We start from the raw sequence: 60,948 nt of genomic DNA on the forward strand, positions 1-60,948 counted from the left end.
TTCTAGATGTCAGCGGTGCGCACGACAACGTGTAAAGGGACACTTTATGAGTGAGTGAGTACGAACATTATTTAGGTCCTGAGGAGAAAGAATTAAAGCGGGGCCGGAGGCCCCGCCAATCATTTCGGTGGCTCCACTTAGGTCGGGGCCGGTAGACAGCGTCCATCGGCGATGGCCAGTGTCCTTAAGAGATCAAGGTCTTGGTAAAGACACTATAGAGTCACCAAAGAACAAGTATTATGCCTTTCATAATGACTTCACCGCTATACATTTGTGTAATGCGGTGAAACATACATATTGTGGTGAACGGAAGTGACAATTTACGCAAGTAATATGTGTAAACAACGTGTCATTATTTAATATTCTTTGGCAGCACCTCCAGGACAGCAAACGAGCGACGGAGACACCAAAGCTGGAACCCGGACTGGTGCGTGGCTTGGGTGCTCGCCGAGACCCGCTGACCACCCTGGTTACAGCTTTAATCACCCCGATGTGTGCCCTAGAGATCCAGCGTCGCCCGCTTTATTATCATCTCAGGTGTTCTCATGAGGCGCTAATTATTATTTTCACATGCTTTAGTAAGCTTCACCGCAGTGCATATATGTATCGCGGTAAAACTTACTAAAGCACATATGTCATTATGGAACGCATATAAGATCATTGCCAGGAAATACACCAGAATAATACAGTTAAGGTAACGTTGGAAGCACTCACTAATTGAGGAAAGTCTGTGAAAGTGTTTCACATTGTCACCACTCCTCTCTATGATATACATGGTGAGCATGAAAAGGAGACGCTATACAGGTAAGTAAGTTCGGTTATAAGCTTTCATATATACAAACGATATGGTGTCGTGGTGGTGATTCGTTCTCCGACTTTAAGATTCATGGATGACATTGCCTTGTTAGCAGATGGTCAGAGAGATAATCTGCTTCCTGCAGATATACGTGGAGCGGAGGGCGAAGTTCTAGTATGTGCTTTTAGTATAAGAAATTTCACTTTATTGTACTTAATGACATGGCTGATCATCCAGTCACAACACAAAGAAGCATCGTGAAAATGCCTCCCGGTGAGCGTGCTGCCTTTCTTTCCCCGCAATATTTCTATCATGTAATTTTCCTGCATTTTTATGGTCTAGTGATAGAACAACAATTCATCTCCTTTACTCAACTCAGAAAAGTGAAACCTCGCCGGTGGAGCGCGCATCATGAGGTATCGTTGAGCATGCAAAAGAACGCGCAAGCTTGTATAACGTGGGTGACACTGCAGGCGTTGCGTCACCTGGTCCACTTGCAGCTCCTATTCTGCGAAGCGGTGGGAGCGTTTGCTACGCTTGGAATGAAGGTGATGCCAAGATTCTGGTGGGCACGCTGGCACTCGAGCCAGCAGGTAGACCTGCATGAGCCAAAATAAACCTTGTGTAAACAAAAATTCTGCAGTTGCCTGTTAAAATTAAATTGTGGGATTTTACGTGCCAAAACCACGATCTGATTATGAGGCACGCCGTTGTGGGGGACTCCGGAATAATTTGGACCACCTGGGGTTCTTTAACGTGCACCTAAATCTAAGTACACGGGTGTTTTCGCATTGCGCCGCCGTCGAAATGCGGCCGACGAGGCCGGGATTTGATCCGGCGACCTCGTACTTAGCAGCCCAACACCATAGCCACTAAGCAACCACGGCGGGTGACACGTTGCTTGTTGTTGTGGCAAACAGTTAGTGAGAGATAGTTTAATGTCACGACACTGTGCCTGCCCCGGAGTGAGCGCTTCGGGCTGCATATTGCTGTATCTGAGTCAGTCCAACACAGCCAAAACATAACTGCACCAGCCGCGGTCAACAGGCAGAGACGTGTTTAAACAGTGCCGAAGAACCTACTTGCAAAATACGCTGTTAAATACCTTGCCGCTCACACGCACTTAGTTATTCCGCCGCTGAGCTTCCGCTTAGGGTGCCCCATGCCGCCTCGATGCAACGTACGTTATCTAATGGCTCGTGTCACTCTTTTAGTATCACTGCTCGTGATACGGTTCTCATCATGAATCTTACCTGAGGCATATGTAAGCTGCAAAGTGATGTAAGCTGCAGTGAGCCATTGTATAGAAAAAGGCATGCAGGCGGACAAAAAACAGTCACAAGATGAAGGAGGACAAAACAAATGTATGCTGTGTCCGTGTTTTGCACGCCTATATTTCTGTACCGTAGATTCTATATACCAACTTCCTCAGCTTTCCGTCTATATCTAAGCTTGCAATGAACTATTTGCAAGCGACGTCTCCACAGTGATGATGGAAAACACAGCCACATTGACATGCCTGTGACGGGGCTACACTGGAAGCGTCTTGTGCCTTTCTGTCTTCATTCTCAGTTCGTTGAAATGAACTAAAAAAGGCATTTTCGGGTCTCGCAATCCATCATATTGACACTACGAAAAACCGAATTCTGCCAAGGGCGCATTTCAACCAGGGCAAACACGGGAGCCTATTTCCCACCGTCGCGTTAGCGTGTTGTCTCCGCTTATTTGTTTTATTCACCGCGGATCAGGTAAGGGCGTTCTGCACCTGGCGCCGACAGAGGTGGAGTGAGATGCGTTGTTTGCGGTTGAAGAAAAGTGGAGAGCACAGAAAACTTCATTAAGTACGTTACAGGCCAGTTGCCGGCAATTATTATAGCGCCAAATGTCTGTAGAGTTCTCCGAAAAATAGAATGCAAGAAAGTTGTGACGAGGGTCCGAGTTCTGCGTACAAACTGCACTGAGAAAAAAGAAAGGTGACGAAACATGGCTAGTACAAAGGACGAAGTTACGTAAACGACGTGTGCCGTTTCGTTCGCGTTTGTCCTATATATGCAAACACTGTGACTGATATCGTGTCATTTGGACAACGTCTACAGACGAAATGTCGGCACCACTGTTGTCAGTCATTAAGGAACGCACTGGTGCTGGTATATAAAACGATGACATGATCATCAAAAGAGTTGCATGCACATTTGTTGTCGTGCGTGAAATACCATGCGACATGCGAATATTCATCAATAGAACTCTTTTTTTATTTACGATTGAATTTGCTTCTTGATTTTTCCCCCCTAGTGACAGTTGATTAGACGAAAGCGAGATGCATCTGTATTGTGCACAATCAAGTCCATCGATCTGTGCCTCAGAGTGCGCGCCTCAGCAGGACTGGCCTACATTCCTTTTTCCCGGTCAACACGCGCTGTATAAGCTAAGCGCAGTATGCCGATGTATAGCGTTAGCGCAATAAGAGCAATATAGGAGCAATGAGCAGAAGCAAAAGCCAAGAACACAGCCGTAAGTTATCACTGGAGATCTAGCCCAACGCGCACGAGGTGCAGATCGCGGCGAGGCTAAGCTTACCGAGAACAATAAGTGGAGGCGTGAATGCGCAAAATGACATATTTGCACAGAAAGACATGTGCAGAAATATATATGCATATATATACATGAAAAATTGAAATATCATATGCGGCACAAACGCCATGAACTGTTTGTTCGCACTCTACATCTGTTTTTAACGCACAAAATAATGCGCAAATTACGCGTTCAAGGCTACAAGAAGATTCGCGCTTATTTAGAAGTACTTCCACGCACTAAATGAAACTGAAATGCTGCCGTCTTCTAAATACACGTGCGAGACACGCACAGCCTTAGACATACCCTTACATAATCCGTCGAAGAGAAAAGAAATCTGTAGAGTATACCATTACTAAAAGCGATCCGCGCAGCCCGTTTCTAAGGCGCGGTACTCTCTACGTGTGTGCGGGAACAACCATCCAATGATATCTAAAATCAGCTCAAGTAGACTTCAGAATAACCAGTATTTAACCTGATACTGCGTAATTTTCAGAACTCGCGAAATCCGAAAAGAATGTCTTTAACGGACACTAACGCGAACTATCTACATATCTCTGCGAAAAAAAAAAAAAAAAAAAAACACTGACGCTATTCTTTCTCGAGCGTTCAGCTGTCACGTTCTCCAGAACGTGACTGACCATTTATTTAGGGTCATCCTGCAGTTAAGTAGGAGGATTACGGTGTTGTATACATAGACGTGTAATGTTCTGCTCCATTTTTTTTTCTTAGTATAGTAAGCTGAGGATCGTAAGTCCGAACCCTCCTCCAGTCCACTATATATATATATATATATATATATATATATATATGTACATTTTCGGGCATGGAGTGGCGCCTGACACCAGCAAAGAAATATATATATATATATATATATATATATATATATATATATATATATATATATATATATATATATTGTAGTGTGGAATATGCATGTAGGCGCCGTGGGCATTGCCATCGCTTCGGCGCGAGACCCGAGCTCGAGCTACGGATGCGAACAGCTAGGACTGTGCCTACAAAGCCACTTGCGATCCCTCGGACGAGTCTCAATAAATCCCCCTTTCATTTGGTGGAGGTGCTGGGTTATTGTGACGTTATTGTGTCTTTCCCTGCTGCCGACGACCAGGCTACAACTGACGTAACAGCACTGACGCCCCATGTGCCATCTGACCGGATCTCACCAGATGTTTTTTGTCGCTCTATTGCCGATGACCTCGACCCGACACAACGTGAGCACCTACTTACCCTTTTAACTGACTTTCACGCCTCTTTTGACTTGAACCAAGCGTCATTAGGCCGCACAAGAACCGTTTCTCACCACATTGATACGGGGCGACACGCACCATTACGCCAACGACCGTACCGCGTGTCATCCACCGAGCGTCGTGTCATTACTGAGCAAGTTTCGGACATGCTTGAACGTGGCGTTATCAGACCTTCATGTAGTCCTTGGTCGTCTCCCGTGGTACTGGTTAAGAAAAAAGATGGCTCGATTCGTTTCTGTGTGGACTATCGTCGCCTTAACAAGATTACACGAAAAGATGTCTACCCTCTACCGCGTATAGATGACGCCCTGGATTGTCTACATGGTGCCGAATTCTTTTCTTCTTTGGACTTGCGATCGGGTTATTGGCAAGTCCCGATGGCTGAGTCCGACCGCTCGAAGACAGCTTTCATTACGCCTGACGGCCTGTATGAATTTACGGTGATGCCATTCGGCCTATGCAATGCACCTGCGACATTCGAAAGAATGATGGACAATCTTTTGCGAGACCTCAAATGGAAGACGTGTTTGTGCTACTTAGACGACGTAGTAGTTTTCTCCCCTGATTTCACCACTCACCTCACTCGTCTACGCGAAGTTCTGACTTGCCTTGCCACCGCCGGCCTTCAACTTAACTTGAAAAAGTGCCGCTTCGCAGCCCGCCAGTTGACCATACTTGGTCACGTCGTTTCCAAAGACGGCGTCCGCCCCGACCCTGACAAGCTTCGTGCTGTCGCAGAATTTCCGCGGCCGACTAGTGAAAGAGCTCAGAAGTTTTGTCGGTCTCTGCTCTTATTTTCGTCGCTTTGTGCGCAATTTCGCCTGCATCGTCGCACCTCTGACGAAGCTCCTGGCTGGGCCTGGTGACCTTCGTGATTGGTCCCCGGCATGTGAACAAGCCTTCATCACTCTGCGTCGTCTACTTACCTCACGGCCCATTCTCCGTCACTACGACCCGAGTGCTCCGACCGAAGTTCACACGGACGCCAGCGGCGTTGGTCTTGGAGCCGTCCTTGCGCAACGCAAGCCTGGCTTCCCGGAATATGTGGTTGCCTACGCTAGTCGTGCCCTCACAAAGGCAGAAACCAATTACTCTGTCACAGAAAAAGAGTGTTTGGCTATAGTTTGGGCTTTAAGCAAATTTCGCCCTTACTTGTATGGCCATCCCTTTGACGTTGTGACAGACCACCACGCGCTGTGCTGGCTTGCGTCACTGAAAGACCCGTCGGGGCGTCTTGGACGTTGGGCTCTTCGACTCCAGGAATTTGACATTCGCGTCATCTATCGCTCCGGGCGTCAACATTCTGACGCGGATGCCCTCTCCCGGTCACCCATGCGATCCGACGACACGCAACCCGCATCCACGGACTGCCCGGTTGCTGCGCTTACTGTTTCTGACATGCCTTCTGAACAGAGAAAGGATCCGTGGATTGCGTCTCTCATTGACATTCTAACTACTTCTTCAACGGATACATGCCCTCGAACCCTTCGCCGCCAAGCCACCCATTTTGTGCTGCGGAACGCCATCTTGTACCACCGGAACTATCAGCCAGACGGTCGCAAATGGCTGCTCGTCATCCCTCGCCATTTGCGTTCCGACATATGCACTTATTTCCACGCCGACCCACAACAAGCACATGCTGGCGTCCTGAAAACGTACGAGCGGCTCCGCCAGCGGTACTACTGGAGAGGCATGTATTCTTATGTGCGCAAATACATTCGGTCATGTGCAGCCTGTCAGCGACGCAAGACAACTCCTCATACGACAGGCCCACTGCAACCTTTACCGTGTCCTGCACGTCCTTTTGACCGAGTCGGGATCGACCTTTATGGGCCCCTTCCATGCACTGCTCACGGAAATCGTTGGATAATTGTCGCAGTAGACCACCTAACAAGATACGCCGAAACTGCTGCTCTTGCTTCGGCTGCTGCTCGCGATGTCGCAGCGTTCCTCTTACGGCACTTCATTTTACGGCACGGCGCACCGCGAGAGCTGCTCAGCGACCGAGGCCGCGTCTTCTTGTCGGACGTTATTAATGAGCTATATTGGCAGCGTGCCGCACTATTCACCGCACCACTACGGCGTATCACCCACAGACTAACGGTCTAACGGAACGGTTCAACCGCACTCTTGGTGACATGCTCACAATGTACGTTGCGTCGGATCATTCCAATTGGGACGACGTCCTCCCTTTTGTGACTTACGCGTACAATACCGCCACTCAGGCTACCACAGACTTCTCACCATTTTTTCTTCTTTATGGACGTGAACCATCCTCTACCTTTGACATCGTACTTCCGTATCACCCGGACGCCTCTGAATTCACCCCGCTTTCAGAAGTTGCTCGACATGCTGAAGAGTGCCGTCAACTGGCTCGCTCATTCACATCGGATACACAAGGCATCCAAAAAGATCGCCGCGACCACGATCAGCCAACATAGTCCTTCGCCGTGGATTCTCACGTTTGGCTTCGGCTGCCATTCCAATCTCCGGGCCTTAGCCCAAAGTTTGCTCCAAAATATCAGGGTCCGTACCGGATCGTCGAATGTCCATCGCCTGTCAACTACGTGGTCGAACCGGTGACACCGTCTTCGGACAAGCGCCGCCGTGGCCGCGAGACGGTTCACATCAGCCGCCTGAAGCCGTACCACGACCCCCTCATCGTGTCATCACCTTAGGTCGCCAGGATGGCTCACCTTTGCAGCGGGGGCAATTGTAGTGGGGAATATGCATGTAGGCGCCGTGGGCATTGCCATCGCTTCGGCGCGAGACCCGAGCACGAGCTACGGATGCCAACAGCTAGGACTGTGCCTACAAAGCCACTTGCGATCCCTCGGACGAGTCTCAATAAATCCCCCTTTCAATATATATATATATATATATATATATATATATATATATATATATATATATCACCGAGAGCAAGTGGGGCTATACTAGTCAAGGTGCCACCAAATTAGGAAGGCCCACTTATCTTCAACAAAGTCACTCCCTCACCAGAACAGGAATTAGCCTCCCTGGTGCAGTATTCAGCCGCTACCTCCGTAATGACTCCAACAATTTACCCATGGCCCTCAGTCCCCAGCGGCTGCGGAGCACCTGACCAAGGCGGCGGTCAGACCTGCTACGCGGCAGGGGGTGCTAAGAATCTCTGGGACCGGACAGGCCGCCAATGAAAACTGAAGAGCGCAACGCTGCTGGTGTCGGTCGAGAGACAGAGGAGGAAGACAGAATATGTATAAACAGCAAGCAAAACATAGTGGTGCTCATCACGCCATCCGAGGACCGGGCCAGGAAATATGGAGCTATCAATAAGCTCTGCTTTGGAGAACGAGAATTTGAAGCAACCGTTTACAGAGCAGCTCCTGATAACACATCCAAGAGCCTCATCAGATGAATATCCAAAGAGGAGAGTTCGGAGGACATAGTGACCAGTCTGGTCACGCCGCGCAATCCTGGGGTCTTGCACGCCAATATAATGGGTAACACAGACAACGTCATCGTTTTATTTGAAGGTTTTCACGTCCCAAGCTATGTGAGATATGGAGCGATGCTTATTCGATGCTCCTTGTATAAAAAGCAGATTGACATATGCTATGGATGTGGAAGAACAGGGCACAGGGCTGATGTGTGCCCCAACCCTGAAGACAAGATTTGCCGAGGGTGCGGGTGCAAGAATCCACAACACGACCACAACTGCGAAGCGGAGTGCCAACTCTGAGGCAGAGACCACCTCACGGGAGACAAGAAGTGCGACGCAAGATACAAGATACCGTACCTCGTCAGGAGACGTCAGGAGGGAAGAAGAATATGCCGAAGAGGAACAATACTACTACCACAACAACAAAGAAGCCAGAGGGAGAAACAACAACAAAAACCATAAGGCGATATCGAGCAAGCATCCATCAACCGACCAAGAAGAAACAAGCAGGAAAAACTACGGGCGTGACCATGGGAGAGACCGGTCCGGTTCCTTCCCGTGACTGTCCGGGGAAGCCGGCCGCGGACGCTCCAGGTCCAGGTCCAGGACCAGATCCCGGACCATATCAAGGTCGAGGCCGAGGTCCGGTTCGAGCACTTCTCGAGGGGGAGACGGGAGCAAAGCACAGGTGAGTTGGGCAAGCGTGGTCTCCGGCACTGCTACTCAATCTCCTAAAGCTAAGGGATCCGCCCTAGAACAGGAAATGAAAGAGATTAGAAAGATGTTAGAACAGATTACTCGAGAGAATGCAACGCTTAAAGAAGAGATCAAGCAGCTTAGGGCAGAAAACACGAGGCTACAGCAACAAAAAAAGAATAGCAACACCACGGTGCAAGAAGATGGTGCTCCGACGGCGCGCCCGCGCTGGGGCGAGAGAGCGGCCACTCCGTGTGACCAGAAGTGAGCGCCGCCGCTAGGCGCAGCACATGTTCAGGCCTTGGAGCAGCGGCACAAGAGTGGATAATTTACGACCTCCGTCAGCATTGAAACACCCATACCTAAAGATATGCAATTTTTCGTTATTCAGACGCCAAATCCTGAGCAGGTAGAAGGTTTCATGCCACTTACTGTCAAAATACCATCATATCCAACACGAGAGAGACGCGTCGTCTGCTCGAGGAGACGACGCGCTGCGCTTGTCGCTGCTAGGTAGCCGCTGCTCGCCGCATCGGAGTCAATCGGAATGTCGGCAGAAATATAGAGGGACGTTCCTCCAACCAAATAGAGTCCTTTCTAAGCAGGCGAACGACATATATGCATCGAAATAAAGCACCACTGCCGCGCGCGCCCATAGAAGCGCCAGCAAAGTGAGCGAAAAAGTGTGCCCCAGAACAGGTGCTGCCCCTTGCGGCAGCTGCGTGCATAAAGTCACACTAAGTGGCCGCGCCTCGCACCGCCGTCGGATCACCTGCCTTCTTACACCGTGAGCAACACACCCACCGCCAGTAGGACGCCGACGCCTACTCGAGCTCCAACACCCGTTCCCGCACAAGCGAACGGGGAAGCACCACCACACAAAAGGAAGGCGCAAGAAACGATTGATGAAAAGAGCGACTTTACAATCAGCGAGGTTATGGGAACGTTTAAAAAAATGTTTGATGGGATACAGCAACAAATCACAAACATGTATGCAGAGATTAAGCAACGATTCGATGGATTAGAGAATAGAGTAGCGGCACTAGAAAGCATACCAGGATATTCGGCCGACAGGCGCGGGACCCGTTAAAAGCAAACCGTATAGCAGACCGACTGCGGTGGAAAATAGCAAAGCCACCGGGGAAGATCAGATAAATCAACATGGCGCCGCGTAACCAATACGCGATTTGGCAATGGAACAGCCGTGGGTATCGTCGCAAGCAAGGAAACCTGCAGCATTTCATAACAAGCAAGGAGCCGCCAGATGTCATCGCCCTGCAGGAAACCGGGGGGATGGTAAAATTATCGGGTTATAAATCTTACAGTGCTGCCGGCGAGAAGGCAACCGTCACGACGCTGGTACACAGAAACCTCGTGGCTGTCGAGCACGATAACGGAATGCGAGGCATAGACCACGTCTTTATTGAAATAATTCCCTCCCACAAAGAAGCGGGAAGTCTATTTATTCTGAACATATACAGTCCACCCCGGCACAAGCCGAAATTCGGTCCACTCTTCCGTAAAACGTTGAGCGTAGCCGACAATCAGGCGCTAGTCGTGGTCGGCGATTTTAACGCGCCACACACTGCTTGGGGATACAGCTTAGGGAACATTAAGGGCCGAAGCCTATGGGCAGACGCTCAGCACGAAAGACTAACGCTCATAACTGATCCTCATTCACCCACCAGAATAGGAAACAGTGTAAGCAACGACACGACACCAGATCTCACGTTTACAAAAACGTAGTAGATTCTCGATGGAAAAACATGCAGGAAAGCTTAGGTAGTGACCATTACATTGTCGTCACAACGGTACAAGCAAGCCCAAAGAAAAAGAGGGGTAGAGAACTGAAACTTCTAGAATGGGACTCTTTCCGCAAAATCCGAAAGGAAGATGCGGAAGAGAATATAACGGACATCGATAAATGGGCAGAGAAACTGCAACAAAGTGTTAAACGAGCTACCAAAACTGTTCCAAAAGAGGCGGGAATAGAGGAGATGGATAGCAGATTATTGCATATGTGGGAAGCGAAAGGTAGTATGCTGAAAAGATGGAAAAAGCAAAAACATAATCGGAAATTAAGGAAGAGAATTGCGGAATTAGACAAGGAAATCGAAGTTTACGCGAATAGGTTCACCCAACAAAATTGGGAAGCCACGTGCAATTCGATGGAGAGGCAAATGGGTATGCCCAGGACCTGTAACATTCTACGATGCCTCTTGGATGCCGAGAGTACAAAAACTGTACAAAGACACAATGTACAGAAGGTTATACACAGCTACGCAGGTACAGAAGAAGAGCTCTTTCGAGAGCTTCAAAAGATGCGAATAGAGAACGACTCCCGGATTACAATGGCAATGAGAATCCTGATCTCGATGCCCCCATTACGGAGGCAGAAGTCAGATATGAACTTACCAGACTGAACCCGAAATCTGCACCAGGGCCTGATGGGATAATCAACAAAATGCTCAAAAACCTTGACGATGAATCCATCCGAGCTCTCACAGACTACATGAATAAGTGTTGAGAGCAAGGTGACATTCCAAGTCAATGGAAAGTAGCCCAAATCTTCTGTATACCGAAGCCTGGAAAGAAACTACAACTGACAAACTTAAGGCCCATATCGCTAACATCTTGCGTCGGTAAACTCATGGAACATGTGGTTCTCACATGCCTCACGAGATACATGGATGATAGAGGACTTTACCCACATAGCATGGTTGGATTTCGACCAAAGTTATCAACGGAGGAATTATGCTCCAACTGAAACATCACATTATAGATGCGGGCGCGAAAACTCTAGATACCAAAGCGATACTAGGGCTCGATATAACAAAGGCCTTTGACACTGTCATGCACAAGGCAGTACTACAACATCTCCAAGAGCTGGATATAGGACGTAAAACATACGCGTACATCAAAGACTTCTTGACGGATCGTACGGCAAAGATTACAATTGGGGGAACCAAATCGGAGGAGATCAAACTAGGTAATAGGGGTACTCCGCAGGGATTGGTCCTATCCCCATTTCTATTCAACGTGGCAATGATTGGTCTTCCTATGACTCGAAAAAATAGAAGGACTCGGACACAGCCTATACGCGGACGACATTACCCTCTGGGTGGCAGCTGGAAGCGATGGGCATGTGGAAGAGATCCTCCAAACAGCAGTAAACACGGTCGAAGACTACACCAGAGACAAGGGACTGCGATGTTCCTCTCAAAAATCAGAACTTCTGCTATATAGACCCACATGCAGAGGTCAAAAAAGCATTAAGGAAAGGCCGGACGTTGTGGCCACAGTAGAAGGCACCAGGATACCGATAGTGGAGAGCCTAAGAATACTGGGACTCCGCATATCCGAAAACGGTCATAATGGAGAAACCATTAGACTACTGGATAATAGTGTTCACCAAACAATTAGACTAATAAAGCGGATATCCAACAGGAACTATGGCATGAAAGAGCACAATCTTATTCGATTAATAGAAATATTCGTAATCAGCCGTATTGTATATGTGGTCCCTTACCTTAAGCTCTACGCTGCGGAGAAAGCCAAGATAGAATGCATCATTAGAAGGGCGTATAAGCAAACCTTGGGACTTCCAGCAAATACATCAAACGACAGGTTGCTAGCACTCGGCGTGCACAACACGTTAGACGAACTTATTGAGGCCCAGAGAGTGGCGCAGTATGAAAGACTTACGCAGAGTTTGACGGGCAGACACAACTTAGACGACATCGGAGTATCCTACGAAGCACAGCACGGACTGTGGGGAGACATCCCAAGGAAAATAAGGGAACATCTCTCAATACTCCCAATCCTCAGAAACATGCACTCGGAGTTTCACGAAGGTAGAAGAATCGCAAGAGCGAGAGCTCTCCACAAAAAATTCGGTAGTGCTAGGGACGTGGTCTATGTGGACGCGGCGGAGTACACAAATAGACAGAGTATGTCGATAGTTGCTACCTGTCTAGAGGGTGACTCCCGAGTTAGGGGCACTGTAAAAACAGGAAAGGCTGAGGTGGCGGAAGAGGCTGCCTTAGCACTGGCAATAGCCTCCACGGAGGCCAACATCATAGTCAGCGACTCCAAGACCGCCGTCAAGAACTATGCCAAAGGAAGAATCTCGCCGGAAGCGCTAAGAATTTTAGCCAACTATTGTGAAGATCGAGATGTTTACATTATATGGGCACCCGCACACTCCTCCCTTCCCGGGAACTAAATAGCGCACAACCTGGCTTGAGAACTGACGGACCGAGCAGGTGACACGCGAATACTGGGAACGGAGAGAGACCGGATGACCAGCTTTACCAAGATAACCAAACACTATAAATTGGGCAGGGCCCGTTTCCCCGCGGCACACTCCTCGCTAAGTAGACGGCAAGCGACAGCATGGCGCTTGTTGCAAACAGAAACATATCCGAACCCGGTGGCCTACCACCGTTACTATCCAGAACTTTACACCGATAGATGCAGATTCTGTCAAGAAAGGGCGGACTTACAACATATGGTTTGGGCTTGTCCTGGGACACCCACACAGAATAAAACGCACAAGACCAGAGAGCAGTGGGAGACCGGCGCTGCTCAGCTCTGCACCGGAAGACCAACTTAAGGCAATCCAGCAGGCCGAAGATGCCGCCAGAGCCCAAGGGCTCGAGACCGTCGTCTAGGTAGAGAGGTCTAGGTCTCACAAATCTGCTACACAAATAAAGTTTATTCCTCCTCCTCCTCCTCCTCCTCCTCCTCCTCCTCCTCCTCCTCCTCCTCCTCCTCCTCCTCCTCCTCCTCTATACTTATAGTGTTAACGCCGTCCATGGTTGGTCGTTGGTCTTCATTGCGGCGATCCTCTGTTTGTCACGGCGATCTCATTAGTTCAGTTGGAGAGTCAAGTGTCGAAAATTTGTTGTAAACAAACCAGATAGCCTCTCTTTGGATTCATTCAAGTTTCTTTATGTTCATTGATTGAAGGGATCCCAGATAATACAGGCATACTCGAGCTTCGGTCGAATTAAGTAGTGATAGGCGAGTAGTTTAACAGAGGATGGGACGTGTTTAAGCTTGTATTTGAGAAAGCACAGTTTACGGAAAGCAAAGAAGGATATATTTTACACGTGAAGGTTCCAGGGCAGGTTGCTGAAAAGGGGAGCACCTAAATATTTATAGTTAGTGACTTGTTTAAGTGCAGATGAGTCTAGCGTATAACTATAAGAGAGAGAGAGAGTGATGCTTTCTTGCGGGAAATGGGAAGAAAAACACTTTTCAACATTCAAGGTCATCCCCCATTCCTCAGTCCCCCACCAATAGAAAATTTTACTGAGGCTATCATTCAGATCATCTTGGTCACTAGTGTGGGTAATATTTTTAAACAAGACACATTCATTTGCAAATAGTCTTATTTGAACATTCGGCTTTACAACATCAACAATGTCATCCACGTACAGGAGGAACAACAAGGGGCCCAATACACTTCCCTGTGGCACCCCAGATGTGACTGGAAGACAGGCCTAGTGATGCCCACCTACATTCACGAACTGTTCGCGATTGTTTCAGTATTCAGCGATCCAAGAAACAAGTAGTTCTGGTATGCCATAGTTCTTTAGATTAAATATTAATTTAGAATGATGTACCTTACCGAAAGCTTTACAAAAATCCAGAAAAATTAAATCAATTTAGTTGTTATTTTCAATGGAAGAAACAAAAGTGTGAATGACAGTGACTAGTTGTGTTACTGTAGAATATCCTTTCTGAAACCATGTTGAGAGTTGGTTAGAATTTTGTTCTCTGCAAGAAACTAATTGAGGGCTTTTGTAATAATATGCTCAATTATATAGTTTACAGCAACTTGACTTTAGTGAGATTGGGTGGTAGTTTTATAAAGTATAGTCGGTCGCCTTTCTTAATGGGCACCACACCGGCTGTCTTTAGTCCTTCGGCAAACTCGAACACGACACAGAAGCATGAAATATTGCGGCATTATCTTCGTCGTGTCGAAATCCTTCATTGACGCACCCAACGAACCAGAACTTACTTAATGTTCACGTCGACGGTGTCCCTTTGACGGCGTTAATAGATACTGGAGCCCAGGTGTCCATAATGAGTTATAGCCTCCGTCGTCAACTGAAGAAGGTTCTCACGCCTGCTACTACACGAGCCGTACTCGTCTCCGATGGCAGCACTGTTGCCGTCACTGGAATGTGTACTTTCAGTATAAGTATCGCCGACCGCCACGTTCCAGTTCTTTTTGCAGTACTGACCAATTGTCCCCATGACCTAATCCTCGGACTCGAATTTCTTACGGCGCATTCACCTTTGATCGACTGTTCTGCCGGTACCCTTTGCCCAGAACTTCCTCTACTCGCGCATATTCGTGCCGAACTGCCGAACAACTTTAGTACGACCGCCTTCGTCCGCCTGTCGCCTAAAGCCTTGACTTACGTCGATTTGCCATCATCTTTTCCTGTGCCCGATGGTGATTACGTCGCCACACCTGTTCCTGATGTCCTTTTGATGCGCAATATCACTGTGCCCCACTCCGTCGTAACCGTAACCGGACATGCCTCCCCGTCGTCAATTTTGGCCGGACAAAACAAGTTCTACCCCAATGCATGTCGGTTGCAACGCTGCGTGCTATAGGAGATGACCAGGTCACGACGTTTTCAGTAGACGTCTGCTACGATTCTTCACCATGTCCACATGATGATATTTGCCCTGTTGCAACATTTAGTCCCATGATTGCTGCGGGCCTATTGCCTGAACAAGCAGCAGCTCTGTGTAGCCTTTTGGTTTCCTACCACGACATCTTCGAACTCAACAATCGACCATTGGACCAGACTTCAATTGTTAAGCATCACATAAATACTGGTGATGCCAGTCCTATTCATCGCCGGCCATATCGAGTTTCTGCTTCAGAGCGTAAGATTATTCAAGATGAAGTGAACAAGATGCTCGCCAAGGCATTGTTGAACCCTCGTTGAGCCCTTGGGCGTCGCCCGTTGTGCTTGTTAAAAAGAAAGATGGCACATGGTGTTTCTGCGTAGATTATTGACATCTAAACCGAATTACCAAAAAAGACGCCTACCCCTTGCCTCGCATTCACGACGCCCTCGATTGTCTCCACGGTGCCTACTTTTCATCAATAGACCTTCGGTCTGGTTATTGGCAAATTTCTGTGGATGAAAAGGATCAAGAGAAGACCGCGTTCGTCACCCCTGATGGTTTATATCAATTCAAAGTTATGCCATTCGGTCTATGCAACGCCCCAGCAACGTTCGAACGTATGATGGACTCTTTGCTTCAAGGGTTCAAATGGTCAACATGCCTCTGCTACCTAGATACGTTCTCGTATCTTCGCCTACATTTGAGACACACCTTGAGCGCTTATCAGCTGTTCTTCAAGTCTTCCGCGAGGCTGGGCTCCAACTAAATTCATCGAAGTGTCACTTCAATCGTCGGCAGATTACAGTGCTGGGCCACCTCGTCGACACTTCCGGTATTCAACCAGACCCGGAGAAAATTCGTGCTGTCACGTCTTTTTCTGTGCCTCAGTCTGTCAAAGACATCCGAAGCTTTGTAGGACTCTGCTCCTACTTCCGACGGTACGTTAAAAACTTCGCAGCGATTGCCCGACCACTTACTGATCTTCTGAAGAAGGACGTACCGTTTACGTGGGGTCCCGCTCAAACTGCCGCGTTTGCCCACCTGACCGACATTCTCACCACGCCACCTATACTGGTCCACTTTGACCCGTCCTCTCCTACAGAGGTCCGTACCGATGCCAGTGGTCACGGTATCGGAGCCGTCTTAGCCCAGCGCCAATATCGTCCAGATCGTACGTGTTATCGCCTACGCTAGCCGCCTCCTCACAGCAGCGGGGCGCAACTATTTGATTACAAATCGTGAATGCCTGGCTCTCGTCTGGGCGGTTTCCAAATTCCGCCAGTACTTGTATGGCGCCCACTTCTCTGTAATTATGGACCACCACGTGCTCTGCTGGCTTTCCTCACTCAAGAATCCTACCGGCCAGCTTCGTCGCTGGGCTCTGCGGCTGCAAGAATATTCCTATGCAGTAGTGTACAAGTCGGGCCGCCTACACCAAGACGCAGACTGTTCATCACGCTATCCAGTGGACGAACCACCCGCCGACCCTGACACCGATGTCGAGGCTTGCGTTTTCTTCGTTTCTCCGTTGCTACACGTCGCCGACGAGCAACGCCGTGATGCCACCTTGCGCGCCATCATTTATCGCTTGGAATCTTCGCCTTCTGATTCGTCCCTTCACTTGTTTGTTCTCCGGGATGGTGTATTATATACCGCCACAACGTACGCCTCGACGGTCCTGCCCTACTCCTCGTCATTCCTAGGCACCTCCGGTCAGTTGTTCTCCAAGAATTTCACGACGCAGGTCACCTCGCCGTCTCCCGCACTTACGACCGCGGATTCGCCGACGCTTCTTTTGGCCAGGCCTTGCCCGCTCCTTCCGGAAATACGTTGCGGCGTGTGAGAAATGCCAGCGCCGAAAAACACCATCGATGCTCCCTGCCGGGTGCCTTCAACCGCTCGACATTCATTCTGAGCCGTTCTTTCGCGTTGGCTTGGACTTACTTGTCCCTTTCCCTCTATCAACGTCTGGCAACAATTAAGTGGGTCGCTGTGACGACAGATTACGCCATGCGCTACGCCATCACCAGAACGCTTCCAACAAGCTGCGCGTCCAGTGGCGTACTACCCACTGGGCGCGAAATGGGGTAGAATTACTACCCCATTTCCAGCGAAGCTGTTTCTTTCGAGCAGTTGCAATAAACGTTTAAGTTTCCTGTAATTATATCGCATACTTGAAAACGTTGCCCGTATATGACTGTTCCGTTTGAAACCATGCCCACGTGTAATGTTGTGGAGCTCTTCGGGTTGGAATAAATTTTTTTAAAAACCAGTAATTCATCAACACACATGTTACTTCGCCAGAACATTTACCATAGTGTTCCAGGGTAGCGGTCTCAATTCTGCCCCGCTCGTTAGACACGCTCATAACGCTTTAGTGCACTTGCATAGGGAATTTATTGACTACCTATCTGTTTTAAGCTTTACCTACACATCACCCATTACCTCGTCCTTACAGTTATCAAACATAAAGAAGCTGTCTTTTTTAGTTCAGTGAGAACACCAGGCAAGCCTAATATATCACGCAAGAAAAAGAAGAGAGTTCAAGAATTATTCGTAACGCTTCTAAATAAGCCACTAACGTTAGAAATTCGCGGCACATTGCATTTAAAATGCTGCTTATTCCTTCAAAGCATAAAATTTCTGAAACGCAGAGTTGTCTTGGGACATTGGGAAACCTGGGTAAAGATTTGCCGTGGTTCAGCGCGGTTAAACCAAGTTAAACCACGCTGCTCAGCGCATCACAATACAACACACAGACGCTGCTCGGCGCGGCAGCAGCAGTGAGCGAATGGACCTTCATCCTGCGTCTCGCTTCAACGCGAACTAAGCGTCGAAAGCAAAGCGCATACGAAGCTACCAGCCCTCGGCGCACTTTGTCCACATCGATCGCAGATCGCTTTCAAGATATGGGCGCCCACGCGGCGTAAGTAGCAGCCGCCGGTAGTGGTAGTCCCAGTTTGACCTTTGCTGAGCTTGAAGGTCAGATTTGCGGAACCAGGCGTTTTCTGGGTCTGTATCTGGAGTAGTAGAGCTATCGCTCCAATAACAGTAGTGTGATATTTTCAAATGCTTGCTTGCGATGTTTCAAAACTGTGTTTGATCAACACGCATTTACCATCGTACATAAACTTGGCGTGTTGTTCCCCTTAAGTTACTGGAAAAGGCGCATTTAACCTACTCATTTAAAACATCCCCTACACATGCATTACCCATACCATGCCCCTAGCTTTCCCCAGACATAAACAAGATGCCTTGTTTAGCTCAACGAGGACACCAGAGAAACAAATTACGAATCTCATATGATGCACAAGAAGCACATGGAAAAATAAGGGTTTAATAATTATTTGCAGTAATACCATTTAAAGCAGGAACGTGAATGTTTAGCAACGCATCTCACTCAAAATTCTACATATTCTGACAAAATTTCAAGCTCTTATAACGTGCAGTTGTTTTATGAGTCCGGAAAACATTTACATTTGTGGCAGTATGGCACCCTGGAATGCTTGAATGAGTATCTTTCTACAAACACTGTAATGAACCTATACAGAATAAACATTTATCACTCTTCACTCAGAACATTGCTTCATACTTCGAAGAAATAATAAGCAACGTTCCTCGAATAGGTTGCCGAGGATACCGGGAAAAAACACCTAAATGCCGTGCACAACGCATAAAAATTGCGAGATGGTTGAAGAAAACGAGCACTCGCCAACCGAAAAACAAAAAGAAAAACCAGAATTTTTTTCACGTTTTTGCACCCACTGCGGGTGCCTTGTTCACAATGAACGAGGTACCATGACAGTCTTTATACATGCCGAATGACGGAATGCGTTTGCGTATAGCTCAGGGGGTCAATTCCCCGTGTCCGGTCAATTGTGCGTGCCGTAGATTATATGCAAAATGATTCAAGGAGCAAGCGGGATGATAATTTCTTCTCCTTTTCGATGACGAAAGTATTTCCAATAAATACCGTCTCCTGTTTTTTCGTGATGCTCTGGCAGTGCGTTTGACACAGTGTGCCACTTGGTTACATCATTGCAGCGCTGTTGTAGCCTTCCTTTTCCAGTTTCACCTATATATTTTGCATTCCGCTTTTATGCACCACTGCTGTCGCACGAAAACTTGAGCTGACGATTTCCTCGACAATGGCTATCCCGACCAGCCTATAACGACGGAAAAAATGCGTGCTGCTCCTGCCAGAGCAAGGACAACAAGGAAGCGGGCTTCACTTCCTTAGGCACGAGGGGTGAGCGAGTCATTTCAAGGATTTTGAAAGGTTACGAAGTGCGAATCTGCCACATCTCTACAAGCAAATAACGCAGCAACTCGTCAGAGTCAAAGGCCATCTCAAAAAAGAAATTACACTGGCATCGTTCTGCAAAAATTCGTGCCAAGACTGCCAGGCGTGCTATAAGGCGGAACTGGGAACTTAAAAACAAGACTACAACAGCACCGAAATGATGTAGCCAAAGGGTACACGGTGTCAAGCGCACTGGCGGAACATCACGAAAAAACACAGTATGGATTAGCAATCGGCTTCCGTCACCGAAAAGTAGAAATTAAATTTTGCTTCAGCTGTGTTTGGTGGAAAGTGCTGGCTTTCAAAAGTGTGTGTGTGGCGGGGGGCAAATGGCATACTTTGCCCCCCCCTGGTAGATACGCCTATGTGCGCGCCACAGATGTCGCCGATTTTCTTTTACGCGACGTGATTCTGCAGCATGGAGCTCCACACCAACTGCTCACTGACCGTGGTCGGACATTCCTTTCTAAAGTCATCGCCGACATCCTGCAGTCCTGCTCAACCAGGCACGAGCTGACTACGTCTTACCATCCACAGCCTAATGGTCTCACGGAGTGTCTGAATTTAACCCTGACAGACATGCTTGCAAAGTAGAGAGAGAGAGAAAAAAACATTTAAATGACGGCGTCTTCTCAGACGTCGGACGGAGTGGTTCCCTGGTTTCGGGACCCATATACGGCCAGCAGCTCCTGGCCCCTAGCCGCCAGCGTGAGCTGGATCGACAGGGCGGGGCTGGACCGTAAGGTCTCCCATCGCTCTGGAGTGGGGTAGTGGGGGACGGAGGGGGGATGGGGGGTATAGAGGATTTGAGTGAAGTGCACTCCATCAGGATGCGTGCGAGGGTGCCTGTGTCGTTTTTGCAAAATGGACAAATGTCCTCTTTGGTTTCTGGGTAGAATTTATTCATCAGGGCAGGGTGGGTAAATGAACCCGCCTGAATGCGCCTGATGATTGTTTGTTGTTCCCTGCTGGGTGTGGTGCGGCTCGGGAAAGGTGCGCCGATACTCAGAGGTAATCTCTCTGTACGTGAGCACCGGGTTGGTGGTCTCGGCGTCCTGCCCTGCCCGGACTTGCAAAGTATGTCTCATCCGACCATACTGATTGGGACGTTGCCCTACCATATGTCACATTTGCATATAGTTCTTCGCGTCACGACACTGCCGGTTATTCACCGTTCTTTCTGTTGTTTGGCCAAGAACCCATGCACATTGGCACAGGGTTAGTTATAGTGGTAAAACATAAATACCCCAGAAAGTGGATGGGAAAACGGCTCCGCGGTAGCTCAATGGTGAGAGCATCGCACGCGTAATGAGAAGACGTGGGTTCGTTCCCCACCTGCGGACAGTTGTTTTTTCATCCGTTTTCATTTCCATTCATTTACCATTTCTTTAATTCAATTAGTAAGTACAAGTAATTTCCCCTATGTTGTCCTTGGTGTCATTGTTTGTTGGCTTCTTATGATATGATAATAAAAATCGGGCCCCTCGGTTCCCTTTCTTCTCGTTCATTACATAACGAGGGCTTGAATCCGGCAACATTGATGTCTTCAGGTAGCATATGTGGGTTTATGGACCAGTTGCCATCACCCAAAAAGACCACGTGCTCGTGACGCCTGCGGCAGAAAGGATGTTCCACATCCGCTCCTAGGTTTGTGAGTGGTTGCGCGGGCTAACACTCCCAGGGGTTAGTTATAGTGGTAAAACATAAATACCCCAGAAAGTGGATGGGAAAACGGCTCCGCGGTAGCTCAATGGTGAGAGCATCGCACGCGTAATGCGAAGACGTGGGTTCGTTCCCCACCTGCGGGCAGTTGTTTTTTCATCCGTTTTCATTTCCATTCATTTATCATTTAGCACGTTTCATTTCATTGATTTATCATTTAGCACGCACTGGCCCGCGTGCGTATCATTTCGCGCACTGAGCGTCATAAAGCTTGTACAAAGCAGCGCACACTCGCCACCTATACTCGAGGCCTGGGCGACGCGCGTGAAGGCGCTTTATACCAGCGGCGCCCAGTCACATCCACGTGATGAGAAGCGTTATTACCGACGCCGCCCGCACCGATTGCATCCGCGTCGTCGAGTAGTCTTGTATGCAGCTTCCTTCACCATTAACTCGGCTTGTTTTTGCTGGCTTAGATTAACTCCGCGGCGGCGCGGCGGCGCCGACGAGTCTGGAGAGGCGTGTGCTGCAGCGCGTGTTGTCATGCAGACAAGACGCTCGTCTGCACGCGCGCCGGCTGCCCCGTTGCGTTACTTCACGGCGTCGTTGCTCGGCCGTGGCAGTTCCCCCGGCCTGTCGCAACTTCGCCCGCGGTTGCGCTTCGTTCAAGAAGGAGCCCGAGGGCCTTGCGCCCACTTGGCACTTCGTCAACGCGGCGTCGAGTATTTTGGACGGGTCGCGGCCCGAGTACCACGTCAGCGCAGCCTTGGCCATCCGGACCGGGTTTCCCGAATGCCGCTTGTAAACAACGCTGCCGCCAGCACAGGCATTCCCACCGGCGGGCTGCGTTGTTTGCGGTGTCAAGAGCTCTCTTCCCTGTTCCTTTTTTTCTTGCCTTTTTCTTTTATTAACTTTTTTTCCGCGACTGCAGCGGCGGCTCCGGCGCATGTTTCAACACAAGCGTTCGGCACGCTCGTGAGGGTGGTGCCAGTCATTCCCGCTTGGTTTGGTTTAAGAACGACAATGGGTCGATGTGTTTGCGGCTGAATAGGCAGATCCCTAGAAGCATCTAAGCGGGAGATATGCTAATTACTCTAAAGGTTGTAGTATACTGAGATCGTGAATTAAAAAAAAAATGTACTACTTCGCAATGACAAAAACTGTAATGAAGAACATCGATGCGATGTTAGACATCGATTTCTACTAAATTTAGTGGGCTGTTCGCTCGATTTAGTCGCATCAAAACGTATTCACATAATTGTACATTTCAATGGTCGGTATTTGGCGTATTATTGTCTCGGACAGTGGCCTCCATGGTTTACATTACGTGCACGCTGGAACACACTCGTTGTGCCGTTATTGATTCACGATTCTGGCTGAAATCACTCCGTTTTCAGAGCCGTTGAAAACGGAGTTGCGTTGAAAAACTAGTCACTGACAACCTGTATCTGCCGTATGGTTATCGCCGTACTTCGAATCACATTGACTGACTTTGCGCCGATAGTGTTTGACAAAAGGGAGTATATCTCCACCAAAAATCTCGAAAATGGCTCGCAGCTCGCAGTTCATCAATTTGTACTTGATATTGTTGTACCTACACTTACATTTATATTTAATATGTGTCTTTCCTACACAAAAATTTATTCACAAATATGCAGCGTGCTGAAATTAGCGTCGTGTTCAAAAAAAAAAAACAGAAATGGTTTTCTTTTCTTATTTTTAAATTTGCTGACCAAACTATATGTTGCATATTATTACAGAAGGATTGGAAGAAGTTGAATGTCAGCGAATCGCATAGTTCTCCAACAAGCATTATTTGCTTGCGGAAGAACACTTCCCCTTAAAAAGACTCTAGTAGAGCAAGACATTTTAAATCAATTACGACTCGTAAGACATTTCTTTCAAAACACTGTATTTATGCATTCGGCGGAAAAATAGGTTGATTATTAGCCAATAAAAATAAAATTCCTACATTCCTTTCTTCACTCGGTGTGGCGTCTTACAATTTTTTCGGCGCTCAATGTGGCGTCAAGAATTTCAAAGTAACTTCTCCTAGTTGGTCTGTTTAGGCCTGAGTAGAGAAAATTCTCAAAACTATAGCTACGTTTAGCCTTTTGTTCCTTTTGAATGTAGTGTATTCCTATTTTAATGATAAAAAGAGACCCGAATATACGCTGTAAAAATGAGCTATAGTGCAGTAACATCAGGATAGTATCGCCACCAGTCTTTCGTTTGTGTGCTCCTCTCGCGGTACGAGTGAGTTATTTTTTATTTTATTTTTTCCTACGTTTCACGATGTACTGCAGCTTCAGCCACAACTTCCATCGCTAGAAACCATCTGATTCAAACGCATGTAGCTCTCTCAGGGCCCACATTAGACATTTTAATAAGGATTCATGAGCGTCACTTGAGGATTCCCTGCCAGCACAGGGACATAGGACGACATTTTCGCGACTGATAATCACTCATCACTCATCAAGCGGTATACCATCAAGTTCAAACTTCTTAATCTCCCCTATGCCTCCGACAGCCTTAACCTCGATATTCCTCAAATTACGAAGAAGGCTGATGACTCGTCACTGGAACCGAAGAAAATGACGGTGCTCATTGCAAACGAGCGGAGACCGCAGGCGTACTTATACCGACGGTTATACTTCGCCTAAAAACTCAAAGGCTGTGGTTGTCATTCTAGTGAAACAGGCCACAGTCAACTTCAAGGTGTCACATATGACATCCACAGCGACACAACTTACAGCCCTCCGTAACACTGTGAACTATGTCACCGATTAACTAGAGCGGAAAGAGATAGTGTATTGTTTCTAAAGCAGCTCTTCAAAGAGAGAGAGAGAGAGAGGAGACAACGGAAGGAAGCTTATAGGAAGTAAAGACAGGGAGGTTACCTAGTCTTTGTCCAATTTGCTACCTTAGACGTGGGAAGGGACGCGGAGGAGTGAGAGGCAAGACATGAGTTTATAGATAATTCACACGCACTAAGCCAGGTGCAGCATATCTACAGTCGGCACTCAAGTCTGTCGCCTTCATGTACTGTACTGCAGATGAGTTCATATGGATTTCTGGGCTGATAAGCTGTGAAGCCAGGCTCCCAAAACTTTTCCCTTTCTAAAATGCTGATCACGCAGTCTATTCAAGGCACACTGGAGAATCTGGCGTTCTTTGTCGAAGCGGGAACAGTGGCACAGGAAATGGTCGATGGTCTCTACACCTCTACACTTAGCGCACATGGGTGAGTCTGCCATTCCACTGCGATAGCTGCACGGGTTAGTGAAGGCTACTCCGAGGCAGCAGTGTTGCGGCCGACACAGCAGTGTTGCGTCACGTTGTGGAATATTTGTTGGTAACCGCAGTTGTTATCATGGATCGAAGCTGTATAAGCGGTGGTTGGAGTTTTGTGGAATATTACAATGACGCGCGAGATGGAGAAGCTCTCTTAGAGCGTCTACTCTTGATAAATGTATAATGAGTGTCAGCGGTCCAGCGTGTGTACATCGGGCAGCGTCATCGGCGAAGTGGTGACCAACGATGACACAATGTGCAGGCAGCCACTGAGAAATTAAATCATGTCCTCTATCAGCAACACAATCGCAAATTTCGTTGCTTTGGGACACCAATTGGTCGTAATTTCCACGTCGTAAACTTCGCACGCTTCGCACGCCTTAGAGTCAGTGAATACCTATTTTCAAGATGGTCCTTTTTCGATATATTCCACAACGGCGCGAAGAGCGGTGAGTTCGGAACCCGTAGATGTCGTGATACGTGAAATCTTGAACTTGATGACGACCGATCGAGATGGGGCAACAAAGGCGACTGTCGCCCTTCTCGAGACAGAGACGTCCGCCTGAACATGGATTCAGTTAGCGTATACGAAGTATGTAAAAGCTCCAGTGTGATTTCTTGTGTACGTTGCAGTTCTAGGAATTGCGAAGAAGGCTAGCCTGTCCTTGGCGGCTCTCAAGCAGATGACATTGGAGCTCTTCAAAGCCTCCAATTTATTTTACGACGACGAACATACGGCAAGTGGTATCGGACAAAAGAGAAATTAACCACCATACTTTCGAAAAGTTCACGACGTCATATTTCAGTGCCTCCCTGGTTATTGTGGCAATGACGGTAACGAATTCCCTGACAAGGCTGCCCGGTCTGTGCATTGAAGGTTCCCATCCGCTTCCAATCCCTCTGGCGAGAACGAACGCGGCAAGTGAACCTGTTCTGCTTGTTTGCACAAAGACAATAGCATCCTGGAGTTCCCCGAGCGTGTAAAATTGCTGGCTGCCTGTACCTGAACATTTTGCTACGACCGAAGTGCCAACCAGCCTCCCCCGCTTCAAATCAACATTACTGTACCACCTATGACTAGGAGTGGCGTTTACGAACGCTTATTATTTTCGCATTAGAGGGGCCCATGGACGAACGTGCGACTTTTGTAGATGCGAGGAAACCATCGAGCATATCTGTATCCGTCCTCGCTACGACGACTGTAGCGCCTCTTGATCTAAACTGACATTAAACCTGCTGGACTGCATAAAGTTTCCAGAGGCAAAGATTCTGGGACCACATCAGTCTGGCGCAAAACGTCATTCGGGCGTTTTTGCAGCTTATGAAGTGAGGTTTATGAAGCTCGTGAGGCTTAAGGGGGGTGCCAGCAGTTAAGTAGGAAAAGTCGCTTAAGGGAGCGACCGTCTGGTATAAGCGCATTTTCTCGTGTGCGCGCAGTGTTAACTTCTCTCTTTTCCTCGTTCTATCCCCTTTTTGCTTACACATCTTGGAGAACGCAAACCGGAGGTTCATCTACTTACATTTCCTCTTTTTTCTTTCTCTGTCTGTTTCATTGTCTCGAAACTTCAATCAAAGCTCCCAAGACGTCGACACCGGCAATTTGAGCCGCTGTATGCCATTGACTTCGACTTATCACGTCGCATACTGCAACAATGATCTCTAACGCCTGGCCTATAGACTACAACCCAGGTAGCACACAAAGTCTTAGAAACGTCGATTTCAGGGATACATCGCATACAACGAATTCCTGACCTTTTTTCGACTATTTGTATTCTCGTATTCTCAAAAATAAAGACGAAGAGCCCGCATACTCCAGAAGTCTCTTCGTTAAATCTTGACTTGAGGTCTGCCAACACATTGTCCAGTAGTGGGATGTATGCCGACATCCTGTAGAAGCTTTCTAGATCAAACGCTGGAGTGTTAGACCTGTGGGTCCGTCTCTTCGTGATGTCTTCGTAATGCGAGGGAGCCGAAGTTCTGTTAAGCTCACCGACCAGCGTGACGGCTTGCTCGTAGAGAGGTGTGAATACTTCATCCTAGTTTTTTTTTTCTCTGAACAGTTAGCACAGTTCAGCACAATGCGTTGGCGGGCTAGTTGGTGCGAATCCATAATTACTTGTTAAGCGCAAAAACAACGGACACGTGAAAGACGACAGGACAAGGCTCTGTAGCAGTTAGCACAGCTACGGCGTCTGTCAGAGTGTTCCTTGCTGTGTACACATCGACGTACTCCTTCTGGTAGATGCGACTCAATGGGAGCGTGTGCGCCAGTAGGTCCGAAAGGCAAACTATCGCCAGTATAAGCTCGCCATCGCCAACAGCGACGCGGAGCGTCCTCACTTTTGCAGCGTTTTGCAGTTCTCCAGTTAGCGACGGCGTCGAGACCTTTAGCCATGGATCCAAGTGAGTCTCATAACTGGATGACACTGTCGTGTCGTTTGACCCATCTCGTCTCGCAGAGGCCTTTAGGTTAGTGGCCAACTGTGTTTTTCAGTACAATATTTATTTTTGGTGACGCGGTGAAGAAGGAAATTATCTCCTTCATAACCCCTACTGCGTTCCTGACGGCTTGAACGCGCGATGACTTGGATAAAGACAAGTTGAGTGCGTGGTTAAAGCACGGGGAGTGAACTGCATTCGGGGCACACTGATTAATTTCGGACACGGCACAACATATAGCTCTGACACAATGACGCTGAAGCAATCTGTTGTGCTATTCCAACGCGCTTGCCGATGTTGAGTTCTAAGCCATTTAGCATTTTTAGAACCCGTTCAACGAGTACTTTCCCTGTCAGGATGGGCTCAGAAGCCTCAGTTACATTGGCGTCGACAGCATCACTGTCCCTGCGCGAGTCGATGAATTGGACGAAGTCTTCTCGTACCGTGTTCTTCAGTGCGTACCGCAGGACAAGACTCAGCTGCGACGTGTGAGATACATTGGTTGTTTCATCGAACATGGTGCTGTAGACGCCTGACTCGTGCACCCACTGAATAAGTGTAGCAAGAACTTAGTCTTCACAGCACTTGATCAGCTCGTTCTGGGTCGTCTTGCTGATGTATACATGGCTTTGGATGATGTGCTGACAAGGAGCTTCTGAAGTTCAGTGTCCCCGCTTGATGCTCGAAAGCGCAGAATCTCGCGGAAATTGCCCTCATTCGAAGTCAATGAGGCCTCAATTGAGCTCTCAAGAAGTGTTCTGTCTTCTCGGTATCCACGAAATGGTATATTTTGGCGCCCTAGAAAGATGATCAGCCTTATAATTAGAAACAGGCGGTTTCTGTTGTCGTTCACTTGATGTAAACGCTGAATGCAGATTTCGTTGGCCACATCTTTTTCAGGTGCGCGGACACATGCGAGGAAGTCCTCCCCGGCCTGCATTGCTTCTTCATGGTACTTGTTTGCTTCATGTACAGGAAGACCATCTTTTCCCAGCAGTTTTGGAAAGGACATGAGGGGCTTGGTGACCAGTTTTTGAATGGGGACTTTTTTCTGGTCGCCTCCATGTGTACCTGTTATGAACAAAGCGCAGTACTTGCAGTACATGCCCCTGCGAGATTCGGAGAGGACAAACCACTTGAACTTGTTTAAGTGCGACTGACTTACGTATCGCTTCTTATCTTTGTACTTTTTCCTGTGAACTGAGTAGGGAAAACTGTTATTATCCGGAGGGCACCAATGCGTTTCCAACAAATGCCGTTTAGTGTAGTCATCGACTTGTCCGCCACCAAACTTTTCGATATCGCAGTGAGCTGGCACTAACAAAGTGACGGTCGTCCTTGAGCGCACGTCCAATCCTTCGATATGACATCCGGTATTTTGGTTGCATGCAGAATCACGGTGCGAGAATTCGCCTTGAAGTGGTAACGATATGCTACATGATGCCGATCCGGGAGGAATACATATATTCGTGTTTTTCTCGAAACACGAATGGCAGCGTTGGGAAGATTGCTGATGAGGTGGCTTGTTCGGTGCCTTTGGCTGCTATTTGTAGGATTTCTTGGGAGCAGGAGTAAATAACTTATCAATTATTTGCAAACTTGCTCTCTCCATTCTTTAGAGAAAACTTTAGGGTTGCAAACCAGCAAACAAATGGTGGTCGAATATTTTCAGTGTATAATCAGGAGCCTTAATTGTGAGCTTCGTGTTTTAAACCGTACTCGGTATGGAGAAGCACCAAAAATACTGGATCACGTTTGTCGCAACTGAGGTACGCATTACAGGTGCCATAAAACACATAGTGTTTGTATTTCATGCATTTTAAACAAGCATACGTTACAAAGGTGACACAAATATACACACTAATGTGCCCGGAGTTTCGTTAGCTTTGTGCAGTTGCAAGCTTAGAAGCGGACTGTTTGTTTAAGCCGTAGACAGCGTTTCGTGAGTAATTTGGGCCGCTTACAATTACTGTCTTGCAAACAATCTGGCTGGGGCTTGCGCTCAACCACCGTGCATAGTTGCAGGAAAAGTGACTGGAATCCATGAAGCGGAGTACGCTGCGAACTAGCTACGAAATTCGCCCGGCGGCTTTGGCTTTGTGAGTTAAAAGAGTGGCTGTTGACTGCGCGAACCGAACGCTGCCGGGCGAGTTTAGTCGCTGCCGCATAGCATTCGCATTGTGAACAATGTCCGGAGCGCAACACTTGTGCAATTATCATCACCGGAAGTCTGGATATTTTGTGCATGAGATCGCACTTACTTGTTTCTAAGTAGTCAACTCATTCAACAGGCTTGAGAGAAGGTGCAGAGCACTAGTATATCTGGGAGATGATGGAGTCAGGCAGTTGCCCGGCGTTACGACTGCCGGAGGTGCGGGGGCCTGTTCCGTCCGGCTAGCGTGGCCACTCGCGAAGATTGTTGCTTCCGATGAACGACCAGGAGCCAGTGGCAAACTTAAATGGTTTAATTCATGATGAGACAACGATGAAACAGTACAGTAAGGGTCGCTGAGAAAAGGGCTCTCACAGAGAGCAACGCCCGCGGCTCACAGCGCGCTCGATGACTAGCTTGATGACGCAACGAGCACAGACTATGGTGATTGGAGCACGACTCACTGGGAGAGAAGTCACAGGCGAGGAGGAGTGACGTAACATTCCGGCGCTTGGAGTCTTCGGTTAACATTCCGGGTAAGGTCTGAACACGACTATTGGAAAACGCAGCTGGTCGCCGTAACACACTTTCTTAGGGCTCATTCACACTAGGCTGACACGACATCGATTTTGGTCTGCCGGCTGTTGGCGACAGCGTTTTCCTTCTTTTAAACCGTTGGCCACCGCGTTTTCCGGCCTGTAAACTGCTCTGGCCAACAGTCGGCAGACCAAAATCGGTGTCGTGTCGGCCTAGTGTGAATGAGCCTTTATCGGATGCTACGCCGGTTCGGCATGCGCCGATGTTTGCGAATCGTTGGCGCCTAGGGGCGATATGCTCAATGCGGCGCCTCGCAACGGACTTAACTGATGCGAAAGCATCAAATGACCCATTGAGCAAAAAAGTCGGCGTCTGTAGCAGCGAAACGGCACCTAAATTCCCATTGGCTGCGACGCCACGTCAAGAGCACGCCTCGACGGAGCAGAGCAGGTGAAACGGCCGGTGTTGCGTGAGGGGAGAGAGCATTGCCGCGACGCCACGTCACAAGCGCGCCTCGACGGAGCAGATAGGAGCAGATACGGCTACGCGCCGCGGGGCGAGACGGGTTATCGTCGGCGACGCAGTCGCGTGACGAGAGCGTGCGGTTGCTGCCGTCTAGCTCTCGCAAGCCGTGGCGCAGTCCGTATCTCTCTCTCTCTCTCTCTCTCTCATCCGCACTGGGCTTAACTGCTGCGCGCGCCTGCCGGCCTTTGTGGCCGCTGCTGCTTCCTCGGTCTCTCGTCGCGCAGGACGTCTGTGGCATGCGGCGCTGTCCCGCAGGCTGCTTCTGCGTACTGGCTCGGGCAGCACGTACCGCTATGGCACATTACTCGCAGCGCAAAACTCGAAGGACCGCTCAGCGGCGTCCAATTGGACATTAATGCTTTCGCATTCACAACTCATAAGAAGTGCTTAGGTGTCGTCGATATTTTGTGCCGCTCATTGGCGCGCAGTGGGGTCGCGTAATAAACGCTGAATCGTAACACCGCGCGGAGAAGCTTGACGGGGCTCACGAGGCAGCACGGGGGTTGGAGAATAGGGAGTCTCTCGATCTGGCAAGCTGACGAAGGACGCGGATGGCACGGACTGGGGGGGGGGGGGGGGGGGGGGGGGGGGGGGGGGGGGTGAGGAGGGGGATGCTGACACCGGTTTTGTGTGGGGCGACGGGCCCTACCACCCCTCCCCCCTCTTATCCGCCACTGGGCCGTGTGTCGATGAAAGCCACAGCTCTTCCACGGCGCGAGTTGTCTGTTCTGTAGGCTTGATTCAACGACAATTACCTCACATTTGGAAACGGAGTATTTGACCATGTAATCATATAACTCTCATAAGGCCATCGACACGTTAAACGGCGATATAGGTCGCCGATCATGGAAACTGCGCGTGCGACATTCGTATTGTCTTATTATAGCTTTTCCCAACTGGTGGCCCTCCGCGCGCCCTCGTTATACGCTGGGAAGCAACAGGCCCCGCGTAGTCGCTCTCTGCGCCTATGGCCAGTTCGTGCCAGCGTTCCCCTCGAGACCTTGGCCCTGTTTCGCTCCCCCAAGATCAAGGGCGACAGCCCCCTGCTCCATTTATATCTGCCGCAAGTTGGCACGTACTCGGGGACAGTGACAGCTTTTGTGCACTGTACCGAGCGCGACCATAACCACAAACGTCGCCACAACCGCTTTTCTGTCGCCGTACGCTCCTTCACCCTATACAAGCGCCGCACCCGCGCGGCGTGCCTGTGCGTGCCGCGGTTTAACTCGGAAAAGAGCCGGAAGAACATCTTCCGGCTATCGGCCATAAGTTATCGCCTATATTCTAGTTCATCCGAAAGTTATGGATGTTAATAATGAAAATGGTAAAATAAATAAATAAACTAATTCATTCATTCATTCATTAACAAATAAAAAATGCAGATCCAGCATACATCTTGGAATCTATGTGATGCGAAGCTTTCGTGAAGCTGTTAATCAAATGCTATAAATTTGTCCATCTCATTCCTGCGTCATCTCATTCCTGCCCTTTGCATTCCCGCGTAAAGAAAACTGTTCCGGCGTAAATGAAACTGTCGCGCGCGCATGTGCTCTCGCGCACCCGTACTACGCAATGTGAAATACACCGCGATCATCTCAAATAGCTAGTTGGCGTTGGAACGTTAGGTTTTGTACGGTGTTGTACGTTGGTACGTTAGGTGTTGTACGAAATTAGTAGAGAGCTATACGGAGCAAGGATAGTAGTTTTATCGTCTGCATAAACTTGGACGCATTCGCTTACTAACTGAATTAACAAACATGGTGTCAGCGCGCACAAGCAAACATGAATAGATCACACTTGATGACCGCAGACAACCACTGTCAAAACGCTGGTGTGAGCAAGCGTGGTGGCAGCAGCGAGCGAAGGTTCGTGTGGTCTATCGCTTCAACGGAAACTGAGTGGAGAAAGCACAGCGCATACAAAGGTAAGAGCCGAAATACTTTTATGCAGCACGTATTGAGCACCAGAAAGCTGTATCGGGAGTTTTTCATGTTGCTCTACAATTTTCTCATTGACACTTTTCATCTAATTATAATAATTGAGAAGTTGATTAATTAATAAGACTAATTATGTAATTCGCCCGAATGCAAAAAATAATCCGAGTATCTGCAAGCGACATAACCTCGTGTTTCTGTCCAGCTACGTAGCATATGCATTCTTTAAAGTTTGGCCGAAGTCAAGTGAGACACCCTGTACATAAGTTTATCCGTAATTCACTTGTTGTGTCAGCCAGCCCCGCACACCAGCACATTTAGGTCACGTAGAGCAGCCGGGTGGCGACGCCCGACTGCTCGAGGAAGTCACACAATGTTTTGTGAGCTGCCTCCCGCGCGCGAGAGGGACCGCGTGGATGTAATGGCGCCTCGGCGCTGTCGGCCGGCTGCCCACGCGCGGGGTAGCAGCTCAACAGTTCCTCCCGCAGTGCCACGAAAGCACTGCACCGCAGGAGCAAGTGGTCTCCTCTTCACCACAGTTGTCCGTAGCGGCGAGAACGAGGCCTGTGCGCTTGCATCCACACGCACCCGACACGCAACCATAGAGTCACATAGCGATTCTAGCTCGACAGTAGCACTGACGGCTTCTAAAGAATGCTATGGCTTCAATGCTTTTGTGACAGCTCGCAGGCATAATAAAGCTAAGGCACTGAATTTTGAAATTGGAATTGGGTTAACTGAGTGAGACAAGGATAAAAAAGAAGCAACGGAGAACGTCCGCTCAAGGTCACTGAAAATAAACAGCGATGACAAGGAACCCCGGCTAAAAAGACGAGTGCTATGAGTTGGGGCGCATATAACAGCGCAACCTTTGGACCTTTAAATAACGGTGAGTCAAAGCTGAATGTTTCGTGAAAACTTGAGGTCCCAGTATACTGTCCTGTTTATCTAGAAGTGGCTCACTTGAAATCTCATGAGGGGCTCGCGTGAAATGGGTGGCAGTAAAGGTGGTAAGATAGGAGGATAAGATGTCGAAATCGTCATACGCGACGGTGGGTTTAGGAAGTATGAAAGATTACTTCGTTTTATGATGGGGGCTATTCAGAGCACAGTCATATTTTCTCTGAATGTCTGTGCACGAGATTGTTCTGAATGTACATCGTTTTCACAGATGCGGCACCTCTGTTCGGTTTATTTATTTATTTTATATATTTATTTATTTATTCGCTCCGCTGGGAATAAAGAGATATCTGCAAGATAAAACTTTAAAGCTGATTGTTATATTTACAGTAGCGAACAAAGAGATGTGATATTTTTCATTTGGGTCCTGTGAACTAATTTGCTCAAAGTGTTGGAGCTGCGTTATACCAGACCGCAAGCTTAAGGCTTACAAGACGCACTGCCATTGTATTTTATTCACACTGCGTAGTCTAGTCCATCTCGTTGTTGCAGCCAAAAGGATAGAGATGGATAACATTTTATTTTTTGACGGTGCCATAAAGCTCCACTTTGTTTCCATTTCATGGTGCTCACTGCTGCCCCTTTCTGAGTTTTTGTGCGAGTGGATGCGCGTCCGTTATTTTCCTTTCTCTCGTCCTTTGCTCTCTCGTTATATATTAAACCTGCAGTAGCATTCCAAGCCTTATGTTCAGCTAATTAACCTCCCCACCTATCACTGATATTTCTCTCACCCGTGTGCACGTATTCTCATTGCATGCAGATTGATAATAAGGTTTCATTGTAAGAAATTTTTGGAATACGTAAATTACGTACATGGTGGCAGGGCTATGCCGTGTGAATAAAGTGCCATGGCCGTTCGTGTTCAAGAGACTATTGCCCTTGGCTAGCAACCTGGCATAACGCAGCACCAACATTCTGAGCACATTAGCTCACAGGACCCAAATGCAAAATATCATATATATTTGTTCACTATGCTAGGAAATTTGCAGGCGTTCCTATATGTTAGGAAATTTGCAGGCGCAAGTTGGAATCGGCTAGCGCAAAACAGGGGTAATTGGAGATCACAGGGAGAGGCCTTCGTCCTGCAGTGGACATAAATATAAGCTGCTGCTGCTGCTGCTGCTGCTGCTGCTGCTGCTGATGATGATGATGTGTAAAATTGCCCTGAGTTAGAAGAGTTTGTAAAAATCAAATTTCAAGTGACAAATAAGTAACTTTTTCTTTCTTTCTTTTTCGACGAAGCAACGTTTTACCGTGCTTTGGAATCAGGCCGCAGCCACTTGTCAGGGAAGTTCCGGGACGTGGCTGAAAAATACACAAGGCAAACATGCCATATCGCTCTTTGCTCACGTTCAGCGTCCTCCCCAGCTATTTATTTTCTTTTTTTTAACCTTCAAATTTACCATCCTGTCGTCGCCTTTTGTTTCTGTCCGCCTTCGGCGCTGAAAGAAAAATTGCTGTCACTCCAAGAGAGAGCGTGAACCACCCAGCTTTCCACTGCCACGAAAACTACTTGCAAGCGTTGTCAAAGCATATATGCGACGAAATATAAGTCAGAGACTATAGAAAGTCGCATATGTGTATTGACGACGCTTGTAAGTAGTGATAAAATTGTTTTGCGTTCTTCTTGTTTCTGCTTGTTTTTTTTTTAACTTGAACCCTAGTTTATTAGTATATTTGAATTCTCAATTTTGCTTTTCTCTCTTTATTTTTACTACTCTTTGGCGCCATTTTATCGCGTGCTCCGCAAAAGTTAAGTGCCTTCAAATGGCCCTTCATCCTTGAAGGGCCATTTCAACACGCGGCAGCCCTGCCTGACCAGGCAGGGCCGCCGCGGCCCGCGTCAGGCAGGGCTGCCGCGTGTTCCAGGAGCGGTTAACACGCGGCAATGCTCTCTGACCGGCTGCTTTCTGTAGCTTCCGGCAGGCGGCGACCCATGTTTCCGCTGGCGCCGTCGCGGCCACAGCTCGCATCCTCATAAGCGAAGGCACATTTGCACTTTTTTCCTAAAAAAAATAAAAAGGCAATTAACTGTGGCAAATGTTACAGTGAACGACGTGGACTAGAAAATGCGATCCTTCTGCAAAATTTCAGCATGAACAGTGCAGCGGTAAGCGCAAAATCTTGTTTCGAACACGTTAAGCGAAATGTGCAGGGCCCTGTATATACTCACGACCACTCACACCCTTCGTCGAGAAATTACGAGAATTTCTGTTCTAAGTGTTTCATCACGACAACATTATTCATAATCGTTACGACGGAATTTTCTTGCCTCGCAACTTAGCTGGCCTTGTTGCCACAACAACATGTCGTGCCAATGGTCGCGGTCGCTAAAAAAAAAAAAAAAAAAAAAAAAAAAAAAAGAAAAGCCGGTGTTGGAGCTATACACACGACGTCAGATATCATATATAACAGAAGTTTCTCGTGATACAATATTTCTGACCTTACAACAACAATGCACCGCGAAATACGGCAAACATTTCTAGTTATGCGACAAAAAAATACCGCAGTTTCGCCCGAATGGCGAAGCATCGATTGTGATAGCAAATTAGTGGACAGCTCTACGAACTAAGTATAATAGTTTTATCAGCCGTAAAAACTTGTAAACATAGACCACCAACTAAATTAACAAGAATAGTGTCACGCGCGCAGTAGTGATATAATCTCGACCGGGTGAGGTGGGTCGTCACCGCAGGAATCAGGAGACGACGATGAAGGCGGGCATCGTGATGATGAAAAATAGAAAAGATTGTATTCACTTCATTGGTACATGGTTTTGACTCTATCTGAGTCTCGAGCGGTTCTGATTAACACAGGGGCCAGGACGGCCTTAAATCCCCTCGTGGTGGCCGATGTTTTTCGGGGAAGTCCTCTCTTCGGTGGTCAAGTTGCCTACCTCCTCTCCCTCGGGTCCTCCTTCTTGGTAGCTCGCCGTTTTCGTCTGCTCCGTAGAGGTGAGAAGCTTTCTCGGGGATGAAGGGGATTATCTTGTCACGGGAAAAGCGCTGGGGCTTGCTTCCCACATTGGAGAGATACAGATTCCCGGAAGATCATAACCTGCCGATGACTCCTTCGGGGAACTTGTGGAAGCGTCAGACCTCTGTCGGGCGGTCAAGTTCACGACCTCCTCTCCCTCGGGTCCTCCTTCTTGGTAGCTCGCCGTTTTCGTCTGCTCCGTAGAGGTGAGACGCTTCCTCGAGGATGAAAGAGGTTTATCTCGTCACGGGAAAGGCGCTCGGGCTTCTTTCCCACATTTGACAGTAGTAGTAGTAGAAAACGTTTATTCACACAGAAAATAAATACGGAGGAAAATGTACATCGAGTGGAGTCTTCATTTCAAGACCCCAGTGGCCTTGGCTGCCGCTCTCGCCTGGATTACCAGTCCGCGCTGGGTTGCTAGGTCGGGGCTGGACAGAGTGGCCTCCCACTGCTCCTCCGGTTGTTGTGTTTGTATGTCTGGCGGTTTGGGGCCTGTACACCCCCACGTGACGTGGTAGGCGGTGGGTCGTTCGTTGCACCATGGGCATGCGTCTTTGTAGTGTTCTGAGAAGATAATGCTGTATTTGTGTAAGTTGGGGAAGGTGTTGGTTTGGAGCTGTCTCCAGTCCCGTGCTTCCTGTGCATTTAGCCCCTTGTGTGGTGGGGGGTAAAGCTGACGTTGTTTGCGCAAGTGTTGAAGTCGCGCGCCGTAAGCCGCAGGTACGGGGAGGGTTGTAGTGGGATCGAGGATTGTGGCCGCTCGGTTTGTGTGACCTCGAGCTAGCCTGTCCGCGGCCTCGTTACCCTCCAGCCCCGAGTGCCCCGGAGCCCACGTGATCTGATGTTTGAGCGATGAATTTCTAGCCAATGGATTAGTCGTGAACCTAGCTAATTTCTGAGGTATTCTGCCTGCAAGAAGGAGCCGACACGCCGCTTGGGAGTCGGTTATTACTTGAAGTTCTCGGTTGGTCGCGTCCCCGTACTGAACGGCCAGCACGATCGCCGCAGCTTCCGCTTCTGTGACGGTGCAGTGCGGGATGGAGATGCTGGAGACTTCTTCGTAAGAAGAGTCCACCACCACGGCTGCTGCTGCGTTCGATGCATCCTTATATAGGGCGGCGTCCACGTACACCGTCCTCGGGCTCCGTCCCACTGTGCGTTTGAGGTAGTCCACTCGGGCGTTTCTTCTGCCTTCGTTGTGGGATTGTGACATATTTTTTGGGAGCGGGGCCACGTGTACTCTGGCTCGGTACGATGTCGGAATGTTTGTGGTCGACTGGATGGCGTCAAGGTCCGCCGGGTAGCCGATGCGCTTTAGGATGTGTCGGCCTGTCGCTGTGGACAGGAGGCGTTCTCTCTGGGTCAGGAGGACCGCCTCCTGAATTTCCTCGAACGTGTTATTTAGTCCCAAAGCTTCCAAGCTGACGTTGGATGTGTACGGTGGGAGACCGAGGGCGTTCTTGTAGGCTACGCGTATCATCGCATTAACTTTGTTGAAGTCTGCTCGGAGCAGGGTGAGGTAAGGGAGCCCGTAGGAAAGGCGGCTGATGACCAGTGCCTGCACCAAACGGATCGTGTCCTCCTCCCGCATGCCTTTTCTGTTTCTGGCCACCCGGCGGATCATCTTAGAGATCTGCTGTGTTGTAGTCTTGAGCAGTTGGAGTGTGTGGTTGGCCTTTCCGTCGCTCTGCAGCCAGAGGCCCAGGATCCGGATGAGTGGTACCTCCCGGATTGGGACCCCATGTAGGAGGATGTTTAGGTTGCCTGGCGATTTGTAGTGATGTCCCTGTATGCGGATCACTTCGGATTTGTCGGGGGAGCAGTGGAGTCCACATCGAATGGCCTCTGTTTCGACGCAGATTGCTGCTGCTTGGAGTGTGTCTTCCTTCTCGGCTAGAGAGCCGGTGTTTGTCCAGATCGTAATGTCGTCCGCATACAGGGTGTATCCGATGTTCGGAACCTGCTGCAGAGCCCTTGCGACGCCGATCATGGCGACGTTGAATAGGAGCGGGGAGATGATCGATCCCTGTGGTGTGCCCTTGTTGGGCATGTCTTGAGGGTCCGATCTCGTGTCACCCATTCCTATTGTTGCCGTTCGGTTGGACAGAAAAGTCTTGACATATTGGAAGGTGCGCTCGCCACAGTTGAGATTGCTGAGCTCGGAGAGTATTGCCTCGTGAGACACGTTATCAAACGCGCTTTTTAGATCCAGCGCCATAATGAGGTGTTCGCCACCCCTCGGGATGTTAGAGAGTACTTCCTCCTTCAGGAGAAGGAAGGCGTCTTGTGTCGACAGGCCCGACCGGAAGCCAATCATGGATGGATGAAAAAGGTCGTTATCTTCTATGTAGTGTTGAAGGCGCGTCTGGACGACTCGCTCGTAGAGCTTGCCCAGGCACGATGTGAGAGATATAGGTCGTAGAGCTTCCACTGCCGGCTTCTTGCCCGGTTTCGGGATTACTATGATCTCCGAGTGTTTCCACTCGGAGGGAATTTCATTCTTCTCCCAGAGCGAGTCGTTCAGGTACTTGGTGAGGTCCCTGATCTGTGCCTTGCTCAGGTTGCGGATCATGGCGTTGTTAATTTTGTCCGCTCCAGCCGTAGTATTTCGGGTGCACGATCGTACTGCGGCGTACACCTCGGCTTCGGAGATGGGAGCGTCGAGTGCCGGATTTTCCTCACCCTGATAGGTCGCAGAGCAGGGTGGCGCGGTACTGGTGCCGATGTATTTGTCCCTTAGAGCAAGAAGTAGGGCTACGTTGTCTCCCGGAAAGAGGTGAGCAATGCGCTTCAGGGTGCGTGTAGATTCAGATTTTGATTTAGAGGGGTCGATGAGGTTCCGCAGGATTGCCCACGTACGGGAGGTTCCCAGCGTTCCCCGCAGTGACTCACAAAACTGTTGCCAGTTTTGCTGTGCTAGGTTGGTGGCGTATGTCTGAGCGCCCTCTGTGAGCTGTGCAATCCGCAGGCGGAGGGATCTGTTTAGCCGTTGCCTTTTCCATCTTCCCACGAGCCGGTTGCGCTTTTCCCATAGCTTGAGAAGGTGGCGGTCTACCTCTGGGGCTTCCGGTGTGCGGTGTATTGTTTCTGTGGCTGTCTTGTATGCCTGTCTGATGTCCTCGCTCCAGACGTGTATCGACTGGATTGGACCTGACGGGACGGGTGCATTGCGGAATTTGGGCCAGTCAGTGATATGGGCGGCACCCAGATGTCTTCTAATTTTGCTAGATGATATGGACGTGCTGAGTATACAGTGGTCGCTGCCCAGGGTTTCTCCTAGGTTCGTCCACGTGGCCTCGGCGACGTTCTTGATCAGGGTGAGGTCGGGGCATGAGTCACGGGTGACACTGTTGCCTTCCCTGGTCGGATATAGAGGGTCGGTAAGGAGTTCCATTCGTAGGGATTCTATTGCTCGCGCGACTGTCACTCCTCTTGCTGAGTTTGACTGATACCCCCAGTCCCGGTGAGGCGAATTGAAGTCCCCGACTACAATAAGCTGGTTTGCTTGCGCCAGTCGACTGGCTTCGGAAAGGAGGTTGGTGAAATCGGCCTTCGCCGGCCTTGGTGGCTTGTACGTGTTAACCACGAACGTGCTCTTTCGGCCCCGTTTGTTGGGTACGATCTCTATGGTTAAGTGCTCAACCTCCTGTTCTGACAACGAGTGCTCGATTGACAGGTGCAGTCCCAAGCCGATCATAACAGTAGCAAACATGAACACACCTCACTCGATGACCGCAGAAACTCACTGTCAAAACGTAGGAGTGAGGAAGCGCGGCAGCAGCAGCGAGCGAATTGACCTTCGTGCTGCCGCACGCATCAACGCGAACTAAGCCGCGAAAACACAGCGCAGGGCGGACTCTGTCGCCGTCGCAGATGCCTTTCAATATATACAGCGGCCGTGCCTGGGTACTGTATACCCTGGGCGAACGCGCGCGGACGCCCCCCCCCCCCCTCTACCCTCCCCCGGAGCCTTTTGCGCGATAGATAGATAGATAGATAGATAGATAGATAGATAGATAGATAGATAGATAGATAGATAGATAGATAGATAGATAGATAAACTTTAATTCAAAGATAGTTTTGTCTTGCCCCAATGGGGCATCGCTAATGGTCGGGGCCCCTAGTCCAGGGCTCCGCTGGCTCTTGCCATCTTCTCTGCTCTCTGGATCAGCTTGAGCTGGTCGTCGAGGGCCGAGCTGGACAGCAGTGCCTCCCATTGCTCCCTCGTGGTAGTTCGTGTCATGGTGTTCTATGTTGTGTAGCGTACACTCCCACGTAATGTGGTACAGGGTTGGTGTGACCCCACACCACGGGCATTCGTCCCTGTAGGCTGTGGGGTGCAGGCGATGTAATATGTGTAGGTTTGTGTAAGTGCCTGTCTGGAGCCTACGCCAGGCAGCGGCATCCTCCGTCTTTAGTATTCGATAGGGTGGGGGATATCGCAAGCGACTCCCTCTGTGGTAGTTCAGGATTGCTGAATACTCGGGGTCAACTGGGTCAGGGTCATCTGCAGTCGGCGTGATGAGTGCTCGGTTATGTGCAAATTCTCGAGCTGCTCTGTCGGCATACAGGTTACCCGTGATGGCAGCGTGACCCGGTATCCAAATGATGGTTATGATGTTGTCGGCGCGACGGAAGACGGCGCGCTTCCTCCCCGCTTCCCTCCCTTGTGTGCGCGAGATTGAGCCGCGATCGCCGGCTCACCCTCGCACGCTTTCACTCGCACATAAAGCATACGGCGCGCGGCGACTATTTTATCGCCCTTGGGCTTTATACAGAACCTCACGGTGACGGTGACGCCGACGGCAGAAATGTGCCTGCAGTGTCCATATGATTGATATCGCAATAAAATTTGCTTTTTTTCGAGCGCAGTGGCTTCTCAATTTGGCAGGTATATAGTGTATAGCTGTCGCTCACTTAATTTTTTTTTCAATTTCGATGAAGGCTTGGCATAAAGCATTCTGCCACCAGTTTCTTCAGGTTCAAAAGGATAAGAAAGAAGCTGAAGTAGCACCTGTCTTTGTGTCTTCATTACGTTGTGTAGTGCCTTTCCGAGCTACATGAAGGAGCGGCATCGCTTCCGTTGGATGTCACTAACATTTCGAGCGTGCCAGAAAAATACTTTTCAGGCGAAGCATAGCCCTTAAGGAGAACTGCAGGCTGAAGACACTGTTTTTTTTCCCCTAAATGGAATGTTTTCAAAAACCTCGAACATGTAGTCCGCGAGAGGAAGACGCTATTATATACGCAAGCGAGTCCGACAGTACCCGACGTATAATGCATGATCAGATTCGCAGCCTGAGCTTGCTGCACCCGTTAGAACTGCCGCTTCAGTGATCAAATCGGCACCTATGAGTTAACTTAGTACCTATAATTTAGTGAACATTTACGATGTCCTACTGGCAGTTATGCGGATATGGACCTTTGAACAAGCTTCAAACAGAGAGTCCTGTTATCACAGGCAACGAATACTTTAGATGAGCGATGGCGACGTCGGAGACAACGCGCAGAGGGAAGGGAAGCCAGTTCGGCCTTCTTGATTTACCAGGCAAACATAGGAGCCTGCAACGTCTTCGGCCGGGCCATTAGGCGGCTTGTTTTTTTCCGCGAGACGAAAGATACAACAGACTCCGGGTAGCTTGCCAGAAAGTGCTGCCTCCGTGTCAGCGGCGTAAACACACTGACATTCGGGCGTAAAATGGTCCGCAGCTATCTTTGACGTCTTGACTTGTGTCCTCTATATGCTGTACCACTCGATTTAACGTCGCCATCGTATTGGGTCCCCTTAACGCCCAGTGAGCTTCGAGGGATTGCTGCAGGCGGCTTAATTAAATCCACTGGGTGCACTGGGCAGCCACGGTTCATTTCGCTCACCATATCGCAGTGACGGTGTCTAAGGGCCGACTTAATTATACCTCCTGGCACACAGTAGAAATTCCTTCTGTGACAGAAACTGGCCAAATTCCACGCTGATTGTGCACCTTGGCAACGGTGAAACGAAATTTACCGCATATGAACGCGCATATTTCTGCACGACTTTAGCGACGCGACAAATCCATCTTTTTCACAAAAGTGCGCCTAAATGTAAGCATACGAGTGTTTTCGCCCGCATCGACATGCGGCCGCCGCGACCAGGATCGAACCCACGACCTAGAGCACGGCAGCGCAGCGCCATGGCCACTACGGCTCGGTCGACATTCAATTAATCAACGGTATATACGTGTACCGCTTGTTTCTGCGTCGACTTCTTTCTGGGGTTTTACGTGCCAGAACCAGTTCTGATTATGAGGCACGTCGTAGTGGAGAGCTCCGGATTGTTTTGACCACCTGGGGTTCTTTAACGTGCACTACAGCGCAAGCACACGGGCGTTTTTGCATTTCTCCTCTATCGAAATGCGGCCGCCGCGGCCGGGATTCGATCCCGCGACCTCGTGCTCAGCTGCGCAACGCCTTAGCTAATTGAGCCACTGCGGTGGGTTCTGCGACGACTGCTTTACGTTACTAAATAAAAGGGATTCAAGGCAAAATGATAACTTTTACAGCTGTATCATAGCAGCTGCGCACATCAGGATTTGCGAGATAAGTACCAACACGATCATTAATTAGCAAAATGTCACGAATTACATTTTTGTTATACCTTTAGTTTAATTATTTCAGTCAATGACTAAGAGCATGTTGTAATTGCAGAACTGAAGGTAATCAGTACGCAAAGAATGTACCTATTGATAGAACTCTTTTCCTTTTTGGAGTCACAATGCGTCAAAAAGGCTCTTGTTTTCGTCGTATACCACAATGTATGATGATGATGATGATGAGGAGGAGGAGGAGGATGATGATGATATATGACATCAGTTTCGAAACTGGTTGCGGCGACAAATAATCATCTAGCCTGCTAATCAATTAATCTATGCATATTTATCAGTCTAGCGTTTTGTCTACATCTCCCTAATCCTTTCTCTCTTCCTGAGAACATTTATATCTGTCTTTTATAGTTACCTACGCGGCTTGGCCGGCAACGAACTAGCTGATGCGGGAACAAGAACCACTATATTCCTAAAGCCGTCGAAGCAAAAATTCCTTACTCGCGGAGCGATGTAAACCCTTTGTTGACTACGCTCATGCGAGATTGCGCAGCACATTACTGGGCTCAACCAGACCATCGGTACAGGCGCCTGCGGGAAATAGACTTTGACAGGACTTTTCACCTCCCAGCTAAATTCAAGCGATGCCAAGCAAGCATGCTTCACCGGATTCGCCTGGGACGACGCTATCAATCGACGCTATGCACATCTGATTCGTCGTACGGACAGCCCGAACTGTGAACGCTGGCAAGTGTCGGAGACTCTCCAACATCTGTTTTGCGACTGCTCTCTCTCTCTCTATGCATCACAGCGGAAGATGCTGGCTTCCACGCTAGCAGGCATTAGCAGGCGAACATTGTCCGAAAATAATATTTTTTTCGCAATGTGGGACCGTCAGTAGCATCAAAGGGCTGCTCTGGACTACTTGAAGATCACCGGACTAGACGCAAGACGTTAAGGAAACCACTGTGTTAGTGTATATATGCATCCCTTCTTCCTATCCTCATCATCATCTTTCATCACTCTCTTTTTTCCCCTTTCCTTTTTTTCCCGGTGCGGAGTAGCAGGCCAGAGCATGCTCGCTAAGGCCGACCTCTCTGCCTTTCTAATAAATTACCTCTCTCTCTCTCTAACGGATGCAGTCTTAATAATTTCTTGCCTGCTTTTTTTTCTTCTTTTGTTTCACCAATACTCTAAGCGTATCTTGCTTATCCCAGCAAGATCGGTGACCACAGTGCCCACTTGTGGCACAAGAAGTGCCGGTAGCCATGCGCTCCGAATATCACGCTTGAATCGCTGAGCACTGAACATTGTAGTTCAAGTCTGATGAGCGGAATACAACGCCGTCCGCCTAACAACATGATCAATGACCTCTGCCGTGTCGCCGCATACACAAGATATGGATGCTGCCGCTACCGCTTTTCGAAAGAAACCGGTAAATGAAAGTTACTGCCTGTCGAAACTGTGGTAATCTACGTGGTAATCTGCTTGGGAATCTCTTCATAATTTACGAACTACAAACTTCCCTCGGGCTTCACCGCGGAATCTAAACCATCGATACCCCCTTGGTGTCTTATTAGCCCCACAGTACATCTCAGTGATTGAGGACCTTCATCGAGAAAGTGCAAGAATTGGGTTGAAGATGAACATGCAGAAGACAAAGATACTGTTCAATAGCCTGGCAAGGGAACAAGAATTCAGGATCGCCAGTCAGCCTCTAGAGTCTGTAAAGGAATATGTTTATCTAGGTCAATTACTCACAGGGGACCCTGATCATGAGAAAGAAATTTACAGAAGAATAAAATTGGGTTGGAGTGCATACGGCAGGCATTGGCAAATCCTGACTGGGACCTTACCACTAACGTTGAAAAGAAAAGTGTACAATCATTGCATTCTACCGGTGCTAACATACGGGGCAGAAACTTGGAGGTTAACAAAGAAGCTCGAGAACAAGTTAAGGACCGCACAAAGAGCAATGGAACGAAAAATCTTAGGAGTAACGTTAAGAGACAGGAAGAGAGCGGTGTGGATCAGAGAACAAACGGGGGTAGACGATATTCTAGTTGACATTAAGCGGAAGAAATGGAGCTGGGCAGGCCATGTAATGCGTAGGATGGATAACCGGTGGACCATTAGGGTTACAGAATGGATACCAAGAGAAGGGAAGCGCAGTCGAGGACTCCAGAAAGTCAGGTGGGATGACGAGGTTAGGAAATTCGCAGGCGCAAGTTGGAATACGCAAGCGCAAGACAGGGGTAATTGGAGATCGCAGGGAGAGGCCTTCGTCCTGCAGTGGACATAAATATAGGCTGATGATGATGACATCTCAGTGTACCAGGAATCAAGAAAAAATCTGAGCTGTCGTCACCTGTGCTGAAACAACTGTCTCTGCTTCTTCTACACGAGAGGTATGAGGACGGTGTACATATTTATACTGATGGTTCCACATACCTCCAGTGTTCGTCCGTTGCTGTGGTTGTCCCAGCAAGAGCTATTACCATTAGCTTCAGGACTGATCATCCAACGACATCGCCATCTGCGGAACTAGCTGCTCTTCGCGCTGCACTTCGTTTCGTCAATCGGGAATCACCTCGACAATGGTTAATCTTTAGTGACTCAAAGGCAGCCCTACAATCTGTGCTATCAGCTCTGCGTCGCGGGCCATACGAACAGCTCGTATTCGATATTAGATACCTACTCCATACATCACATGAGAAAGGACACCACGTGACGTTTCAGTGGCTTCCAAGTCACTGCGGCGTCATAGGGAATGAAAACGCCGATAATGCCGCTCGGGCCCCTCTTGACGACACACAGGAAGAGGCCATACCTCTCTCACGGTCCGACGCAGCCAGCAGACTTCAAGTGCTTGCACAGGAGATCACGCTCTCTCTATGGTGCACACCAAGCAGCCAGACCAACCGGAGCAATCGTCAATACCACCTGCCCTCTTTGATGCATCTCTGTATGCCAACTGGACTCCGCCGAAAAGAGGCCACTATGATTTATCGCTTATGGCTAGGGGTGGCATTCACGAAATCTTATTTATTTCTCATTGGAATGGCCGACGACGCTTTTTGCAATGCCTGTATTTGCGAGGAGACGCTAGAACATATTCTATGCGACTGTCCTTAATATAATGTTCCGAGACAGTCCCTGGCGTCCGTTCTAGCACACCTGGACAATCGACCAATGTCAATTGAAACGATTTTCACATGTCGTCGACAGAAGACATCGCAGCTGAAGGCGACGAAAGGACTGCTTAGGTTTTTAAAGGAAATGGGCTTGGACAAGCGGCTGTGACAGTGATGTCACGTACTACGTAACAGTGACGGACTGTGACTGACGATAAATGCACTGTGTTATGTGCTCCCCCCCCCCCCCCCATCTTTCATTCCCCCTCATCCCGCTCCCATGTGTAGTGTAGCAAACCGGTTGTGCTGAACTGGTTAACCTCCCTGCCTTTCCTTCTCCACTCTTTCCTTCCTTCCTTCTTCATAATTTACGCATAACCTGAAGGATTGGTCTTTCATTTATCACTCCATCAAACCTAAACCTTGTTTTCTTAAATTGAAGTCATAAGTGAGCTTATGTATGTACAGCCTCCCGTATTTTTAACTATATCGCGCGAGAACACTATATGGTCGTGCGTCGTCCTGAAGGGAACATCGCATTAGACGAATCGTGCACAGGAGAGTGCTTAGTGCGCTTGAGAGTACTTCTGCCGGTGTCGCTGATTATCGCCGCTTAAAGGCACTAAAATGACGCGTGATGGACGCTCGCGCGATATAGTTAAAAATACGCGAGGCAAAGCAGGGCAAAGCAGGGCAAAGCAGGGCAAAGCAGGGCATAATAGTATAGGCAAAACAGGGCATAATATAAATATTTCACGACGTCAATTAGCGAAAATATTGTCGCGTAGCTGTCTGTCCTTGCGCTTCATCGTCGCCTGTGTTGTGTAGCAGTGTTCTTTCCTTTCTTATCGTTTTTTTTTCTTTCTCTCTCTCTCTCAAAATGTCTTTTCGCCCACGAGTGGGGAGGCCAGTTGGGGGAATCTCAGGCGGGGGAAGGAAGGAAGGAAGGAAAGAGTGGAGAAGGAAAGGCAGGGAGGTTAACCAGTTCGGGATAACCGGTTTGCTACCCTACACATGGGAGCGGGGTGAGGGGGAATGAAAGATGGGGAGGAGAGAGGGAGAGCACATAACGTACAAAGCACACACATCGTCAGTCACAGTTCGTCACTCTTGCGTGGTACGTGACATCACTGTCATAGCCGCTTGTCCAAGCCCGTTTCCTTTAAAAACCTAAGCAGTCCCTTCGTTGCTTTCAGCTGCGATGTCTTCTGTCGACGACAGGCGAGAATGGTTTCAATTGACAGTGGTCGATTGTCCAGGTGTGCTAGAACGGACGCCAGGGACTGTCTCGGAACATTATATTCAGGACAGTCGCATAGAATATGTTCTAGCGTCTCCTCGCAAAGACAGGCATTGCAAAAAGGGTTGTCGGCCATTCCAATGAGGAATGAATAAGATTTCGTGAATGCCACCCCTAGCCATAAGCGGTAAAGCATAGTGGCCTCTTTTCGGCGGAGTCCAGTTGGCATACAGAGATGCATCAAAGAGGGCAGGTGGTAGTGACGATTGCTCCGGTTGGTCTGGCTGCTTGGTGTGCACCATAGAGAGAGCGTGATCTCTTGTGCAAGCACTCGAAGTCTGCTGGCTGCGTCGGACCGTGAGAGCGGTATGGCCTCTTCCTGTGTGTCGTCAAGAGCTGCCCGAGCGGCATTATCGGCGTTTTCATTCCCTATGACGCCGCAGTGACTTGGAAGCCACTGAAACGTCACGTGGTGTCCTTTCTCCTGTGATGTATGGAGTAAGTATCTAATATCGAATACGAGCTGTTCGTATGGCCCGCGACGCAGAGCTGATAGCACAGATTGTAGGGCTGCCTTTGAGTCACTGAAGATTGACCATTGTCGAGGTGACTCCCGATTGACGAAACGAAGTGCCGCACGAAGAGCAGCTAGTTCCGCAGATGTCGATGCCGTTGGGTGGTCAGTCCTGAAGCTAATGGTAATAGCTCTTGCTGGAACAACCACAGCACCGGACGAACACTGGAGGTTTGTGGAACCATCAGTATAAATATGTACACTGTCCGCATACCTCTCGTGTAGAAGAAGCAGAGACAGTTGTTTCAGCACAGGTGACGACAGCTCAGTTTTTTTGTTGATTCCTGGTACACTGAGATGTACTGTGGGGCCAATAAGACACCAAGGGGGTATCGATGGTTTAGATGCAGCGGTGAAGCCCGAGGGCAGTTTGTCGTTGTACTTGATGATAGTTTTAGAGAACGATGCTTGGCGCCGGTCCGAAGGTAGTGTTGCAAGGTGGTGATAGGGGGCACGTGCAAAATGTCTGATGTGCGTTCTCAGGGCTTCCACCGTAATGTGAGTTTGCATCGGATGGTCCCGAGAAATCGCAATAGTTGCCTCTGTTGACGTGCATCTGGGTAAACCAAGGCAAACTCTGAGTGCTTGAGCTTGTTCTGCCTGCAGAACACGAATATTTGTCTTGCAAGTGTTGTTCAGTACAGGTAGACTATATCTTAAAAACCCGAGAAAGAGAGCTCTGTAGAGTTTCAGCATTGCGTCTACTGACATCCCCCATGTCTTTCCTGTCAAGTATTTAAACAACTGGGAAGTTGCTGCCAGGCGCCGTTTCATGTAGGCCACGTGTGGGCTCCAACAGAGGTCTCGGTCAATGATTACGCCAAGAAACCTGTGGGTTCTGACATAGGAAATGGTCCGCCCACTGATTGAGATGACATAAGGCGTCATTGGTTTGCGAGTAAATGCCACTAGTGCGCATTTTTCTGGTGATATGCTGAGACCTTGTTTACACAAGTAGCTCGCTGTCAAAGTTGCTGCTCTTTGAAGCCGCGCACGTATCTGAGGACGTGTGACTGCCGAAGTCCAGACACAGATGTCGTCTGCGTATATTGAAATCTTGATGGTAGTTGGTAAGTATTCAGCAAGTCCAAGAAGAGCGAGGTTGAATAGCGTCGGGCTGAGAGCACCGCCTTGAGGAACGCCTCTGCTCGTATAGCGTCGCGTAGTCGGGCCATCGTCAGTTAACACAAAGAATGATCTTGCAGATAGGTAACTTGCAATCCACAAGAAGACTCGACCACCTAGGCCAACCGTCGCAAGAGCATCGAGAATGGACTCATGTAATACGTTATCGTATGCGCCTTTCACATCTAAGAATAAAGCTGCAGATAAACGCTTACGGGACCTTTCGTGCTGAACATACGAAACGAGATCAACTACATTGTCGATGGAAGAGCGGTCACGTCGAAAACCAGCCATGGAATTCGGATAAATCTTGTAGTGTTCAAGGTACCATTCTAGGCGGCCAAGGAGCATCCGTTCCATTATTTTGCCTACACAGCTGGCCAGCGCTATTGGGCGGTAAGAGGTGAGCTCGAGTTGGGATTTGCCCTGCTTCAAGAGTGGCACCAGGCGGCTTACTTTCCATTCGTCAGGAACGTTTCCGTCCTGCCATGAGGAGTTGTAAAGGCTCAACAATTCTCTCCGTGCAGATTCTCCAAGATAGCACAAGGCTCGGTATGATATACCATCTGGACCCGGAGATGAAGAGCGCCTGCAGAGAGCTAGTGAGCTCCTCCATTGTAAATGGAAGGTCCATGCGGCAATCCCGGGAATGGGGGACGTCACCTCGGGCTGGAGGATCTGGACGAGTCGCTTGGTCGGCGATCATAGCACAAAAGTCCTCTGCGACATCGATGTCTTGCCGCCCTTGGAAGAGCGCGAGCGCCTTGAATGGAAAACGCTGTTCCGGAAGGCAACGCAGACCTTGCACCGTTTTCCAAATGTGAGACAGTGGCTTGCGGGGGTCTAGTGTCTGGCAAAACGTTGCCCAACGTTCCGATGCTAATCTATCCATGCGACGTTGGATCTTCTTTTGCATCCTCCTGGCCGCCCTAAGGTCATGGATTGATTTCGTACGCCGATATCGACGTTCCGCCCGGCGACGAAGTGCTCGTAGTCGCTCTAATTCTATGAAGAAGTCGTTTCGCTTGGAAGAGATCGTCATCATGCGGGTGGCGTTTTGCATCGTACTTTTAATTGTTTGCTCTAACCCGGATGGTAGGCCCTCGCGGCAAGCATCTTCCATATCAGATTTGAAGGTGGCCCATTGAATGGTCCGAATGGTCTTCCGTGGACCAGATCTAGACGACAAGCCTTTGATGTTAAGATAAGTGGGAATGTGATCACTCCCATGCGTCTCAATGTCTGGAAACCACTTCACACATTTGGCGAGAGAGTTGGAGACGAAAGCAAGGTCGAGGCAGCTGCCGTATGTGACGCCTCGAAGAAAGGTGGGGCTACCATCGTTCAGGAGAGTAAGGTCATAGTTGTAGGCGATGCTTGCTAATCTTCGTCCTTTTGCATTGGTTCTTGTACTTCCCCATGCCGGATGGTGTGCATTGAAATCTCCTATGATGACCCATGGGGCAGGACACACACTCAAGATATCTGCTAATCTTTTCGTTTCAAAATTGCTTGAAGGCGATATATACACGCCTATGAGAGTAAACAATAGTTTGTTCTTTTTAACTGTGATGCATATATATTGATTGCATATATTTATTGTGATGCATATATATATTCAGATTTTCGTCAGTTTGTGTACACCAATGCGTTTCCACTCATCGTCATTTGTGAGCCCAACCTGTCGAAACCAATGAGACTGTCAGGGTACGAATTTATTAGGTCTTCAACAAATGGTGCATGCAGCAAAATCATCGTTTTTGTTCGTCGTGAACTTACCTATGTTTTGCAACCAATTGCGCCTCACGACGACAATCAGGCGGGGGACCATCCGTTTCGCCTAAGGGTCCAGCCGGGCGGCCGCGTTGTCGCTCGCCTTTTGTACTGTGATTTCCCAAACTGTTCGGTGAATGCTTCCCGACTCTTTCGTGCACTTTCGCTTTCTAGACACCGACAGTTGTTCTTCGCTCTAGTTCGTCAAAAGCCAAACGGCTGTCTCGGTAGTTTTCTGTATGTTGGTACTTTAATTTGGACCGTAATTCTTTAGGCAGACGACTGTCATCGAGTTCAAACTCGGCGAAGCCCGCCCACGATTGGGTGTGCGTGTTTGAATCTGTGTGGCCTGATCGGTTCTCGTCAACGAGGAGTTGCAAATGGTCTTTTTGTTCGCTACCTGGCGGGATGTTCGGACGCGTCCCCAGGAGCCCGGCGGGAGCTCGCGCCAGAGACACCAAGGTCGCAGCGAGTGCTGCTCATATGTCATGCATGTAATGCGCAAGTGCCAAATGTGTAATTCGAGTAACTAAAGGTCAAATAAATGAAACCAAATCAGGAAGAAGTTGTCGTAGTTGAACGCGGTTAAACCAAGTTTGTCGAGTGATAGCACGGTTTTGCTTGCTTCGGGAAAGGACACAGACGCTGCTCGGCACCGTCAGCAACTACCGCATCTACAATTGCACCACAAGACAACACGCTGCTCGGCGCGGCAGCAGCAGCGAGCGAATTGACCTTTATGCTGGGTCTCGCTTCAACGCGAACTAAGCGTCGAGAAAGCCCAGCGCATACGAAGCTACCAGCACTCGACGCACTTTGCACACATCGCAGATCGCTTTGAAGATGAGGCCCGCAGCGTTTCAAGATATGGGTACCCACGCAGCGTACGCGGCATGCCGCCGGCAGTGGCAGACTAAGTCCCAGTTTGACCTTGGCTGAGCTTGAAGGTCCGATTTACGGAACCAGGCGTTTTCTGGGTTTGTACCTGGAGTGGTATAGAGCTATCGCTCTAAAATATCTACGTATCTCCTGTGTGCTCGCCTCATCTCTCCGGCGCGGAAGAAGTAGCGACAAAATTCTACGCTTCGATATGACCATGCTTATCACAGTGGCTGCGCGCACATTTTACCAGTTCATGTCGGCGCTGAAGCTGTGGCTCCGCAGTTTTTATACAAACAAGTACGCAAAACTTACTCCGCAACCGGACGCAGTTCCACGATCACAAGAAGTTTTTTTTTTCTTTTTTTTTTTTTCTTTTTTTTTTCGCAACGTGCGATCTCGGTTTTAACATTGCAGCGTAGCCTCCGGTGCATTCTTTGATCGGTACTTGGACTGTTTTTTGACCATAAACATAGCATATGTTGTTTCACATACTATACTGGCGGTAGCCGATGTGGTCGAAATGCACAGGAAAGCCATAGACCAGGAAAGCTATAGGCATGCAAGGTGCCCTCTCCGATGAGCCATCGATATACAAGGCGGCCAGAAATGAAACGCGATCGCTGCAGCGTGCGATGGTTCGCAGAATATCCGTTACCTCGTGACTATGCGTCAAGGCTTCGGCTCGTAAACAGCCGAGTCAGTTGCGGTAGCGATAGAAGCCTTCGTAAAGTAATCGGAATCTGTCTCTCCACTCGAAAAAGCGCCGGCGCAATGCGGCGGGACCCTTCATCGAGTTTCACTTTTGCTTCATTCCATGCCAAATGCACCAGCCGGAAACTCGCACCTCTCCGATTTGTTTTTAAAAACGTTGTTGGCATTTAGTACGTTCGAAAATATTTTGTGCGAAAAAAAAAGAACTTTTTGTCTGCCTGACCGCCATTTGAATTTTACCCTTTAAAGCAAAATATTATGTACAAAAAGAAAGAAAGAAAAGAGGCTTACTTCTAGGAAAGCCGAAATTTAGTATCATTGTCTTAGAAAGATTGTGCTTTACTATACTCTCCTTTGTCGTCTCTGTCGGGATCGCCAATGTCTATACGAGGAACCCACGAGCATGCGCGCTCAAAATGTGGCGAAGAACATACGTGACACACGTGACAGTGCGCACGTGCCAAAGAAACCGCGGTGGTCAAGGCATGTCCAGGCTTCATAAGGAAGCAACGGAGCATCGAAGTATCGGGGACATTGCTGCGGATGGCAGTGGGACATACGCCCCGTCGGGGGAGGGGTGACAACGTGGGGTTTTACGTGCCAGAACCACGATCTGATTATGAGGCACACCGTAGTGGGGGACACCAGATTAATTTTCACCACCTGGGGTTATTTAACGTGCACCTAAATCTATGTACACGGGTGTTTTCGCATTTCGCCCCATCGAAATGCGGCCGCCGTGGCCAGGATTTTAATCAATCAATCAATCAATCAATCAATCAATCAAAGGATTTTATTTCCAACATAATAGTTGGGGGTCACCCCAGGTGAAAAGCGGCAAAGTGCAGCTTGAAGATGCCTGGGGGCCCGTACACAAGGCAGCATACACTAAAATGCATAGATAACATGCACAAAATATAGCATACATAACGAACAAATATGTTCAATCTAGTATCGAAATATTATTTACATAAAATGGTGATAAACATAACCAATATATACATACACTTAATATGCGTCGATGTTACTAGAACTAAGAAACTTATAAATGACATCATATATTTACAGCACAGTAATGCAATTGGTAAAGATGACAAATAATAATAATAAAGGTACTCGAAGATATGGTGTGAAAAAAAAAAAAAAACACGGAAATTTGGTACAAGGAAATCAAGGTGTAGGGGTAAGAAATGGATGGCAGCGCTTAGTACGGTTCTGAAATAAAGTATTCGCGCAACTGTTTTTTAGAAACGTTGTCAAAATCGATCCCGTGCTGCTGATATTTGTTCAAAAGATATGGGACATTGAAAGTCAATGAGTGTTTGCCATAAGATGTGCGCCATCGCGGCATCAACCATCTCTCTATAGTTCGAGGATAGCCTATTTGTTTTTCCAGCCTGGAATGATTGTTGATCCCGCGACCTCGTGCTTAGCAGCCCAAAACCATAGCCCTTAGCAACCCCCGTCGTGGAGATAGTTGATTTATGCGTGTCGTCGTATGTATGTTTCTTTAACAAGTTCTACAGTTCGTTTTAAGCTTATTAAGTCATTTTTCGTTTTGTGCGCCGCCTCATCCTGCTCGCGAAGGGCTTCTCACAGAGATTTCAACGAATCAACCCACTTCAGCCTCAAATTCCGTTTTGGTGTGTCAATAATACGAACAGAAAGGCTCTTTTGGGGCTCTTTTTTTTTTTAGATCTTTAATAAAAACTCGGGATTTATCCGCAGTTATTTTGTGAACTGTTCTTGGCGGTGTTCTTGGCAAATAATTGGATACAAAGATTCAATGGCGATTTAGCGGTAAATGTAAGAGAAATGCGTTAGAAGTACGCATCGCACCTCTCTGAGGTCCCAGATCCATGATTTAAACCGCATTCGCCACATTTTAAGGTGTTGTTCAGGAGCTCACTCGACACCCACGTCTTGCCTCGTCGAGGGGCGAAGTGCAGCTGTCCGGAGCAGAACACCGTCAGTTGCACAATGTATGTCTATACTGTATAACAGCGCATCTTTACGGTAACTTCGACCGCGCGTATCTCGACACCGGTGCCATCTTCAGAATTCGTTCTAAGTATTTGCTTTGCATATACTTACTATAGCTACAATTCGTAGATTGAAAGACGCGCCGTAAATTAATTAATTAGAAAGTTGATTAGCTTATGTTTGGCAATTATTCAATTAAGCATTTTGATTCATCGTAGGAGTAGGGGTCGCCTCATCGAATAATTTAGATCAAGGGTTAGAATTGTGCTATCTACTCGACTGTGCACAATATGCGCTTGGTTATCTTCGCGTAGAATGGCCCGTCTTTTTTTTTTAAACACGATGCAAGATATTGCTGGAACATCCTGTAGGTATATACCAGGTGTTTCTACGAAGATTCTAGGCATTATTTAAAAATCGTCTGTGTCACATAGCGCAATTCTAGTCCTTGAGCTGGCCTACTCAAAGAGGTGGACATTACTTGCACAAGAAGCGAAATCGAAATGCACGGTGGACTAATTAACAAAATTTCACTTATTAAATTTTAAACTAATTACCTTACGACTTACAAATTGTAGCCGTGGATTTCGCAAGGCAGATCTACTTGGAACGCATTCTCGAGGATGACATCAGTGTATAGTCACCTCGACATCAAGAGATTGTTCTGACAACGATCTCTTGATGTTCATACAGGTGACCACATTCGTGGCTGTCCATGATATCTACGATGATATCAGCAGGCTACAGCTGCGGGGGCTCGTCGGAAAAGAGCTCCTCTGTCTAAGGCCTCGGGTTTCGTAACGAGAGAGAGAGAGAGAATAAACATCTTTATTGAGAGATTATTTTAAAAGTTGCTTCGAGGTGGTCTTCCCTTTCCATGAAACCATAGGCTTTTGCCGCGTCCACCGCCCTCGCTATACCAGCTGGCGCTGGCTTGCGAGGGTGGAGCTGGCTAGGGCACTCTCCCAAAGCTCAGGTGTGTGGCATGGATAGAGTGATTCTCTAAGGGGTGATTCTGTACGATGGCTCAGAAGCGCGCGTTCGTGGTTGTTCGCTTCGTTGTTTCGGCATACGGCAGCATGTCGTCGAGCGGCACGTACAGCGGTATACCTTTCTCGATGCATGGTGCGACACGTTAACGTACCCTTTTGGCGAGTAGCAAACCCCGATCCCGTCCAGTTCCTTACACGGGTCGCGTACATGAACGCGTCAAACGCAGTTTGAGTCAGCCAGTCGAGATAAAATTTTCCTATCTCACTCAAGTAAACAGCTAGGCGGCTGGACTGAGCGAACATATAGTCGGACAGGGTCAACTTGACTTATCCTGACTCTCGTGGCAAAAAGCATAAATACGCAGCCCAGGCAGGTCGGTGGCGGTTCATATCAGCGAGGAACTGGATGATGGACATGCCGGAGGAAAGAAAGAAAGGGTGGGAGAGGTCGCTGTCGACCGAGAAAGTTTATGCTTTCCCCTAATGTTAGCCGCGGCGGCTCGCCAAGGGTGTAGATATAAAAATAATTACATGGGTGCTAGTGAACAAACTATATACCTTAAACAAGAACTGAGATAGTGAGTTTGCATACAGTGTTTCTTTTAGCGGCACCAAATTTTTAAAATTGCCTGTGGCAGATAGCACAATTCTAACCCTTGACCTAATTACTTGATGAGGCGGTCATTACTTCTACGACAAATCAAAATGCTTAATTGAATAATTAACATAAGCACGCAAATTAACGTTTTAATTAATTAGTTTACGGCACATATTTTAATCTACTAATTGTAGCTAGTGAGTTCGCAAGGCACCAATTGGAACGAATTCTCAGGACGGCAAAATGGTGCACGCGGCGGGTGGGACGAGCGTTTCGTGGTAGTGGACCGTCGCCAACAGCGGCGACGCTGTGTTGTGATGACATGGCGGGAAACGCTCTCAACCTCGACGACTGGTCCGACGACATCGGCTTGGAGCGCCTGAGAGCACGCCACGCGGGAAGAAAGCGGTAGAAAAGAACCAGCCGAACGCAAGGCCCGCGCTCTCTTTCCACCAGTGGAAGACAACTTTGCTCGCGAGAGCTGTCTATAAAGCGCTCCGAAACGACCAGCCGAAGGCGACATTAATGCAGCAAGAGAGAACGCAATAGTTAAATGTGTACCATCAGCATAAACTGAAACGCGAGCAACAAATAGCTGATCAGAACGTCCAGCTGTTACGCGGAATTACATGGAAGTACGACATGCAATCGCTCTGTATAGCCAGTTTCTAAGCATGGAGTATGCGCACCCTGCACTGTTCAGAGGGCCCACTACGACGTTTTCATTTTTCCACCCAGCGTCGCCGACACCGGCCACTAGAGACGTGATGAAAATGATATGCCATTCCAAACAATAGCGGTCATTTCGTCGCTCGTTTGAGTGTTATGCCCTGCGCATGCGCACTTTCGACGTTTTCACAACTCGGACACTCTTGCCTCGTGATAAGCGATCGAAAGTTTCACGGCGAATGTATGCAGAGTCCCTCCAGTTTTATTGCGATAGCAATTATATGGACACTCCAAAGCAGATTTCTGCCGTCGGCGTCGTCGTCGCCGTGAGGTTCCGTATGACGTCAACGGCGATGAAATCGTCGCCGCGCTCCGGACGCTGTATGTGCGAGTGAAAGGGGGCGAGGGACGTGCGCTTTCACGGGGAGCGAACGCACGTCGGAGAGCAAACGCGCGTTCTGCGCCGTGCTCCCCGAAGGGCTGCAGAATTAAGCGTCTTTTTCCTGCTTTCCATATATAGAGAGCAAACACAACTTTTTCCGTCGCGCGAAAGGCTGTGGGGGGACGGGATGGAGGGAGGGGAGGCGACGTTTAGCTGCGGCACCAAATGCGTATGTATATAAAAACGCCGCGCGCGTTCGGTGCGAAGCGGGCACAACGCCGACGGCGTCGACAACAGTTCTGTGCGTTGCTGGTGCTGCTGCATGTCTTAGTTTATACAGCTGATAAAACTACTATCCTTACTCCGTATAGCTCTCTACTAATTTGCTATCGCAATTGATGCTTCGCCTTTCGGGTGAAACTGCGACAATTCTTGCTTCCAGCAGTCGCTAGGCTGTGTGTTCTGGCGCTGCTGTCTACTCTGCAATACTCTGCAAAGCTTTAGCGCAGGGTGCCTATAGTCCCAAGCGTATATACGTTTCGGAGTCTCAATTAAGCCACTGTTACAAACCCATTTGAAGCTGGAAAAAGTAGAATGCATTGAAGTAGTTTCAGAATTGTTCGCGTTTGAAATTATGCTGATAGTACCTTCCACGATGGCTCAACTAGCGTATATAGCTTTCTGCAGCTAAGCACGAGAACGAGAACGCGGGCTCGATTATAGGCCGCAATGTCTAAGTTATGATGCGGGCGGAATGGGCAAAAACAATCGCGTGCCTAGGTTTAAGTCCACGTTGCCTAACTCCAGGTGGTAAATATTATTTCGGAGCAACCCCCCCCCCCCCCCCACACACACACACACACACGCGCGCGCGCGCGCATACTATAATACGGCGTCTCTCATATATCGCTTAGGCGTTGTCTTCGGATTAAAATCCCTATATAAGAAAACTACCGCCATCCTTTGATCAACGCCGCTTCTCTCTCTCCTGTATCTCCGATTGGATATATATATATATATATATATATATATATATATATATATATATATATATATATTTTTTTTTTTTCCGCCTCAGAGCCATGTCGAAAGTCACTCTGCGCAGCCGCAGTCGCCGGCGGCGACGCGCGCCCGGCCTGAAAGCTTCAACGTGGACTTTCTAGGTGCGCCACCGTCGACTTGCTTTCGCAAGAAAAAAGTAAAAAAAAAAACAAAAAAAAACAAGCGTTTTAGGAGAGGAGACGGCGGAGGAAAGAGTAGATGGCGGTACTTTTGTTATATAGGGACATTACTTCGGATGCTAGCTAAACGCCACCTATAAAGCAATACAGAAATAAGGCAACCAACAGTTAAAAACATATGAAACGACGTGCACTCTCCGCGCATGCGATCTGCAGCATCATTCTCGAGTAGATCCGGGCCAGACGTACAGCAAACGTTGCACCGCTGAGAGGTTTCTTCGGTGCAAATCGGTTCCGATCGCTCCTTGCACAGACTTGGCAAGGACTTGGCCTTTACCCCAGCCCGTGCGACCTAGCGATTCACTCTCCCCCGCCGCTTTCCTTTATACAGCCCGATGATGGCGACAACCGGGCGTTAACCGGGCGTTGATTAGGACAGCCCTTGTAAAACGACGTCCGCTGACTTTAGTATCTCCCTCAACTGTTTGCTCTCTATTCTTTCTGAGCTCGCGTGGGGAGAGCACTCATCCTCGTGTGAGCGGCACAGTTTCCCAGAACACCAGACAGCGCGATAAGGTCAGCCCACGCCGCATCGCCTTTATCCCACTCGTTTTGACGTCGCTATCGCACCCACATGGCTGATAAGCCGATAAGGGTCCAGACGGCGCACGTCAGCATTCCGCAGCCTTCTCCGGGGAGGACCTGCGCTTGCGCGGCTTACCGAGGTCACGGTCATGACATTCTGCCGTGGTTCAGCACGCCTGGACTCGGTCGCCGCGCGCATCACAACGCTATTTGCTGGGCATGGCCGCTCATACTCTGCACAGGAAAGAACACGTCTTGTGTATTCGTGGATATGAGAAGCGTATTTTATTCAAAAAAAAAAAAAAGAAACACAACGGAACTCCAGTGAAAGGGCCATATATGCAGTGATCACGTGAGACGCAGATTGCCGGCGTGCCGGCGTGTCTTTTTGGATGGGGGGATTCTACGGCGCGTCTCGTCTGATGGATGACATCAGCGAAAGTTTTACGTTTGGAGAGGCGTTGCTGGTGACGTTCTGACCACCTCCTGCAACATGTCAAACAGTGGACGTGGTTTTTAAGTCGTCGGGCACAACTTCGCCTCGAAATAATCGTAATGTGCGCTTCAAACAGAGCTTGCGGAAAGACTGTAACGTGTTTTGCATTTCCGACACACTTGGGAAATGCCAGACACAGACAGGCTGTTTTCATTTAGTTTTTTTTATTTATTTTTCCTACACGCCGCACACAAGCTATTCTAGCGTCTCATAGCCATTTCCGTACTGCATGCCAGTGCCATTTTCGCCCTGAAGTACCAGCAGCATTCGACTAGACGCGTTATTTGCGCCTGTAAAATGTGTCTGGGGCAAAGCGTTCATGTTAGAAGGACGAAGCATAGATTATTTCTGCTGCATGTTACCGTAGATACGGCTCATGTCACCATGGCAAGCAACCTGAGTCCGAGAATTGGGCGTTGAGTCGATGCACTGGTGAATACTGTTAGTATGCCGGAAACCATCAATGCCTGAAGCGAATCCTTTGGCGAACAGGAACGACCGTGCCTCCATTCACGAGCGACCGATAGACAACCTATACGCAGGGCGAGTGCGACTTCACACATTTCCCGCGCCACTTTTCGCAGGTACTCGACTTGGCAATCTGCATCGCCTCTCGTGCACGTAAGCCCAGCTGCTGATAAGGGCGAACAACAACCCACTTGCTAATGGAGCAGCGGCGGGCGGGCGTGAGATGATCAAATGACAGGGGTGAAAAGGACGACGTGTTGGAGCACCTACTTTTGGCAGCTCGAGCTGCTCTATACCAACAGCGAAGGAAACATATGTTGCACCTTTTTGAAAGACGAAGCACCAGATCGCGAAACGTTCACAAGTGTTGCGGTTTGCGCGGGTTGGTGTCCCGTGACGTTTGCTTGACATTAGCGCAACTCATAATGAGTGAAGGACAAAAAGTTGTGCAGAAACCATTCGCGATGATTGTCAGTGTAAGCGAGTAGCCCGAACGAACGAAATCAAGAGAGCAAGCGGATGAGCGAGCTAGCGAACGAGAGATAGAGAGAGAGAAAAACTAACGTTTTCATCGCTGAGTCTGACCATGGATGGACCACCGGCCAACCACGAGAAGAACAGAAATTAAGATCCCAAAAAAGCAATTCGCTTTAAAAAAGAGAGAGAGAGAGAGAGAAAGAAAACAATAAGAAGCAAGAGACAGATTAACGACGCCTTATTGTCTCCTGTTTCTTCTTGTTTTCCTTGTTCACTCATTCTGAGTTGCGCTTATGTCAAGAAAACACGAAACGTTGCTTTCGCTAGGGCGTCGGGAATAAATTGAGTCATATTTCTTTACCCCAAAGTACGTGCTTAAACTCAGCAGTCTTTTTGTGTCTCATAAAACCATCGTTGTTGGTGTGGCTGTAGTGATTTACCCAATTTATTCTTCTCCGGATGTTTACTGCACATTTGGTAGATATATATTTACAGGCGAAGGCTCTTAATCGGATATGCAGGGCTGTCCTATAGGTAAGTTTAGCCAAGGTTTAAGGACATGCCTATAGGAGGAGGCGACCAAAAGCGTATTGTTGACCACCCTATACGAAGGAAGTCAAACTATTTTTGTACTGTATAAGTTAAGTTTGTAGTGTATAAGTGAAGATTATGCAACCAACTTCATAATTCTTACATTTAGAAAAGTGCAAAGCAATTCAGGAAACGTCCGATCCGGCGACATTTAGCTTACTATTACGCAATAATTGTTCCGCATTCTAAGAAGCCCGTGAAATGTGCAAAAAAAAAAGTGAGAAATATTTGTGGCACTACATTCGCCTACACTCTAAAAAAAGTTTACATCCTTTGGGTCGTATCTTGTCCCCAAACAATAATCGCCAT

General features: G+C 48.6%; 1 protein-coding gene across 1 annotated transcript; it reads right to left on the reverse strand.

Moving 5' to 3' along the window:
• Positions 1-8,572: 8,572 nt before the first annotated feature.
• LOC119435931 (uncharacterized) lies at positions 8,573-39,894 on the reverse strand. The gene is made up of 4 exons (XM_037702635.1): positions 38,290-39,894; positions 37,150-38,160; positions 27,403-27,658; positions 8,573-8,712 (listed from the first exon to the last, which is right to left on the reverse strand). Exons 1-4 carry the CDS (start codon positions 39,892-39,894, stop codon positions 8,573-8,575), a joined length of 3,012 nt encoding a protein of 1,003 aa, XP_037558563.1.
• Positions 39,895-60,948: the final 21,054 nt, after the last annotated feature.

This window comes from Dermacentor silvarum, chromosome 1, assembly GCF_013339745.2.
Source record: "Dermacentor silvarum isolate Dsil-2018 chromosome 1, BIME_Dsil_1.4, whole genome shotgun sequence".
Classification (NCBI taxonomy): domain Eukaryota; kingdom Metazoa; phylum Arthropoda; class Arachnida; order Ixodida; family Ixodidae; genus Dermacentor; species Dermacentor silvarum.

Bases quoted from the DNA above. Each gene is read 5' to 3' on its own strand.
- LOC119435931 (XM_037702635.1), bottom strand. From the start codon at position 39,894: ATGATCGGCTTGGGACTGCACCTGTCAATCGAGCACTCGTTGTCAGAA. The intron at 38,161-38,289 runs GCAACAATAGGA...AGGGCTCTGCAG, and splicing joins CTTTTCTGTCCAACCGAACG to CAGGTTCCGAACATCGGATA. The intron at 8,713-27,402 runs GCAAGCGCGTTG...CCCCTCGAGAAG, and splicing joins TGGCTTAGAACTCAACATCG to TGCTCGAACCGGACCTCGGC.